Here is a 52,647-nt window from a genome sequence, read left to right as displayed (position 1 = left end):
ATCCAGCAGCGGAAATTCTTCGCTGCGTCATGAGTGCAGCTGCAGCAAGTATGAACAAAATTTTAGATTTCTTTAAATAAAACAAGTAAAAACAAAGATATCCTAAAATGTTTGTGGTACTAAAACCTGATTTCTAAATGTAACTAACCTCTCTGAGCTCAGAGCCGTCACACAGTTCATTCACATTAAACCTCACAACCACATCATATTTCAAAAACCACTTCAGTGAACTGCACAGTCTGCTCAGGACATAGAGAAGAACTGATATGGCTTCAGAAAAACTGACATGGAAATCCAATACATGCCAGTTTTTTTAAAAAAAGAAGAAAACCTTTGGTTTTCAGTGTTTGCACATTATAAAAACACCATGTGTATATCACGTTCAGCGACCTTAATGTTAAGAATCCTACTAATGTCGTCCACTTGTCTTATGAGAGGACAGTGTCTGTGTGACTGGATCCTGTTTTCCATCGACCACATTCCAGCCTGTTTGCTTCACAAACTGTCTCCCTCAATTTCAGCATGAATGCAAGTTTGGCTCAGTGCAGCCGACCTCAGTACGATACCAAGTACTATCAGGTCATGTATCAGCCTGCCGCCCTGGTGCTCCTGTTAACACACTGCCATCTGCTGGTTTGTGAAGGAGAAGCTGCCAACGTCTCTCATTAACTTTCTGTCTGCTGGAGCCTCTCAAAGTCTTCATGCTTTCCGTCCAGTTCTTCTTCCTCTCATTCCAGTTCTTTTCCCTTTTGGCCACTTGGCTAACTCCATATGTATTGCTTAAGAAGTCCAAGTACACACTAAAGCACGCCAAGATCTGGAGGCCAACAGTTCTGCTCTTGCCACTTCAGTTCCCCTCCCACTGAGCGACAGAGCCAGTCTGGGGTCAGATCTGACGTTTGTCTGCAGGCCACTACTTCAGAGCACACTGTTGGCAGTGGAACTGTATTGGGTTGGACAGCTCTGGCGACTATATTTTCTCAGAAGAGTCGGACCTGCTTCTTCAGTTCGTTCTTCTTCCACTGAGCGAGACGATCAAAGGCAGACATGGACATCCCGAAGACTCTGTAGAACTCCTCTGGTGAGAGGTGACGCTGACAGGAGAGAGGAGACAGAGCGTTTTAGGGACAGAAAGTCAATGATAACGACTCACTTGATAAATGCTAATAGTTTCTTGTAAAAATCCCTGTCTGTCTCAGGTCCTGTCTGTCTCTATCTGCACACAGTCTGTTCTCTCAGAAGGAATAGTAATAATTTTGGTGACACTTATAATGTTTGTTTTAGTACCATCATCAGGTCATCATTTTTAGCTCATCAAATACTTTGCGTTTAAAACAAATACCTGCAAAATGACATTTCCATCAGCCTCAGTCGTACCTTCTATTTGATGCCAATTGTTTTGCTGTGCTCTATAAGACATTTACTTAAAGATGCAATATATAAGAACTGGTCACTTGATAAATTCACACTCACAACAAATAGGAGTCAGCATGCCACTAGAGTAATCACTAAGCGTTGCTGCCCTTAGCTGGTTAGCTCAGTTAGCCGTGCAGCTAGCGGTCCAGACTGGGAGCGTGGGACACTGCGGAAGTGTTTGTGTTTAAACCGCTAGCAGAGGAGCTATGAACCCAGACAGGCAAGCTGGTTAGCATGCTAAACATGGCATGTGGAGTCTTAAAAATTCAAAATTCTCACATATTGCACCTTTAAGTACTTTTTGTAAAAGAGTTCAGGAGCAGTTTACCTCCAGTCTGGCTCTGTCCACATCACTTGGAAGACGCTTCTGCCCTCTGACTGACACAATGAGAGATTCGTATGGGTAGATCTAACACACACACACACACACAGAGAAACACAGAGGTGCTGTTTCAGTATTTACATTTACAATGCAACATGGTGGATTTGTCTCAACATGTGAATTTTAATTCAAAAACTGAGCAAGGCATTAAACACACAGCATTAAGAAGCATTTGCTGATGTCATTCTAACAAGTTTATTTTCTCAATGTCGTTTATAACATGATTCAAATGCATAATTAAAAGAATCTTAGAAAACCAGCTTGGATTTGAATGTTTCAGCATCATGAATGAATGAACTGATATTTCTCTAATCGTCACCCTCTGGTGGCCAAATGCAGCATTGACAACAATGACAGAGTGTTTACTTCAGTCTTTTGTTAAACCCTTTCCCCTTATTCTTAAAGGGACAGCTAATTGCAGATTTTCACATAGATGCAAGAAATGTTGAGAGCTACAAACACTATTTCTTAATGATCTCCGATCTTTGATGGGATGTTTATGGTACAGACAGACTGTGGCACAAAAACAGTGGAGTGAGTTTGATGAAATATGCAGGTAAAAGAAGAATAATAAGTTTTAAGGTATGATTTGTCTTGCCATACAGGGTCAAGGCTCTGACCCATCACACAAACCCTGTGTGACATTACCTTGTGGTTTTGGTTTACTTCCCTGTCAATAAAAGGACCCGCTCAGCTTCACAAAATTTCACTGAGCCAAGTGGGTGTTACTAAGCGAGATGGATTCACCATTCAAACTGAACTTTAAGCAGGAAACACATCATCCTTATCTATTATCCATTGATCGAGACCTTTCACTCTTGGCTCAGTTCGCTAGCTTTGGCAGGAGCATCTTACCTTGTATTCTGAAAGAAAAAGAGAAGAGAAAGTACAGGATCAGTCATGTTGAACACACAGAATGTGATTTTTGGCGCTGCTGGTCTCTAAGTCAACAAAATAACGAAAGGCAGAGTTTGCTGCCGTGAATCAGCTTGAAATCACGGCAGCTGGTTGGATTTCTCTGGGTTTGAACATTGTGTTGAGAAAATGTAAATAAACAACAAAATATAAAACAAAGGTCTTGATGATTTTAGACATTTAAATGCAGAAATATTACATATTATGCCTTTTACTCTTGCAAGTGTTGCCACCATTATTGCATTATAATGCACATTCAATTAACAGTGGACATCATGCATTATGGAGGGGAAGTATATCAGGAGAAAGCTAGAAGAACTGGGGATAAGCAGATTAAAGGCTTACCTCTGATCTGCCAATTAACTGCATTACTGCTGTCATACTGGTAATAATCTGCACCGGCACTCCCAGGCTGCAAGAAGACAACAAGACAAAATCTCATCATTGAAACGGAGGGAAAGGATCAAACAAAGTAGACGGTAATCTCAAAATATTGCAGCAATAAGAATTCCGATCAATGTCGTACATCAAAACGAATAATGTACTGACAATATCTTTGCCGTCTGTTAGTTACTGTCTGTTGACCTCAGGCAGCAAACTGATACAAATGGGGTTTAAACGTTCAGTGGCAACTGAAGGACTTTGCCATAGCTCACAGTTTAGTGAAGGACCACGCCTGTCTTATTCTCTATCTCTCTTTCCATCCAAGGCACTAATCATGATTGCTTACCCTGTTTAGTCCATTTCTGCCGTAGCCTGGCAACGAGGCCGATTTGGCAATGTACGAGTCTGGAAGAACAAATATCAACACACAACCATAAACACACAAATTACTCAAAATAATATAAACACAGTCAGTGTGTGAATAGGAGCACAGTATCACGATACTGAAAAAGGGCCCCAACCAGACACTGCTGTTCTGTATGTGAACATATGTTTTAATGTTAAAACCATAATCTGTAAAGGAACTAGTGTTTATATCTGTCAGAGAAATGCAGGAGAGTGAAACGTACAATCTTTGCCCCTGAGATTTAGTGAAGTAGAAGTGTGACATCCTCACAGGGGTCAGAATGAATTCAAGTTTTTATGACCTCTTTCTTGGATTCACTTCTCATGTCTACCTGTCGCATCGCAGGGAAAGGTGGAATTGAACCTCTAGCCTCAACTTCAGTACTAGTCGAGAAGGATTTGGTCATCCAGCCTTGGAACAATAGCCGACCTGATGACCAAACATGGACAGGACGGGCTTCAGTTAATCACTGAGGACCTTTGAATGAAGTTATTACAATTAAAAAAAGTGGAGCTCAAGAGCAACATGTCATCCAGTTTCTGAGAGAAACTGTTTATCCCATATAGTATGAGAATTCAAAGCAGCCGCAGCTCTCCTGTCATGTACTGCAGCTGCTTTTTAAACCTCAAGGCTGCTGCTGCCTCCCACCCACCTGACAGACGAAGCAGTGTGGCTCAGATCACACACAGACTGGTAAAAATCAGATTGACTTGGAAGCTAAAAACTAACCTATTTCTGCTTCAGTCAGTTAGATGTGTTTTTTAGACTTCTGGTAATAACATTAAATCCAAATAAAATAAAATACAAACACAAACATGTCACATTCACAAGCCAAATAGCTGGTGGATTGTGAAATGACTGCAGTTTCCTCAAACCCTACTAGCAACACAGACAACACAGACATTTTTTAATCCATCTTCTCTTTTGTTATCACCCCTAGTGGGGTCTCATCTCTCCTGTAACCATTGGTAACCAGCAGCATCCCAGCATCCTTTGGCAGGACTTTAATTGTGGCGTACTGCTGCATCTGCAGCAGCAGAGGGCAGTGGAGTCACACCGATCCTCTCCAGTCATTCTTCTGTCTCCTGTCTCAAATCGACTTCCACCTGCCTCTTCTTCACTATCCTCGTTTCCTGTTTCTTGGGTTCATCATTCATTCTTCCTCAGTCGTTTTCACCCTTTCTTCCTCTCTTTTGCTTTCTCACTCTCCACCTTCTCCTTTTTTCTCTCTCTCTGTCTATTCACTATTCACTCTGGTGTTGAAGGAAATTAAATTACACAGCGATGTCGAAGAGCTGGGAGAAACACCATGACGCAGGAGAATACAGGCCGGTGTGAGACGCCGAACTATAATTGGTTTGTCATCTACAACTCTCTTTCTCTCTATCAACAAGAAATGAGATACAGCCTCGGAAATAAAGTTGCTTCATCAAAGTGTGAGCTGATACCAATCAGTCTGAAAACTCCAAGTCTAAGCATCTCATTTATCAGTGTCTTGATAGTACAAGTGCTGGCCAACAATCGCTGCTGCCATCAAATCCTCACAGTTAAGGTTTTGGACAATTATTGATCAGTTATTCTAGAGTCTTAGATTTATATGACTAAAAACTCATTTGGTTGCCAAGTTGGTTATGTTATTGAGTTTAGAGCAAAAAAATACATGATGAAGAGATCGCTAGAAAACATTACGCATACGTGACAGGCATTTTAAAGTCAAGTGTGGGTATTGTTAGACAACGAACACGTCTATCTTCACAATCAAAAGTGCAGTGTGTAAGAGGTCGTGAAACAGATGGCTGAGGGGTTCGGGTCACTGATCCCGGATCAGTGCCGCTGCTAAAGAAAAGCTGATAAATACGGGCCTGAGCTACAGCACCATTCATCTTCCCACCTGTAACCAGAGAGACAAGAGTGGTGTGTGTGTGTGTGCGTGTGTGAGAGAGCAGATAACAATCTCCCACTTAAAGCTCTGCCACTGTCACAGCAGAGCAGACAGGATGAAGGGGATCAGAGGGAAGACGGACCGCTGTGTCGCCGTCCCCTTGAGATGACCTCAGAGATCAAAGCGCACTGATGAACCACTCACCGCTGTCGGTACTGTTGACGGACCTGGGCGCTGAGGACAGAGAGACAGCAAGGAGGAAGAGAGAAACACGAACAATATATGAATTTAACTGGCATTACACCTTGGAAATACTAAATATATCATCAGGATTCTTGTGTCTAGAGTAGGGATGGGGTTCGAAGACAAATTCCAGTTGAGAACTGTTTTTAAATTGTCTGATTGATTGTGGTGGCGTCAAAAATATTGATACATATCGTTACTCATTTTGCGCAGTATAGATACACAAGCCCCACCTCCTCCTCCAGAAGTTAATTAACCTAGATGTTGTTGTACTCAACACACAGCACATAAGCTCTGATTTTTATTTATTTATTTTATTTTATCTATCTTGCAAAAAAATCACAAAATGTATGCCCTCAATGTTCCCTTAATGGTACCAAATATCAATATTTTTCAAGGTATGGTATCAAACACTAATCCACTGGAATCGTATCGAGCTTATCACTTTTACTGATGTCAGCATGTTTTTCTAACAAAGTCAGACTCATGCATCTATGCTGCTGGAAGTCATTGCGGAGAGGAATAAACAAGTGTGGCTTCATTTTACAAAGACAGATGACATACAAATATATCATTTGTAAAATGATTATTTCAATGGCTGAAACATCTTCCTCCACAACATGGACTTAAATACGAGTGCCACTGCTTCCCAGCAGCACGTCCATTATCGAGGTAAATACCCCATGTACCCCAGGCTTAGCATTTTTTTCCACACAAATTGATCAGAAATCAATAAGTGAATCAATATAAGGGGAAAATGCCACATTGGCTGCTGCTTCACCAATGCAGGTATCAAAAAACAGGTGCTTAGGATCCAAGAAAACAGAGGTCAGACTTGTACTTCGCTTTGTGAAGTCACGGCCAATATGATGCCCTGATAGAGACTGTGAGTTGCAACACGTGGGCGCAAAGGCTTTTTAATTTTTGCAAAACAGTGTGCCATGTGTTTATTGGTTATGACTTATTGATCGTAAAACAACGTAAAAGTCTAACCTCTGTTTTCTGATTTTGTCAATAAGGGAATTGATGAAGAATCAGACTGACAAGCAGAATCAATAACGACATTAGTATTCATATATTCTTATCAATTCCCACCCCTAATCTTGAGTCTGAAAAAACTCTGTATTCCTTGTCAATTACAATTCAAAAACTTTGCTTTTTTAGAAATGTTATGGTATGGAACGGATTTCCTGAAACTGTTTGGCAGAACTGTCTAATAAGACCATGATTTAAGAGAGAAACTGGAGAACGAGCCCTTTAAATATCTCTAGAATCCAACCAAAGAGGGTCAAGTTCAAAACACCGACAATAAGACTTAACATTTCACATCCACCAGAGATCCTGCTGTTTCCTGACACATACACCCGCCCCTGATGTCTTTGTGTGACTGTGTTAAGTGGGGTTAATAAACATGTCACATCCTAAAAGATGAGGACAAACAATAAACCGCGAGAGTTCATTTTTGGGGGGAAGGGAGATTAAAAAAAAAAAAAAAAAGGCCAGCTGTTGTGGGACATGTATAAAACATCAGCTGTGTGAATATCTGCCCCTGACAGCACCAACATGCAGGCAAATCACCATCAAGACCTACACATCATATAAAATATGGAGCAGCATGGGCACGGCCATGCAGCAATGGACCACTCATGTTAAAAATGCATATGTTTATGGCATCCACCCGCTGCTTTTTGTAATGTTAATGGACTGCGCTGTAGCTTCAGATTTATAATTCTCAGACATACGTTTTGGAAAACAAAACATAAGTCAGTTTTATTTTTGTAAGTATTCTATTTTATTATCATTCTAGGAAAGGATCTGGCAGTGAGCTTGTTAACGAGGCAATTAATGACCATAGCAACCAGCTCAGACAGGCTCATGAAATCCGCTGACAAACATTTGTAGTGGACGGTTGCTTTTGTGGGACTTGTTCCTTAAGTGTAGCTGCTTATTCTTGCTTGCTCCCTACATGTCTCCTCTCTATACCCATCTAATAAGTTATTTAAACGCACGTTTAGTTTGTCCGTCCACAACCCTGTTTCCTCCGCCCCTCCCCTTCTCAGGCTGCAGTCCATGAGTGAGACATTTCAAATCAAATCCCATGATTGATGGAGCTCCTTTTGCTTCTTTCCTAAGAATGTAGGGACAAAGTGGACTGACTACGGAAAAATTACAACAAAGACTGGAAGAAAGAGTCGATTAAAAGACTGGATTCAACCTCAAGTGGGGATGATTCAAAGGCAGTGTGCAGAATCAGTAAGTGTGCTGTTGTTTTCGCAGACCTGGGTGCTTGTTTCTCTTGCAATTCTGGCAACCCTGACAGTAATTAGCACTGAATACAGTGAATACAGTCCAGCTGAGGCTGAGGGGAAAGTCAGTTCTCCAGGTCATGAGCCAAAATACATTACTCTGGAGGAATATTGGGATATGGGTGCATATGTGCATGTGCATGGATATGCAATAAAAGTCAAATGAAATGTGCCGCATTATATTTGGGGACCAAAAATATTCATAGAACACATAATAAAAATTCAGATATGTCACAGAGTAGACAGCTGAAACACTAGAATATTCCAATACCCCTAGAAATTTTGAGTAGTGTATCGGACAAGCTGAAATGGTGCATTAGACCCGTGAGGATCTCCACAAAGTTTCATGGCAATCAATCGAAGAGTCATTGAGATATTTCAGTGTAAACAGAAGTGATGGACTGAATGTCTTATCCTGCATCCCTGGAGCCATTCTGCTACCATTGTTAAAAAAATGGACATAATCAAACCAGTATATGAAGTCACCAAGCGCCAATTATAAGAGGAAGTTCATGTTATGGACATCCCATTGTGGGATTAGCCTCTTCTAAAGAACAGAGGACACACCTCTCTGTACTTTATAATCTGTATAAAAACAGCAGTGATTACGCAGCACTGAACACCCACATCATCCACACCTCTCTCCGTCTGACCTCCCTGTGCACATAGCTCATTTCCCTCCCTCTCCAGTGGTCTCTGACCCTGATTTACCTCTTCACTCGGTGTCATACATCTTCTCTGAACAGCTCCAAATTGCTTTAGCTTCTCACTCCCTCTCTTTCGTTCTCTTTTAAATTTAATTCGCTCTCGTTCTCGTTCGCTCTCTCTTTCCCTCTCTCCCGTTACAGCACCCTCTCCTTTATTCCCATTTGACCCGCACCTAAACACTCTCTCATTCCCTCTCCCAGTCTCTTCATCTCTGTCTCGCCCGTACACGTGCTGAATGCAATGAGGAATGGGATCAATGGGAGAGTTAATACAGAAGTGGGAAACTCCCCCACACCACTGCTCGCCCAGCATCACAACGAGACGCACACATTCCTCCACCTCTAAAGGTGAGTATATTCACTTCTGAAACCTCTGGCCTTCACCAGTCATCACCATTACCTTAACTGGATTTTGATGCTATTTTCAGGCCAAACTGAACCTTACGCCAAGACAACTTTGCCCCCCTGGCCTCATTTTAAGCAGCCCTGACAGATAAATAGCAGCATACTTGAACAAAAACCTTTGAATCATAAAAAACTTCTACAAAACACTATGAAGAAAACAAGCACGTGAAGTGCAGTAAAATGTTATTGTGATTGATTACTTTCATGTCTTGGCCTTGAAGGTAAGAAGAATGAAATCTTTATGATGCTGTGGAAAACTGCTTCTTTTCTGTCCTTTGTTTAAGCAGGAAAAGTCTGATTGAGATTGATACGAGCACGTCAACAGCCTGGCTTTATGGATGACAATGTCGGTCTGTGGATGGGATGTGGATTGGATGGATCACGGTGGCCAGAGGATGAAACCTGCTCAGTTTTCCTCAGTAGCTCTACCGTGAGGTATGTGACAGGTCTTGACAACTGTTAAATGTTTTGCCATACACAGGATTACTTTACTTTTGATCTAACGCCATCATCAGGTCAAACTTTTAACTTTGAAAATACTTATAGGTTATGACCAAATGGTCACGGTCCTGACATTTGGTTATATTGCGTTTTCTGGGTTTCTGTTCCCGGTGTTTCCCTAGCCTGCTTTTCCCTCCACACCAGCCCTGCATCAGCCTTGTTAGCCCTGCCCTGTTCCCTGTGTTTTCCCCAGCTAATCCCCTCTGTTCTTGTTCTCCTGTTTCTTCCCTTCATTCCCTTCACCTTAGCTACACCTCATCCCTCGTCAGTTTAGTTTTCAGTTCAGTCATTCTCAAGTCTTCTGCTCACTGTGCTTGTTCCTGTGTCATAGCTTTTTGTTATTTTCAATTTATACTGCAGCTACAGCTGCCTGCCATCTCCTGCTGTGCTCTCCTGCAAACTAATGACATCCCCATCAGCCTCAGCTGTACTTTGTGTTCAACGCTAATTAGCAAATATTACTGTCTAAATGTGCCTAAAGAGCTGCTAGCATGACTTAAGTCTTGTTCACAAGAAACCTGTCTAAGAAGTCATCGTGCATTACAATGAACATTATGACAGTCAATATAATCCAACATGAAAGACAGACACACACTCACAACCGCAGACTTACAGCCATTGAGGGAGCTGAATCCCAGATTGTTCAGCGCCTCCTTGCTGTTACAGCGCGAACTGCGTCTGCTGCCCCATTGGTCGTTGTCGTGACAACCCGACCGCGCCTTCATCTCCTCCTTCAGGATCATCCTGCCAATTCCCTGTGGAGGAAGGAACGAGGAGCAGAGGGGCAAATGGACAGATAGATGGAGCAATAAGAGTTGGTTGAGTGGGATGGATGCACGGTGGCGATGGAATAACCGCGGATCAGACGGGAAAAAGAGATGGAGGTTGTTTGGACAGATGGAGGGATGAATATGAAGTGAAAGACGGAGACAGGAGCTTCACTTTGCATCATGTCCATTGGGTGATGGTGGATGGAGGCATTTAATTAAGGAGCTCATTAAACATTAACACACGCACTTAAAATATAAAAGGGAGAAGCAGAAGAACGTCTTCCTTTCTTACCTTGTTTATGTTGTGATTCCATCCATCCTCCTCTCCTCCAGACGAAAACCTCCTCGTCCTGGAGACTAGAGACAGGGACGGAGATAAAAGAGGGCCTAGATGTGTACATGCATTTGGTGGAAGGTTTTCAGAAGACTTGTGTGTGCAGAAAGAGAGGGAGTATTACCTTTTGGAGAGCCAGTATACGGATAGTAGTTGGAGTCCGGGTGATAAAGGTTGCTGTTACAGTTGGAGGTGGAGAGGCGGCTGGAATTGACGAGGTTCTCGTTGGTCTTACTCTTAAGGGCTGTTGGAGAGGCTGATATGTCTGAGGAAGAGACAAGCAGAGAAAGAGAGAGAAATCGTGTCAAGCTTTTTCATGCATTTTTAGGCTGATTTACATATTTGGAATAATAAAAAGGTGCTGAGAAGGGAAAAGTCAACCACGGGGGAAGAGTGGAAGAATGCCAGGACATGCTCAGCTTTAACGTAAATGATCCTGCTTTGTTTGTTTTTGGTCTCGAAATGTTCCACCGTTCGACCAACTTCAGTATGAGAGGTGTCGTGTCTTTTTGGGAGAAACAAGACGGACAAAGTAGCGCATTTACTTACAGAGAAGTGCGGGCACAGCAGGGGGGAGAAGGGGGAGAGGAGAGGCATCAAAAACAAACAAAGGAACAGAGAACAGAAAGGAGGTCAGAGGAGCGTGATGGGATATGATGCACAACCTCCAGTCAGCGAGCAGAGTTGTCGAGGGTGCAACAAACGTTGATGAAGGATGAAAGAAGGTACTGTAGTTAGTGATGTGAGATATGTGAAGACGTCAAGAAAAATGTTGTGTATTACAAGTCGTAGCAGCAGACGGGCTTACGATTTTTGTTTTTTCTTCGACAGTGTGAAAAGAGCGAGTTGGCGACATGTAACAAAAGGTCATATTTTGACTGATGTTGAGGAGGCATGAATGAGACATTTAGTCCAAAATTACACTGGGCATAAGAATAAAACTGAGCAATCTGTCCCCATTTTGTGATAATTGTTTTATTATTCAGTCTTAATTTAATCAAGTCTTAAGTCATTGTTCATGTTCAACATGCAGAACAGATGTCATGCATACACCTCCTACATTCTGATCCTGTTTGAAGGAGACATATTGTGCTTGTTTTTATGTTCATATTTTTATTTTGGGTTACTACTAGAATAGGTTTACATGCTTTAATGCTCAAAAAACACATCAGTTCTCTCATACATCATTGTATTCCCCCTCTGTCTGAAACACTCTTTCCCTTTAAGGGCCATCCTGAATGCCTAGTCTCCTCTGATTGGTCAGCTCACACACGCATGAGCCAGCACCACTCACCATGTCTCTTATGCACGCTCTTTCCTGGTGAAAGTACAGCAGCTCTCCTTTAAATCAGATATTACAGAAGTGATAAAATGTACCAAAAGAAAATAATAAATAGTGGATTTTTTGCCTGCATCAGATCGTTCGTGCAACCGGAGCTGTTAAATTATGCCGAAAGCGTTCATGTGTAATCATCTGTGTGCTACATCTGCTATTCAAACTCTCACTATGTTTCCCAGTCGTCCCCTCTGGTATTAAAACCAAACTTCTCCTTGAGTTGCTCGTTTGTTTTTGAAGTGCAGGCAGGTTTGACTGTGACGTACATTATGGTGCTAAATATACAGTATATATTTACCTGATTATGGTGATCTGCTCTATAAATGATTCATGCTGTAAATTTAAATTCTTCCACAGAGCCCAGATCACAGATTGCCTGCTCAGACCGAAGAGAGAGAGGTTTGTCAGCACTTTGTAGCTCGGCGTAAATCATCTGGAGGTGTCTGCTCTGAGGAACTGTAACTCTGTCGGACCTGACGTCTGAGCGCTGATGGATCACCTACACACCAAGAGAATCTGGCACCGCTACTCTCAGTGTTACTTCACAATCTGAAACTGTAATCTCGCCTCTGATGTGGCAGCAACTAAACATCACAGCTGTCCTTTTCCCCGGTCTAGCTTAGTTTATTTAGTACCATATTTTTAGCAGCATAAAAACTGAGCAGGCAGCCCAGTGTGACTGAATGAACATTAATGATACAGCAGCACAAACACTGAATTTTATAATGACGTTAACAAACTAATGTGGTCTGGTCACATCATGGCGGATACTCAGTCCCTTTCAAAAGGTCAGTAGTTGATTGTACATGGAGTTTAGGACAACTTCTGAGATGGAACATTTTAATTTCTGTTCAACGTGTATAGTATCAGTGCATTACTTACAATTTTAAGACACTTTATACTTCTATAACACTACATTTCTGAGATAAAAGTATAAATAAAAGTATAAATATTTAATTACATTTATCTGACAGCTTTTTTTTTTACAAATTAAGATTTTACATATAAAACATACTGAGAACTATGATACATTGTAGTAAATAATTTACCAAACAGTATAAAATGTGATCTTAAACGATTAGTCGAGTAATCAGTTAGTTAATTGCTCACTTATCGAAATGCTGATCAGCGATGGTTTTGGTACTGCATAAACTTTTTAAGTCATTTCTTTGGTTAATTTTCTCAAAGGTGAATATTTGCTACTTTTCTTTGTCTTAAATTATAATAAACCAAATAATTTTGAAGTGTGTCTGTCCTTGTGTGAGCTGGCAGCATTTCTCAAGTTTTTGTTATGTTTTAAAAAACCAAACAAGAAATAAATTAATCAAGAAAATAAATCCATAATGAAAACACACATCTGGAATAATATACTGCATATAGAAAAACAACTAATATAACTGAAACAAATGTTATCAAGCCAAACTAACAATGATGATGCCTCCTTCAAGGACTGCTGACTAATGAGCTTTTACATCCGTCTACTGAACTACAATGCTAGCAGGTGCACCTAACCAACAATGACATTTAAAGTTAACTTAACTTGAATTTAAAGTCATATACAACTGAGAAAAGCAGCAAATCCTCACATTTGAGAAGCTGGAACATGCAACATTGTTATCAATAAATTGTGAGAGCACTAGATGAGTTTCAGACCCTGTAGACCAGGTCGGTTAAAGATATAATACGTAACATTTCTGCATAAAATGTCAAACAACTCCTTTGTAAGTCCTGTTATATAATTTGTTGAGTTGTGTTCTTACATTATCCCAAATGTTTCTAACAATGTTCAAACTCAGAGAAATCCACAAGTTTTATTTATTTATTTGGTATATTTCATTTAGGTGCTTGAACTTCCATATGAGATGATACATTACAGTACTAAATTTAACATATATAAGACGAGATAGAAAGATTATCAATAGCATGGTGGTTGTTTAATCCCATGCAAGCGGCATAAATGACATATCGTGCATTTAACAGACAAGCGAGCAGCAGAATTTGAGATAAGGAGGTGAACAACTGTGTAGAGGCTCGTAGAGGAAATTCTTTCCCTTCCTCTGAATACTTTCTTTTGAGAGAAGTTGGAGAGGAGGACTGAATGTCATCAGAAGCACCAGATGTGAGACAGACCGCAACTATAATTGAGATTTAGCTCAGATCTTCTGTCTGACTGATTCATTAAGTCAGACAAACAGAAGCGTGTCTCACACTGCGCAACAACCGGCCGGCTGACAGGTAGACAGCCTCACAAAAGCACCACATTGTGAGGAATCGGCTCACCTTGTCTCTTATAGATGGGGGGTTTCCTGTAGATGTTGGTTTCCTCAGAGGCTGAGAACAGAAACAACAGGAGAATAAGTGCGAGAAGCAAAGGGAATAGAGAGGGAGGTGGAGAGGAGAGGAGAGGAGAGGAGAGGAGAGGAGAGGAGAGGAGAGGAGAGGAGAGGAGAGGAGAGGAGAGGAGAGGAGAGGAGAGGAGATGGGAGTAATCTGGATTTCCTTTTTCATCCCATCCCACTAAATTAGTTGTATACATTTACAGTCTCCTTAACCGTAAAGCTGACAGCACGGGTAATAAACTGCTATGGCAGAGACAGTGTCGTGCATCCAGACGACCTGACGGACGTGCAGAGAGGCTGATTAATACAGACTCACAGGCTTATTACGGGAAAGAGCGGCAGATGGCACAGGAATAAAGGAGAGGGAGGAGAGCAGTTGAAGGGTGGAGAGGCAAAGGAGGAAGATAAAGGGGCAGAAGAGGGAGAAACTTCGAAATGACAGGTGCTCGTGGCAATTTGTAGCTCTCATTTGGTGGAGTAATCATTAGGCTTCAAGTGCTGGAAAAGCACCACAGCAACATATTACATTAAATTAAAAATAGTTTGTCTTATAACCGGAAATAAAAAAGAAAAAGAAATAAAGCAAAAATAATTCCATTACTTCCAAATACTGTAAAGAGCCTGCCACTAACCCTGCCAAAGTTAGAGGTTTGACTCCCAATAGGCCATCCACGCTAAACTTGTATGCACTTGAGATACAGTGAGGCACTCTGGATAAAAGCATCCACCAAATACATTTTTGCTCGGCGGAGAAAAGCTTGAAGGGAGTGCTGTCGCAGGGCTGGCAAGGAATAACAGCCTCAGAGAAGCCGGAGAGAGAGGGAACATGCAGTGAGAATTGGACTGAAGGCAGGAGAGAGGAGAGGAGGGAACGATGGAGGGAAACCAAAAGCACAGCTTGCAAGTGAAGAGTAAAGGCCTTTTACAAGCGAAGGGAACAAAGACAGAGTGGAGCATTCAGGGAGGAGACAGGCGTTAACTTGATAAAATGGAGGGCTGATGGAATGTTTCAATAAAATGAACTGGTTATTAGTTGTTAGATTAAAGCGCTCACATGTTATACAAGAGCTCCAGATCAGTGAGATAAATTACACAGAGACTTCCCGCAGGAGAAGCATGAAAAGAGGATAATGACTACATTTTTATGGATGTTAAAATTAAAAAAATGTTAAAAGAAGAAAATGATGAGGGATGACAATTATCAATGAATTACAGCCCAGTGTCTAGTTTCAGTTCCTCGTGTCGCATCATTTTCATCGTCAATGAATATTTCTGTTACGTTTTTTTATAAATCGATTCATCTTCTTGGATACAGAATATTTTTAAAAAGTGAAGAAATACCAGCCCAAACTGATCCGATCACAATGAAATAAAACAGAGACAAGCTCCTCAAATTTGAAAAGCTGGAACCACCAAACGGCAAAATGACGATGGATCAGCTGTCGATCAGCTGACTGCTTTGGTACTTACAGCGATCAGCCACAACATTAAAAGGACTAAGAGGTGAAATGAATCACACTGATCATCTTGCTGCAATGCAGTGTCCTTCTGGGAAACCTTGGATCCTGGTATTCATGTGGAACCATCCACCCAAACACATTTGCATCCCCTCATAGCAACCTCACTCCTAATGGTAGTGATCTGACATTTCACCCTGACGCTCCACAAAACTACTCAGAAATTGCCTGAATAACCTGACAAAGAGCTCAAGTTGTCAACCTGGCCTCCAAATTCCCAAGATCCCGATCCCTTCGAGCATCTGTGGGATGTGCCAGAACAAGTCCGACCGGAGGCCCCACCTCGCTACCCACAGGACTCAAAGGGTCCGCTGCCAACACCCTGATGCCAGATACCACAGGACACCCCCAGAGGACCTGTGTCCAACCCTAAACAGGTCAGTAACACGTCCGGTCTACAGTCAGGCCTCCGTGGATCAGACTTGTTCCAGCACATCCCACATGAAGACCAGGCCCGAAGGTTTCCCAACAGAACATCGCATAGTAACGAGATGATCAATGTTATTTACGTCACCTGTCAGTGCTTTTAATGTTGTGGCTGATCTGTGTATGTTTATGTCAAATCACCACAGTCGGTTTAAAGGAAAGGTTCACCCAAAAGATGAAAATTCAGCTTGGATTACACCAAGCTGTAAGGAGCCATTTTATTATATTTTACATGTTATAGGAGCCAGTTTTCATTTTCTTTGGATGTTTTTTTAACGTTTTTAAAACTGGTCCCCATCCACTTCAGTTTTTCAGGAGAATGCTGCAATGTTGTTTTTGCTGTGAAGGTCCAGAAATGTTTCATGGATTACAAAAACATCATGGGGGTGAGTAGATAATGACTGAAATTTCCTTTTTGCCTGCAGCTAATGAGGATCTGGGGTCAGGATGTGGGTCAGGGTCTTCAAATCACATTGCAGACACACATTTGATGGTTAATGGTTAGATAGAGTCTAGATTACAAGGTAGAGCATAGGTAAATCTTCAGGGGTGGGTCGGTTTTGAAATTCGGGTTAGTAAACAGGTCGGGGGTCAGCGGCCTACCTGGCACATGGAAATGCCTGGGGGCTTGAAGCGTGGTGGTCGTGGTGGGAGTGACACACCTGGGCTCTTGCTGACTGTAATAAGGTGAACTCCTGCCACTCTCACTGCCTGCAGTCAGTGCAGCCAATCACAGTGAGAGAAACCAAAGCATGAGCAGCAGAAGGTCCCCAAACAGAGAGACAGACAGACTGATGAAGTATGTGAGGATGTGTGTGTGTGTGTGTGTGTGTGTGTGTGTGTGTGTGTGTGTGTGTGTGTGTGTGTGTGTCAGGTGTGCTGCAAGGAATTCTGGGACACGGCACCATGGTTGCACCCACTCAAAGAGCGAGTACATCTTTCCAGTTAGGGGCGGCATATTTTATAGTGTGTGTGGTACGTGTGTCTTCGCTTGAGTGGGCGCATTACCGGGGAGATAACAATGCAGTGGGGAGCCTCCGTGGCGACTGTGAGCAGGAGAGTCGGTGAAGACAGAGCTGGAGGAACGCCTCGTTCTCAACTCCACGCCGTCCAAGAGATCCTGGGAGAGAGAGGGAGAGAGAGAGAGAGAGAGAGAGAGAGAGAGAGAGAGGAGTAATGTGCTTTCATTTACTAAATGCAATAAATTAGACAACACACAAGGCTCCATCCAAAACTCAATTTTAATCATGTTGAAAGCAGTTTAATATACTATACTGTGCTGCACAGCATTCCTCCACACACACACACACACACACACACACGCACACACGCGCACACACACACACACAAACACACACACACACACACACACACACACACACACACAACCAGGCATGCTCTCAAGATATTTGGTCAGTGACGTTTGAACGTTTAAACCAGTTGTGAGGAAAGACTGCAGACAGTAACTGTTTATTTTGGGTGGTACAACCCTTTAAAGAATATTTAAACATTATACTTATTTACTTTTTGTAAAGAGTTCAATAACACTCGGAGCTGGAGCTGGCTTGGTTTGTTTGGCTTAGCTTGGCTTTAAAACTCTACTGTTTGTAAATCTGAAATTCCAGAGTAAAACGTTTACTTCCAACAACTGACTAATTATATGAAAGATCTCTCAGGCTATGTTCAGACAGCAGGGAAATCCAATTTGTTTCTCAAATCAGATCTGAAAGACAGAGTGTCAGCTCTATGATTTGTGAGTGATCAGATCAGATTTTCTGTCACCAACATGTCTGCACAGGTTGTTCTGGTGATGACTTAGGCGTCGGTAAATCTGTACTCTGGTGACGCGGCTTTCCAACACGGAGGCGTGATCAATCGTCTTGCCCTCCAAACAATCACACTGTCAAGTCGTGGAGCAGACGGTTTATTTCAGCGTGGATCCGCAGACTGTCGTTCTCTGCGTTGTCTTCCAGACCGCGCTGCTAGCAGCAGCCTGGACAGATGCACTTCTGTCTCTCTGGATTTGTCATTGTTGTTGTGTGTCACATTGTAAGAGACACAAAAAGGTGCTTTGAAATTCGATATGAGCAGCCGGAGTGTCCGGACAGAGTAGCATTTCTAATTCACCAAAAAAAAAAAAAAAAAAAAAAAATCACATTTCAAACCACCTCCAAATATGGTTTGAATCCAACTTGCAAATATCACATTTCATGTGTTATTTTGCTGTCCAAACTTCTTAAAACCAATCTGGATATGCCAGAAAATGGATTTGGGCTGGCAGTCTGAACATAGCATTAGACGCTTCATATAGTCCTGCTTCTACATGGAGCATACTGTGAGTGTTTCCCACTTTAACACCACCATCGTTCCCTGATTCTTGCAAACAGTAACACATGTTAAGTGCAGCTTTTACTCTAGAGTAGACCTACGGAGGAAAACTATTGGGTGGAGTACTTACATGAGAGTATGGTGATAAGGATCCCAATGACTGGATGAGGAGGGAAAAAAAATAGTCATTACTACGACTGCTGCCACCAAAAATGACTATTTCTTCATAGAAAGTCATTATTAATGGCACAACTTCCTTTCATCTGATTTTTTGTATGACAAATATTAACTCGCCTAATGCTGTTACTTTCATCACTGATTGCGTGTATCCTTGTGTGTGTGCGCGTCTACCTGTCTGCAGCTGTATCGCTCCAGGGTGTCATCTGAAAGGTGTGTGTGCGCATGGTCGGCCTGATAAGGGATGATGTCGGGCCGCTGGATGTCGTATATGGCTTTGACCCTGGGCAGACCCGCCAGCTGCTTATAGGCCAAATCACCGTCAGCCTTAGACTGAGGGAGAGAGAGAGAGACGGGGTAGACATACGGAAAGAGAGCAAAAAAAAAAAAGGACAAATAACAATTCGGAAAGAAGGCAGAAAGACACGTGTACATGCTAGAACACACATACGCAGGCAGGGAGCAAAACAGGACTATAAAATACAGTTTAGGAACAATCCCCCTATAAGAAAAGTGACAGAAACTGTTCTGAATTGACTATCGAAGGCTTTCGGGTGCTGCAGACACCCCAGCAGCAGGTGGATGGTTTAGACAAACAGACAGACAGATGGGCTCTCAGGGACTATTTCTGTTGCTGTCAGTTACATTTTGATCGAAGGCCATGACAGCGTCAGCCGAGGGCGGGATGATAGAATTGTCGGCGTAACCACGGTGACCACAGTACTCACACAGATGAGGCGGTGAGGGGAGCCGAGCAGAGGAGATGAGCCCGGAGGGGAGATGGACGCCGTCTCAGAGGTTCGTCTCAGCTGGTGAGGCAAATTAAAGTTAGCTTGAAGACAAAAGCCAGTTTTAATACATGTAGTTAAAGAAATAATAATAATAATGAAGACAAATACCACATTTCTCCACTACCTGGAGAGCAGCCTTAGTTTAAAAAAATGTAGCTTGTAAACCAAGAATGAGAAATTTCAAACTCAGAGAAACACAGAGAGGACAGAAACAGAAAGTGCAGGGGGTTGTGGGTATTTTAAGTATCGCTCACCCTCAGTTTTCTCTCCAGTCGAGCTGCTTCTTTACACATGGGGTGCCAAACCTCTGAACCTGCACACACACGCACACACACACACACACATACACACACACACACGCATACACACACACACGGTTTTAGTTCAGTTTACTTTGTTTACTGTGTGTGGGCAGCAGCCATACACTTTTATGGGGTCCTGTGAAGAGCAGATCAGCCTCTCTCAAGTGCATCAACATCAATCAACACACACACACACACACACACACACACACACACACACACACACACACACACGGATACAGGAGGCTGTGGAGGCAGTTTGTCTGGTCTGAGGACAGAGGATGTAAGTCTTCTTGTCTCTCCACTAACACAAACAAAAGAAGAAGACAGAGAGAGTTTTTATGCTGGCAGAGAGGCTCAAAGGATGTCGGTCGATCCACCTCTTTGGTCTGAGATATCTAAACAACTGTTACATGGATTGCCCTGAATATCTGTTCAGACAATTATGGTCCCCAGAGGAGGAATATAACTGACGTTAGTAACCAGTGAGATTTCATTGAATGAAATCCCTATCAGCTTCAGCTGTGCTTTGTGTTTGCATGCTAAGACGCTATGTGAAGAAGGTGACAATGGTAAACATGATACCTTCTGAACATCAGCATGTTAGCATTGTCATTGTCAGTAGGCTACTAAGCATGCCGCAATGCATCACGTGACCACAGGGCAAAATTGGAAGCAAAGTTGAGCGGCGATGTGTGTCTAGTTCTAGTCTTTAGTCTATTCTCGGACCAATCTACACAATACACAATTGTCAAAATGTACAAACAAACAAGCAAATAAAGCACACGTTGTCTTGAAAAAAATTTAAAAACAATTTTTTTACCCATTTATTGATTACCCTGAGCAAGCATAGATCCTTAAGAGACACACTCATTTAACCGTCATCCCAATAAAGGTTTTCTGAACTGAACTGGTCGATAATACGCGAGACCAAGGGGGGGTCAAAATAATAGTGAAGGAGGTGGCCAGAGAGAGGAGAGAGAAAAAAGAAAAAGAGGGGGAGGAAACTTCACGACAGAGCAAACGAGGAAAGAGGGAATGAATGGAGGCTATTAGATAATAATAATCATTACAATAAACCACTAATGTCAGGATGTTATATGCATGTGGATCTCATAATGATAATGACAGTAATATATCCTCTCTGAACACACACACACACACACACACTGACTATCATTTTCCCGGGCCTCGGGGCAGCACAGGCCGACCGAATGGACTCAGTTAGCTGATCATGACTCTAATATACAACCACTATCACCACCATAAATCTGAGCTGCACACACAAACACAAATACACAAACATAAACAAGCACAAACACACAGGCACGGAGGAAGCAGACCACACTCGCACACACACGCAACAACCACACACACCCGCAAACAAAATCAATACTGTAGACAGAAACCATGCGTGGTGATTCAGTGCACCCCCGTCCCACCCACGCTCCTCAACCCTGCTGCCGAACAGATGTATGGCCTTGGACTTGTGATCCTTTATCTCCTGGATGAGGAGAATCTAAAGGGTGCAGAGAAAAGGAGTTCAATCCAAAACACAGCGCTGCACATCAGTTCTGAGACAATTAGCTGCCGGAAAAAAATGATTTAGCCATAACTGCTGAGTCCGCCTTTGTGGTTTTTCGTTTAGGAATGAAAACCTCAGCTACTGTACGTTCAGACGGACGTTTTCCTTTTTTTATTAACTGTATGCAAAATGAGGTTAATCAGTGGACAAAACTGGCCTCGTTATCTTGATATGCAAAAGAAGGGATGAAGGCAGCCAGTGAAAAGGGAAGCAATACTGACATTTGTGCTTCTGCCATTTGAAACTCTAAAGCTATAAAGTATAGCAGATATTTAAATGGCCTCAGGTATTTTGCCTTTTTTGCTGAATCATGCTGTCACGAGAAACAGCATACATATCGGACTAATGTTACCGTTCAGATACGTACTACCATTCATTCAGTTCCTTTAACCTCCTGATGTCTGCTTTAAATTCAGATGACGAGTAAGAAAAGAAGTGTGTGAGTCAGAGAGCATGAACGCACTTGGCTACAATCAGTTTCTACTCGGGGGCTGGAACAGTTATATTTAATGCAACATATTTTGATTCTGCCAAACAAAAATATCTTCGTCTTTGGCGCCACTGATCAGTCGACCGAAGACAGAAATACAACACGGCTGGAAGTTTCAACCCACAGATATTTTCTGCCCCCTTGGATCAAACTAAAACATTTAATTAAAGTAAACACTGAATTAATTCTCTTCATTTCTTTTAGCTTTAAAACAGGAGCAGGCATGAGATTCAACATTTGCACTACCTTGATTAATCTTAATTTTCTCAATTAATCCATTAGTTGTTCAAAACTGTTCATCAGTGTTTCCGAAAGACCAAGACGAAGTCTACAAATGTCTTGATTTGTCGACAACACAAATATATCTAGTTTATTTTAGTAGAGAAACCAGAAAATATTGACATTTAAGAAGCTGGAATAAGATAAGCTTAACTTTTTTTCTTAAAAAGTTGATCAAACCAATTTATCTCTTATCAAAACAGTTGGGGATTAATAAAATATTTGACAACTAATCGATTCAAGATCGCAGCTCCGATAAAAATCAAACAATAAATAGTTGTGGGAACAACAAACATAACATTTCCATTCATCTATCCTTTTGAAAAAGCTGCTGTTGAGATTAAACATTCATGATTAGTTCATAAAATAGTCCCTCCCCCCCAACTCCAACACACACTCACTCACACACACCAATTCTTATTCCAGACATGCATCATGAGATTGATTGCAAGGGTGTGTGCACATATGTTGTATGTGTGTGCGTGTGTGTCGTAATTGAGTGTGTCTCACGAGGGTGATTGCTCAGCCCTCCTACATGTCTGAAGTCATCAAAAGGAGTGAATGTAACCTTGGGGCAGCTCGCTGAGCCTCAGCACATACACACAAACACAACCACACACACACACACACTGACACACCTGCATTCATATGCAGACACTCAAATGTGCAAACATGCTTTCAAGTGGATACGCGGGCATATACGGGCCGCCTGCATGCATTTACAGGCATAGATTAAAAAGCACATTCACAGGGACACACAGACTTCAGGTACAATATGCAAATGCTTAGTTTTACTGGTGGCTGTGAGCGGGAGAGCAGCAGAATGTCAATGAGGTGAAACAGGAGGTGTCAACTTGTGCGGCGTCTGTGTGCGTTAGCCACATGTTACGGTACAGTAGCTCTACATGTAATCTGGACTCAGCTCAGTCAGGCCAAATTATCTGTGTTACACAAACTGTAGCTATAGTGCGTGGCTGTGGTACTGTTTGAATTTCCTTTTCTATTTCGGCTTTATCGGACTGAAACATGTGCGCTGTTTAGATTTGCAGGGCTCCTTTTTTCAGTGTTGTCTGTTTACACAACCATATCTCCTCAAGTATGTCCATGCACCGCTAATTTGCATTAACGTCGTGTCTTCATGGAAATGCTGTTCACGTTTATCCAACATATCAGACATGTACATATTGTATTCACAGCCAACATCTGTAACTTGTTTAGTCAATTGTTTAGGGGCACTATGTTGTTTTTAGAGAAGGAATTTAAACTCAGAATTTTAATATTTACAATATGAATGAGGTAATAACACAAACTCAGAAATATCTATCTTTTCCATGAATGAATAAACAAGCTGTTCTCAGAGGAAAATAAGGTCCCCAGAACACTGTTTGAAGCTAGAAAGGTGGCAGGGTCCGCCACATATAAACAATGTAAAACAGTATGAAACTGTGTTGTCCTTTAAGGTCGGTTTGTTTATTCAGTTTATTCAGTCGTGAAAACGAAGAGTTTGTTTATTTAGGCAAATTGAACCACTGACTCCAGGGTTAAGACTAGACGTGTATACGCCATCTGACCATCAAACTACATGTGGTTCCATACAAATATAATGGCCGACATTATATTATATGGCCGACATAATTCCAAAAGCAAAATAGTTGTTTATGAGAGTAATTTGCGGACATTTGCTTGGTTAATCAAGAAAATATTAAGCAGATCACCACAGGGTCAAGAGGGTTTTCCAGTGAATCCATGATTGAGCGCATTCACTTTAATTGCAATAATTTCATTTGTAGAATGGAAGTTCCTCAGTGATTCAATTTTAGGCCTCTGGCGTAGTCTGTTTCATTCAGATTAATTCTGTCAGGGTCGGCGCAGAGTAATGGACACAGCAGAGGCGGAGGTTGAGAGGTAATTGACTCCAACCCTTGTGTGTGTATCAAGAAATCATCGGCTGGGGGAAGGTGTGTGTGTGTGTGTGTTTGTGTATCTTTACAAATGCTGAGTGTTATATGTGAGATCAATAACCTCTATAACAGTGCTTTGTTAAAAGCAGTCATTTATCAGGTGATCGTATCCTTCTGCTCTCTAACTTGCCTTCTCTCTTTGCCACACACACACACACACACAAGCACACAAACACAGCTGCAGAAATATTGGGCCATCTGGATACTTGCAGGGTTCAGCTAATTCAATAGATGCTACAAGTCTATTTTTATGCCTGTTAACTGTACGAATGCAGAAGCACCTCCGTATGAACAGAATCAGTTCTATAGGTTCTACACATGCTGTACCATTTACTAACCTCTACTTGATTTATTTTTCCTCACCTGTAAGGTACATTTCCTCTCCTTCCAGGAACATCATGTGACAGCGGGCACACTTGGCACAGCTGGGGTGGTAGCGCTTCCCTCCAGCCTGGAGGAGACATAGGGAGGAGAAGAAATGAAATGAAAGGAAAGGAAAAGAAAGGAGTGTATGGAAAGCAAAGGACAGGAAAGGGAAGGAAATGACAAGAAAAGACAGGACAGTAAAGAAGAAGAAAGAAAAGGAAAGTTAAAGAGAGGGAAGGAGTGAAGAGACAGAAAGAAGAGGATGGAAAAGGAAAGGAAGGGGACAGGGCAGGACAGGAAAAGAAAAGAAAAGAAAAGAAAAGAAAAGAAAAGAAAAGAAAAGAAAAGAAAAGAAAAGAAAAGAAAAGGAAAGGAAAGGAAAGGAAAGGAAAAGAGAAAATGAATAAGGCAGAGAGAAGCAAAAGCAGATGACACAAGTGAGGAAATGAGAACAGAGTGGTGATAAGAAACGGAGAAAAACAATGAGGAATGACGGATGGCGAGCGGCTCGATAAGAAACAGAACAGGAATGAAGAGGGTAGAGATGGGAGGGTGTCGCTTTGTTGGTTTTCCAAGGCTGCATCGTCATCAGTGAACTCTTCAGTTATTCAAAGAGGGACAGCTGCGTTTTTTTTGCAGCTTTTTATCGTCCGACACACACACACACACACACACACACACACACACACACACACACACGCGCGCGCTTTCCCTCACAAAGACACAGACAGACAAAAAGCACACACGTTCTCCCTCTTGTTGCCATCTGTCTTCAGCACACACACACATTCACACTTGGAGAAATGCACTCACCTCGAGTACTCGGCCGCTGATGTACCTGTTACAGCTGTCACACTTGATCCCAAACTGAGTGTGGTAGTCAGTCTCACAGTAAGGTATCCCATCCCTGCCAAGGACAGAAAAACAAGCTCTCGCATTGAGTTAATCTCAAGGCTTTGTGCAACTGTTCCACTATTATTTATCCTGTAACACATTGTTTCATTTTTCATTGTGACTTCCACGTATGAACATTAAATAAATACTGTGGGTGTCTTCTAGTTGACTAAAGACTTGTTCTGCAAATGAAATGTAATTTATATACAGAGTGCAGCTGCTGAGAAAATCCTACTTGTCCATGGCATGCCAGAATAAGAGAATAAGAATAAGAGTGCTCTAAGTAGCTTGATATCTTAAAGGGACAGTTCACCCTTAAAATCAAAAATGCATATTTCTCTCGGCCGTAGAGCAGAGATGTCTGCCTCTTCTCGACCATAATGGAAGTAAATGGAACTTTTGGGGCATCAAAAACCATTTGTTTGAAAAACTCAACATCAATCAACATGACCTGGTTACTCAAGATAATCTACCGACTTTGTTGTGAGCAGTTTCATGTCAGAACTATTTTGTTTCTACCTAATTACACCCACTAATCGTTAGGGTTGGGTACTGAACTCTGTCCTTGTGAGGGAACCACATTTTCATACTTGAGAGCACACGAGTTGAACGAGAACGAGTTGCCACCCAGGCAACAAGTCACAGTGAGTCAGGGGAACACTCGCTGCAATATGTCAAATGAAAAATACAAAGCTGACCAGGGCCACGCATCCAACCTGAAGAAACACCTGGTTAAACACAAAGTGTAAAAGCTGAAGAGTTTACAGTGTTTGACAGCCTGAAAACCAAGTTCCCCGCAGCGCCCACAGCTGATGTTAGCACGCCTGCAGCCGGCCCCGCCCTTGTTAATGGAGAGTTAAACAGGAGAACATTAAGTCAGACATCAACAACTTCACGGACATCTTCAGGTAATTCATAAGCGAGTTGTATAAGCATTTGCTGGAGAAAAGTGGGCTTTTCCCACTGTCTTGGTTGACGTTATCCTAGCCTTTTGCTAGCCAAAACTCAGCCCGATAAGTCCAAAACTTGGCAGCTCACACCAAAACAATCCAGATGGATAAACAGCACTACAGGTTGGAGGAAAATATGTATTTTTGATTTTGGGGTGAACTGTCCCTTTAACACTTCTTTTAAGGAAATTGTTTACAGAGCTACAGCTTCAGATGTGAAAGCCTCCAAGCACACAGCAGAAATGCGAAAATCTTTGTACACTTTTTTGATTCTGTACACAAAAGGGACAAAGTCACCTACTTGCTGATGTACTCTCCGGTGAGTGTACAGCCACACGTTCGACATTTAAAGCAACTGACGTGCCACTGTCGCTCCAGAGCCAGCAGAGACTGGCCCTGTTTGATCTCCTCGCCACAGCCGGCACAGTCTGGAGGAGACGAGAGGAGAAACAGGTCATTTGAGCACTGGTGCATTTATCATCCTTCCTCTCTCATCGTCATGATAGTCACACTGTCCTTGCCAGATGGAGCTACCAGAAACAGGTTACAAGACTACCTGGAGCAGCAGGCCACCTTCTGTGTGTGTGTGTGTGTGTGTGTGTGTATGTGTATGTGTGTGTGTGTGTGTGTGTGTGTGTGGGTGGGTGTGTGGCTGCAGGGAATGAGGCTATGTTTTGCAGCATTCAGCAGGTGGACAGCACAAGTCTCCTAGTGTTTTTTGTGTCACCTGGAGGTCTGACATGCCAGATGAACCACAGAGATTGAGATGGTTCATTTTAATTAAATGTCAGTGGGCTAAAAATCCTGGCCGCAGATGATCCTTGCTTTGGCCAGAAGGCAGGCATTTTTAGCTAAAGGGATAATGCTGGTCACATGCTTTATTATTCTTACTGTCAATAAATCACATGAAAAACTTAAATCAATTATCTGTACACCCAAAACCTGATTACTCTGTGCCATGGATGTCCTTTGTCCAAAAAAAAAAAAAATGTAGAAACACATCAATGAGCCTCACTGCTGCACTGCATGGCGTGTTCCTTGCTAGTCACTCCTATAAACACCTTACTGCAGTTTTTTTGTAATATTTTTGTCTTCAGTAGGATACAAAAAGGGTAGAGAAGTCCAGAAGTATTAAAATAAAGAATAAAATGGGTTGGTTTTGGTCGTTTTATGGTAAGTCTGGCTTTACTTTCCACAGTAAAGCCAGATTTTAATGCTACAAGCTGCAGGGATACTTATTTCAGCTGTTACAGAAGGAAAATGATACCTTAACTTGCTCAAATCGCTCTTAAAATGATGCTTATTCCGGGTAAATGTACACAAATAGTTTACATTTCAGAATATACCACATTTCCTCAAAATGTGAATAAGCAATAATAACATTTTGATTTCTGCCAGGAAGTTATCAAATATAACAAACTCACTTCATACATTATTCTGCGATACGTGTACAGCTCATCATGCATTACTCCCTACAAATGTCACATTAATCAAAACTTACAGCATGATATGGTGCACGTTGCTTGTGTTTGCGCGTGTAAGTGTGTGTGTATGGGTTTGTTTCTTACAGCTCGGTCCGTGGACCTTGACGGGCTTGTCGCTGCTCAGAGAGTGTGAGCACTGCTGACACACACACTTCTTCCCACAGAAGGTCACCCTGTCTCCAATTGGGAATGGGCTCCTGAGAACACACACACACAGAAACATTTCAGTAAAGCTTTGCAGATACGGCTTTGTAGAAATTCTAGTTCAGTTCACCCAAATCACAACAAACATGTATTTCACTTCTTACCCGTTCTGGGGAAGCAATAAATGAAGACATACAGTACAGTGCTATAAATGTGTTTTGGCCAGAGGGTTCAGCTGTGTGAGGGCAAAGGTGAGAATCAGCGATACTTTGGTTAAAGCACATTTTTTTCATTTTATACTAATGTTTATTCAGATCACAGCAGAGATGTTCAACTCTTCGGGTGGAAAATACAAGAACTGTAACTCACTGGCTCTTTTACCGTGACCTCAGAAACACAGAAAGCTTAAAGTACAAATACAGTTCAACATCTCTTGCGAGAGTCCTGTATTTCATGAGCTTGGTAAGTATTTTACATACATCCTCAAACATAATCACATTTTTCAACTGATGTGTGGAGCAGCAGTTCAAGGTTCTAGTGTTCGTCAGTAAAGGACCTGAGAAGTGATATCAGGCTTCCATCCTGTGTGTGGTGATGAGGCTTCTGATAACAAACCTCTTTGCTAAGATACAGCAACTGTGTGCAAAGTAAATAGATTTTGCTGGAGCTGGAAAACATGGAAAAACAGACTTAATGGCGAGAAATAACGCTACATGTCAAATTGTCTATTTTGATGTCCATCCAATCGGACGTCAGGTCATTATAACAGAAGCACAAACTGTAGCTGGCCCTCTCACAAGTAATTCTGAAAGACTTAATTTGTATGATTACAGTGATGATGAAGCAATATTTTCAATATACTGCCCAGCCAATAAGTTTTTTTCTGTCTGGTTAGAGTTCAAAACTCTTTGCACACATTCAGTGTTGCTGTTGTGGGAGTTCGGTCAATGCTGTGACAAAAAGTCTTTTCAGAGACTACAATATGCTGACAGAGCCACTTTCAAAATGAACAAGCTTCATTCGTAATCTCAGTACAGTCTGTTATTATTCAGTGGAGTGGGCACACACGCACACTCTGTCCAAAAACTCTCACCATAAGCAAACCAAAAGCTAATGATCCATCTTTACATCTAACACTCTGAATGACAGTCAGTTAGCCTTTTAAATATTTACTGCGCTGCTCACCAGTCACACTTCATTTAGAGTCCGTTTTATCACATTCACTCCAGCTCCCAGTGAACTGAACTGTAGCCAATACTAGATTTACATAATACATGATAAATACGAGAGACCAGCCAACTACAGCAGACACTGAGCATATTAAATATTATAAAATGGATCCTATGGCGCCTCTCACTTTATAATACATATATCTATATCTATATATATATATATATATCTATATCTATATCTATATATATATATATATATATATATATATATATATATATATATAAATATATATATATATATAGGCCATCCGTGATCGATTAACTAGTGGACAACCTGCCCTCGTTCTTCCCCTCCTGTCTGCTGTCAATCACACCGTAGACATAGAGAGAGAGAGAGACGCTCTCTGGTATTACCTCCCTCCTGTAAATGCACTGATTGTGATGAGACCACTCCTATTTAATGTAGGCCTACTGATGCTGTTGTTTTGTACAAACTACTCCCGGCTGTTGTAATTAAGAAGCTTCCTCCACAAGCGGCTCACCTGCTGTTATAACAACAAAATCTCGTGTGAAAAGATCCTAAACTTACTGCTGACGAAGAAAACAGATAATATAAAGAGAAAACTCACAGGAGAGGCAAGCCAAAGTACATGCATGAAGGTGGACAATTAAAGCAACACTAAGTAATGTAGGCATTATGGGATATAAGTACAAACCCATTCTGTGAGAAACTGCAATGCTATTAAGTTGCCATAAGGGACGTGTAGAGTTGTGGTTTTTTAGGTTGTGTGTGCGTGTGTGTGTGCATCTGTGTCTTATTCTTCCCATCCTTTATTTTTTTATTTTTCAGCAAAGCCCTTTATGACGAACCTAGAAAACCGTGATTTGTTACTTTTAATGAGCTACAACAGTTGGCTGTAAACATTCCTCAGTAGTTTTATTAAGGAACTGGTTAGTGAAAACAAACAGAGACACTGGAAGTTAACGGCCCACAGTATTTATACCATATGTCACTGCATTTTAATTGTAAAGGGCCACCTGTGGTGTGCAAGAAGTTGTGAAGTCATTATTACCACAGTGTGTGGTGCTGTGTGAGAAATGAGGACGCAACAGGTCGAGCTGTAAACAATGGTATTAATAATTTAAAATATTTTAATTGGACTACACCTGCTGTTAGTTAAATTTAAAAAATACATTGTATTCTTTCATTTTTATCCATGATTTCACAGAAAAATACGATGAAACATGAATATCCCGTCTGAAAACACAAACCTTTCTTCCTTACCTGCAGATGCTGCAGACGAAGCAGTGCGGGTGGTACGTCCTCCCCAGGGCCGACACCACCTCTCCAGTTATGTACTGATCGCAGCTGTCACACTGGGTCCCGTGGAGCCGCTGGTAGTCCTCTGTACAGATGTATTCGCCAGAGTGGTGGAAGAAACCCGAGTGCACCAGATCACAGCCACACACTGCACAGACGGAGAGGAAAAACTGAATCAGCTCACTTTATTGCTCATAAATAAAAGACAGACCGATCAAACAGAGAGAAAACTGTATTGGATGCAGAGAGCGGTGACTGATTAAAGGGAAAACATGAGTGATCGAGTGGAGAAACATGACAGATGCAGATGTTTTCATACAGGGCACGAGGGGTCATTGAATGGTTTTACTAGAATGGAAAAGATGTAGATCAATTGAACACATATGGGAGCATGAGAAGAGTTCAAGAGACTAAGTAGTCTTATATAGCCAGACCTATTTCCACCACGCTGTGTAAGGTCTGGAAAAAGGTCTGGCTGCACCAATTCTCCTTCTAGGACAGGGGGAAAATAAAGCTCTGCGAACAGGTTAGTGTTAGAGTAACTTGCCAGTGTCAGCGTTTAGGTTGCTAGCTTGGAGGTTGTTTCACATAGTGATGGGGTTTTTGAAAACAGTACACACAGATAGCAGAAGGAAGAGGGAAGCAGGCGACCAACAACAGACTTTATACCAACGGTCTAGATCCACTAAGTCACACTAGAGACTAAAGGGATTATGTTGGTTTTTCCTTTGAAGGAAAAGGTCACCCAAAAATGAACATTCAGTCATTGTCTTAGCTTCACAACCAAACAGTGTTGGAGCATTCTCCTACACAACTGAAGAAGATGGGGACGTGTTTTAAAACCTAAAACAACAACCAAAAAAGAAAACACCAAATAGCTCCATATACCTTGTGCAGCGTAATCCAATTCCTCTAAAGCCCCCAGATCCCAAACTAATTTGAAAAGAAGTTATTTACACTAATTTGAAACTGAAATCTTAACTGCAGATGCTTAGCTAAAATAATTAACGTACACCACGTCTGAAGCAGGTGCACAAGGGTGTAAACAAACTAAAGTTTGTTTTGCTAAACTCCAGAAATGTTTCTGTGTTTGTGTTTCATTTTTGGATGAACTGCTCCTTTAAATGTTCAGTGATCTGTAGTAGTTACCATGTAGTTTGAATGCAAACATCATGCATTCCTGAATATTTCATGAGTCTATAATTAAACCAACACGTGATCTTTATGTATTATTTTCCACAATGTGTTGCTGCAGTTTAGTTTAGTGTAGCGTTTTCACCTTCTGGTTTGAGGCTAGATAACATTACATGTAGTCAGTATATTACGTGTGTTTGTATGTGTTTGTGTGTGTGTGTGTGTGTGTGTGGTGGTCAAGGGGGTGGGGTTGTTAGAGTGTAATCTGTTGCCGTTTCTGACCTCTAAAGGGTTAAAACTCTAATCTGGTTTTGGGAATTACACCAGTAATCAACTAATCTTGTCTTTTTACAGTATGTCTGTCTGTGTGTATGAGAAGATACAGGATGTGTAAACCTCCATGTGTCCAATTATATATTACAGCACTTTTGCTCATGTTTACACACAATAAATACTCTTGTATGTATCTATGGAGGTGGTGGTGTGTGATAGATGCATGTCCAGGCGAAGAGACCCGTGAGTACAAACACATACACACACACACTGTGTTTACTCTATATACTGACAGCATGATGTATGGCTTTTATTTAGCAAATGCAAAGTCCTTCAGCCAAATGATTGCTTCTGGTCCAGCTGTGCTGAGGGTGAGGAGGCCTCTGCTGAGCTGGTTGGTTCGACAGTTAAAAAGGAGCTGAACGGTGATTCGCCCCAGCTCGCGGGGAAGCAGAGAGTAACTCTCACCTTCCATCTGTAATGCTTTACTGACTTTATCCCAACATGTGCCATTTGGGGGCCACAACCAAGCCTCTTACAGTGTCACCACTGACACTGCTTCACCCATTCAGCTCTAACACATATCTGTCACTGTGATATAACCTGTGCTGTGCAGGCCCAGCCGGTTGAGGTATAAACTGCAGAGTGGCACCGTGATACAACCTGGATGTACCGTAAGTTAGACATCTGAAAGGCAGCCAACGGATCAGGATATCTGACAGTGAATTGAATGTCTGCTCTCTAATTAAGCTAATGGCCCTAAACCCGGTGGAGTGAATGGATCTGAGCTGATCCGAGCCAATGTGTTAAGTGGCTCAGACAGAGAGAGAGGGAGAGAGAGAGGGAGAGGACGCAGAGCAAGACACTGGAGCCGGTCTGAAGACATAAAGACAGTAAAGCAACATTTAAGTGAGCTGTGAGTCCTTTTCAAAGATTTTCTGGATATAATTCTGGCACCAAACACATGAATCATTTGATTTACATTGCGAGAGAAAGGCTTTAAAAGGCTTTCATTGAACCCAAAGACCATGAAATCCTGTCGAGGTAACTTTCTATTCCCTTTTAGAAAGATAATCTTGTTATATTATGTAGAAATTAACATGCTCATACTGTTTACAGCCTGCAATAACATAATATCCTCTAACTGGTCACCATGCTGCTATTGCCAAGAGCCACGTGATTGTAAACAGTACAGGAAGATTATTGCATAGTTTACAGCACCTTTAACAACAAGGCAATTTAGAGCACTTTACGTTAGACAGAAAGGCATTAAGACAAAGACATAAAAGACATGTTTGCAGCGATACAAGCAGACTTCAAGTTTTCTGTGAGTTTGTTTCAGGTATGTGGAACATAAAAACATAAAAGTACTGCTGCTCAGCGTTAATGTTTGACTCTGGAGACAGGAAGCCGACCAGCTGAGAGGTCTGGATGGTTCATAACGGAGAAACAAGAGGTGTGTTTTGGCCCTAAACCATTCAGTACCTCATAAACCAAAAGCGGAATTTTAAAGTCAGGGTAAAGATCTGACACCTGGAGTGATCCGATCCACTTTCCTGGTGCGGCTCGGCTGCAGCTGCCTGATTGACTTTTCAGAGAGGCCTTTGAAGACAGCGTCAAAGTAGCTGAGCACATGGACGTGTTTTTAAAATCCTGCTGAGACATAAGTCCGGAGTCATAGTTTTGTTTTTGCTGGATTCCTCCAGAAAAACACTCAAACCGGATGGACCTCCTACACAATCCTGCCTGTATTCAAACTGTAGTTGAAACAAACACACTTTTTGGAAGTCATTCAGCGCTTCGTTCGACCGTCTTTGAAAGGGCACAAATGCAGTTTTTGACACAGCCTTTGGTAAAACCTTGAAACCATGAAAAAGATTATCTCCTTGAAATGTGACAGCTTCAAAAGCCCGTTCAGACACAACTAATCAATGAGAGGAATTTTTCAGTCCTTAAAAAGCTTTACAAATTGATGGCAGGGATGTCACGAGCCATGAATCGATGTCATAGCTCATGAATATGCGGCGCATAATTGATGTGGCACAACAGCTAAACACTGACTGCCATCAATGAATGTCAGCTTATTTTTGGATAACAGTCAACTAGGTGAATATCGGCTGATGCATACGTTCAGCTGATAAACCGGTGCGTCCCTGTTTCTCACAAGTGACTTTGAAGATGCTGAAGTGAATTTATTCATATAGGAAAGAAAAAACCAGGACATCATTCTCAAACAGCAGAAATACTACAGTGTTTTTGTTTTCCGTGTCTCCCCTGTCTCCGATATGGTATTCTTGTCATGGCAAAGCTGCTGTCGCACAACTTTAAAATGCCAGCCTGACCTTTATCAGTCTGCCTGAGACTAAAGCTGTTCACAGAAGAGTAACAGCTTACACACTGACACACTCCTCTATATGTGCTGTACACACATCAGCACACACGCATGTGTACGTGGCATCTATTTGTTGTTGAGTAAACAGTCCAACAAGTCAACCTTTCATCCTTTCATTTTCCACTGGGACTCAAAGCCACTGAATGTCGATGAATTTGAGGAATAAGGATTCAAGATGGAGATACACAGTACATGTGTAGATATACTCCTGTTCTCTGTTTCCCACACACTTGAGGATCATAGCCAGGTCCATCTCATCTTTTCTCACCCTGCTGATAGCATTCACACGTTCATCACTGTCTAAATGGAAAGCTATTAAGATGTGGAGGAAAGCAGGAAGGAGAGGGAGCTGTCGAGGCTTGGCCTCTCTGGAGGGACCGCTGGTATATTTGGATTTCAGACCGCAGGCCATTTCCAAAAACCGTCCTCACAGAACAAGATCCACGCTTGGACATTCACACTGTGTGCTCATAGCTTGTTTTACTACTCCCTGGAGAGTTGTCATGCTTTTTTTACGAGTATTCTTTTTAGACTAATCGTATTAGCCATGCAGACTGCATCGCTCTGGGGATGACAATGTCAGTCCACCACTTTTATTCAAAGTTTACCTTTGTGGTTTTAAATGAAACAACTATTGGATGGATTACAATAAAAGGATTTCATGCAGATGTTCTTGTTTCTCTCTGGAAAAATTGTAATAACCGTGGGGACTTTTCATGCAGCACATCAGGTCATGATTCAATGTGTCCTAAAAGCTTTTGCTTATAACCTCATGACCAGACCCAAACAGAATCTGCTTATAATTTTATTATTTTTTTTTACAGTTTTCAGTGGTGATCCAGAATGAAAATCTGTGGCAATCAGCCGAATGTTTCTTTACTTGTAAAGTGATAGACAATGAGTTTTACAAGCAGCAACTCAACTCAACTTTAGCTGTTATGTTGTTCAAATTAGCAACAATTAGCATACTAACTAGCTAAATAAAGATGGTAAACATTACCCCTGATAAACATGAGCATGTCAGCATTGTCACTTAAGGAAGAAGAAGAAGAAGAAGTAGAAGAAGAAGGAGTAGTAGCAGAAGAAGAAGAAGAAGAAGTAGAAGAAGAAGGAGTAGTAGAAGAAGAAGAAGAAGAAGAAGAAGAAGAAGACACATTTTATTAACCCCCAAGGAGAAATTCAATATTTGTTAGCATGTTAGCATTCTGACGTTAGCATTTTGTGCAAAGCACGGCTATGTCTCTTCACAGAGCTGCTTGCATTGTTGTAGACTCTGCTTTGCTGTCAGTGCATCTTTATCAGATTGACGATAACCTATTTCAGGTCTCCGTACTGAAACTTTGCTCCTAATAAGGATGAACAATGAGCAAAGCTCAGCAGTTATTATGTTGAGGTTCTTTCTTGTAGACACAAAGGAAATGGAAACTGATTTATCCGAAATGTCATGGGCTGTTATTTTTATTCCCAAGTGCACAACTGCAAAAAGCCATGTTTTTCATCAGACCCTAATCCTGTATAGACCCGGCTGTATGCAAAGAGGCCCACAGTATCTGTATGATGAGCATGAGGCTACAGTTCGGAAAGAAATTCCTCTCAAAAACCATTCGACCTGTCAGGATTTACATTCAAAGTGTATGAGTGCGCCTGAGCCTAATTTCATTTAGCTAAAGGTTTCATTTTGCAGATTTACAGTGTAATTATAACGGAGGCAGGAAATGCCAACTCCTGAAATCTAAATGAGTTTGAGCCTTCCTGCTACCATCCATTATTCCTCTCTGTCACATGACATTTTAGTCTTTCAGGGACAGTCGGGACAAATCTTCCCGCTGCCACTTGAACTTGCTGACGGCAGCTTAATTTTCAAAGACTTGTCAGCCGCTTCCATGCCAGACGAGAGAGACCTTATATGACCCCTACGTGACCTCACCCTGACCTTCCCTGACCCCACCTGTTGTCCCAACCTCTGAAGGTTTTCTATATTTAGTCTCTGTTCTGCTGAGTCAGCACCGGATAGGTCCTTCAGAAACAGCAGAGCCCTTACTTCTTTCTATGACGCTTACACTGTTTTTTTTATTTCTAACTTAATAAAAACAAAACTGACATAGAGAGATTTAAGTGAATTCAAACACCACTGGAGATTGTTTCTGCTGGACGGATGATCCAATGGCGGAGAGCGAGAAACAGCATTTTTATGACCATCTACAACCATCTGGAGAGTCATGCAGCCTCCGCTCTGTCTCACTGTGCAGCCGTACTCCAGCTGTCTGTAACTGGCAGCCACAGTGAGCCCGGGAATCCAAGGGATAAGTCTGAGTAGAGACCTGTGTAACCTTGTTCTCACCCGACAGAAAGAACAATCTAAAGGGAAATAATTGAGGTCCCAATCACACAATATAACGAAATTAAAGAACAGTAACTTCTCATTTGTAAGCTGTCTCAGTGGCTCAATAAGAAGTCTATGACACCAGCATGAAGGTTTGTTCTCAGTGCTGTTCAGTGGTCTGATGTAACAAAGTACATGTACTTTTATAATTATTATATTATTACTATGTAATTATCACTAGTTACATTTTACATCGCTAGCTTAAAGAGTCTTTAACCAACCTCGCAAGTTTCTGTACATTGTTCAACTTCTGTGGAGCATCAAATTTAAAAGTTCATTTCACAGTCTCGGTATTGCTATGATGGCTTTCAAGGACAGACCTCGGGATCTAGTGTAATGCTTACTTGATCTGTGTAATATATCCGGGTAGTTGGTCGAGGAGCGCTGTTCTCTTCTCACCTCCAATGACGGCCATTGAACTTTCTCATATAGTAAACAACAATCTGTTTTAAAGCCATCCCCAGTTATGGACCCAAGGGCAGAATTATAGACTGCATAAAGAGGTTCAGGAGTGGAAGCAGGAGAATGCGTATAAATTACACCTCCATCGTCCAAACGGTTTAAAAAGACTGACTGGACCTTTGCTTTCTGCAGTTTTGACTGAAACATCTTTTTTCTGTTAAATAAAAAATGGCAGTTTTTCTTTTGGGAACTTAGTAAGTTCATTAATGCGTTCTTTGAAGCACAGTTTGTCATCCTGCCAGAAACCAAGGTATCTATAAGAGGACACTGTTTCAATTTGTGTCTCACTAAGAGTAGCAATATTAATTTCAGTCTGACTGCTGTTCAAATAATCTATTCAGTCGTAGAGAAAGGATTCTCAAATTGGCTTCACGTCGACGAACTACAACATTAAAAGTTTCTTTGTTGCTTTTATGTAATAGCTTTCATGTTATGAATACATAAAATACTTTTTTTGTATTCGTCATTAATAAAAAACAGTGATATAATGTAATATTCTATAATTATACAAAACTATGAGAGGAAACATTATGTTAACTAGTACTTTCAACTTTTGATACTCGCTAGTAATACATCAATACTTTGACTGTAGTTACATTTTGCATTGAATACTTACTATTTGTAATGGAGTACTTCAAGGCCATGGTATTTCTATTTTTACTTAAGTCAAGTACTTAAAGGGTATCTCCACCAATTTTACACATTAAAGTGTGTCCACAGGTCTTTGAAAACAGTCCACTGGTCTAGCATTGCACTCCTATAACACAGTTAGACTCATTATGGACAGTTTATAAACAAGTGATAAAAATCCAAACAGCAGAAGATTTTTATTCCACACATTCTTCTTCCTTTTCAAAACCTGGTGCCCACACAACCCACAACACAACCTGGCCACTTAGTGACATCAGACAGTTTATCAGATAACATGCAGTTTATTCTGGAGACACAAAAGGTTTTATACTACTTTTTCCCACAAATGCAGTTTTACTCCCCAAAACCTGTTAACACACTCTAATGTCTAAAATTGGTGGAGTTACCCTTTAAGTAGTTTTTTTTCACTTCTGGTGCTGTGACGGACCTCAAACACAAGGTCAGATTAAAGCCACTGGAAGGTGATTTCTCTGTAATTGACTGATTTATGATTTAAACACGATGTTAGGTGTGGATACAGTTCGCAGACTGGGGGCACAGCTACTGCAGGGGGGGGAAATTGTGCAGCTAATAACATTATTAATTGCTGCTTTGAACTGCAATAATTGCTTCACCTGAAACACTGTTGATGTTATTAGTTCCACCTGTGTTTATCCTGCAGTCAAAATGGATGGCGTGAATTAATCTGCTGAGAAACAATTCAGAAACAACAAAGAAACAACAGTACTGTGATGCTGGCAAGGGTATATTCAGGAAGCCAAATGACAACAAAAGTCATGCAAACAAGCAAACACGTCAGTCAAATCCAAAATACAAAGCAGCCTTTCCTGCTCTCAGCTTCGCTGCCAATATACAACACTGTGGCAGTTTGGGCAATGTTTAATTCAATTTTTTCTATGATTTTGTGTCGGCTTTCAAAGAATGATACTTTATAATAATAATACTTTGGTACTTTGGTACCCCTAAGTGTGTTCAAATCATTGATCAAACATTATACTATCTCTGCTTGTACCTTATTAAATTGATTTGTTTCTGTACCTTGTTTTTTATGAACAATCTTTATGTGCTTTTATATTTTTAGTTATAGTTTTGATTGTTTTCTTTCTCTTTATTTGGCATTATCATAAGTGACAACCAGCTTTTAAATAAAGGCAAATAGATGAAACAAAATAATGTTGGAGTATCATAAGGGCATAATCCAGAGAAAAAAGTGTTTCATAACCTTGAACTGTAAGAAATGTCATGATTTTAGTTGTCAGTTTGGATTTTTCTCTGTTTTTCTGTTGTAGAATTCATCCTCATGTGTCGTGCTGTGACTTTCCACTTTCTCTTTTTGTTTTTTTCCCACCTTTCTTCTGTTTACACCTGTGTTTCATTTGTTCACTAGCACTTGTGTATTCGAGTCTGTCCCTTTCCCTCTCCCTTCCCTTTTTCGATAACAAAAACAGTTTCCTCTGTGTCACAGAGGTCTTGTAAGATAAAGAAACAGAATTCACGGTTGAACGTCCCCAAAAATTTGCAGACGAGGGGGTTGAAGGGCAAAATAGTTCCAAAATCTTTGCGGGTACTATTTATTTGAATTTGTATCCAGGCCAACTGGTTTGCCATGGACTGAACACTAAGAAATATGTAATAGTAGTTTTGATATAGAGATATTTCTGATCCGAAGAACTTTTACATTATTTTGTAGGGTTATCTTTCTCATTTTTCTAACTTCCGACTGCAGACCTAGAAAAACCGGGAAGCAGGAGCCGGCATGTAGAGAAAGCAAACAGAACATAAATTTCAGGTCACGAATAAATAAAATAAATACAAATCAATAAATAAAATCACGCTCAGTGCATTTTCTTTCCCCTCCCTCTTCTCCCAGTATCTATCTCCTTCATCACTCTCCGCTCCATCAGTTCCACTCTTCACTTTCCCTCCCTTCTGCTCATCGGGGGGCAGGTTCAGCTGCAGTTCGTCAGAGGCGCTGAAGTATTTAAATTCTGCTCTCCTACATCTGTTAACAGTGATTTGTAGCCTATTAAGTGTGAATTGCTCGAGGTCTGGACACACAAACACACACCACTGGCAGAAAAGCAACAGATAATGATTTCTTTGTTTACTGCCAGCGGCACAAGGAAAGGGTCGAGGGAGTGAAAGTGGAAGAAAGAGGCAAAGAGAGGAACAGATTTGAAAGGAAGCGATACAAATGAAGATGAACTCCTGGAGGCCTGATACACATGTTGACTGTCTCATCTTTCTGATTTAGCTGCTGGATATATATATATCTATATATATATATATAGATATATATATATGTATATATGTATATATATATAAAAACATACAAGCGTGCACAGAAACACCAGCACAATGACCCACTGTGCAAACACTCATGTGAGGACATACACAAAAGAGTGCAGCATAGCTGAGCTGATACAGCTTTTAATGCCTCACAGTTTGTCCTTGAAGTCTCTTCTGAAGAAAGAGGCAAGCCATCCGTGACTGTCTGTACAGCTGCGAGTACACTAATACTGATAAAATGCACTGAATGCACCTCCGAAACACAAACTTGTTTCCAGCCAAAGTGGGTCAGGCTTTGCAGTGAGATTTACTATGTAGGAAGAATCATATGAGTCTGTTTTATATTCTGTCGGGAAGGTAAAGACCCTGCAGACCAAATAAATTAGTGTGCGCCTGTTGTACATCACCTTTAAGGAGAGACTCAAACTGAAAAATGGGATTTGAATGGTATATCTGTTTTGTGAAATAGTGTTTCGCAATGAGAATCAGGCTATTTTTCCTTTTTCCAGTTATAACTGAGTTTGTTCAACAAAAAAAACATTTTGTAAGGTCACAGATGATATACATGGTTCAATTTTCCGGGAGAGGAGAGGATTATTTTAGACACGAGGCTAAGAAGAGACGTGGGGAAAAAGAGAAGAAAGGCAAGAGGGGAGTCAAGGGAGAGATTAGTGGGACGAGGAAAAGAGAAAGCATCACAAGTGAGGAGAAAGGGAAGCAGACAGCAAAGTGAGGGGATGAGGATGTGGAGGAAGAGACAGGGGGGAGGACCCAGGGGAGGTATCAATGAGGCTATCGATCTGTCCGTCCAGCGCACGGCTGCCGTCCTGTCACTCTTCCTTCATTTATTCGCATCATCAACACGGGATGGATTTCCTCGCTGTAGCTCCTTTGCATTCGAGCGTGATCAGGATGAATGGACGGATCAAAGAGGTGGAGAAGGGAGGAAAGGGAAAGTCTAACTAGTGGACAGTCTAACAGAGGAAGTACAAATATGTGCCACAATATGGATGGATTAGGCTACAGTGTTTGAACTAGTGGAGAATGAGCTTTATCAGTCTAAGTGAAGGGTTATGACTGTACATTTGCATACCCAGCAGGACGTTGAGCTGGTACTCCAAAAAACTGGCATCATTTGCTTTAAAACGAGGGCAAATTTATGAATGCGTTCCATATTTTATGAGAGGTTTTATGAGAGTAGAAAGATATTTGCAGAGTTGCATTTTTCTTTCTTTTATGAGGGATCATCAGCCTTGTTGAGAACTTAATTTGCATACACTCGGCTATTTGCCCTCATTGCTCTGACAGACAACAGAGTTTAAGTGGTAAAATCAAAAGTTTAAAATTCAACATGTCGCAAGTAATATATTTAAATGCAAGAAGGTGGTTGGAATCATATTTATTTTTATGTAAAGTACATCCTATTTTACGTGTTTGATGCACTCGTCAAGGCAGTTCAAAAATCGTTCATATATTAGGCATCTTTTTATCTCTTTCATATCCACCTGCTGGATCAACAAGAAGCAGATATTTCTGTCTGGTTATTTTATGAACAGCTTCTCTATTATGTGATGATCACACCAGATGAAAAGTTCAGGGATTTCATGTATAATCCAAAGGTGGGGAGACATTTTACTACAAACCAAAGGCCAAGGAAAAGCCAAGGATTCATCCTCTGAGAACCATGAATGTCTGTCCAAAATACCATGGACATCCATCCAATAGCTGCTGAGATATAATTTCAGTCTGGAGCTGCCAAAGTCGTGGACTACTTTTCAGCAGATGACTGTAATGACTTGACTAGGGGAGGTCATCTGCACAGAAAATAAAAACTCTTGGCTCCCACCAGATAAAGACAGCAATTTATTCATCTCTGCTCGAATTGTGTCCAACATTTGTGGATAATAACACATCGAATGTGGATTTGCAGACTATCCACTTGAGACCATACTTTTCTATGGACGTCAGTTTTTAAGCCATGACAAAGCCAGAAATGTTGCCTCCAACAAACTAGGTAAGCCGTGTTTTCAGACTAGCCGCTTCCTGTAAACCCCTTTACAGTTATTGCATGTGCACATTGTGATGTCAATGCTGAAATGACATATTGTGCAGCCCATCTTAAATAAATCTAAAATGTTTTATTGATCTCATGAGAAGAAGGTTTATGTATCAAACATGACTCCAAAGCTAAAAACCCAGGACATTTTAGGCCATACCACCTAAATTATTTACTGCACTGCCCAATAAAAGACAATCTCGAGTCACACACAAGCACGCAGGGTTGCTGTCTCATCTATCTCACTTTGCCCATCTGTTTCTATTCCTTATTCAACCCAGATATCTTCTCCTCTCTCCTCGCTCCTCTCTCCTCGATCCCAAGCAGCCACAAGCAGCCACATAAACAGGAGATTACACTGTCACCAAACAAAGACACAGTGTAACTCTCTGACATTCACAGCCACAAACAAAGAACGCGAGACAAGAGAGTGACAGAGAGGGGGAGGAAAGACCGGGAAAAAATGAGCACAAGAGAAAAAAATTACAGACGCTTGTCTCCTGAAAGCTGCCAATCTGATTCTCGTCCACTTCATCAGCTGATGTCTACTCAGCCCACGCTCCATTAGCTCAAAGTCATTAAGCTTACTCTGCAAGATCAATTGTCCATGACAATAAATACTTTAATATCAAAGAGAGAACTCCTCCGTCAATAAATCTAGCTTGTCTGCTGTCTGAGGGAACAAGTGCTTCGACTGAGCAAACAATCAGTCGATCAGACAATCAATTATTCAACCAAACAAACAATCCAAGCTGTTACTTCAGCTCAGGTTATTTATAAGATCTGCAACGTTCTCTTTGGTGCTCTGTGGCTGAGTGAATTCGGGGGATGTTTCTAGCAGATCAAACGGAGAAAACAGTGTTGTCTTGCAGCACGCTCTGGGACTGTGTGGGTCCCGGCCTGTGAAAGGAGGTTAGCTGGTTGGAGTCTGACTACGAGCTGAAAAAAACCTGCTGACTGCACTGCTAAGCTGGCTGCTGACTCCAGACCTCTATTTGTGCGTTGTGTCCCACCTGCTCACTGGTGGAGCTCACACATGCAAAGACACACAAATACTCATGTGTGTGCCCACGTAAACACAACAACACACACACAAATATATGGATATAAGCAATTCTGAGTTGTGTTACAGCTTCCTGTATTATTTCCACTTTCCATTTCTATATTGAATATTGACAGTCGCAGTGTTGTATTGATGCTCATGAAGGTCGGGCTCTAATACAAATCCTGCTTTATTATTTGACTTATTTAGGTGTATGGCTTAAATGATCATTTGTGTTATTATGTGTATTCTGCAAGCAGCTAAACTTGTTTCTATGTGTTATTACAAAAACATGAATTTCTAACAAGATATTATTGTACGTCAATGTGTTTCCATTTCTTTTAGTCACCCTGTATATTAATAAAGATCTAGAACATTTGATCGTGGATTTTATTGCCAGTTTGATTAACATCCGTATCATTTCAACACAAGAAAGTAGCTGAAAATCACAAATAATGTGTAAATATACATCAAAACATACATTTATTTTAGTTGCTAGTCTTTAAAGAATTGTTCAACATCTGTTTTATTGCCTGGAAGCAGGTAAGAAACTCTCCTGTGCCTTAAATACGAAGCTAGCCAGCAGATGATTAGCTTGGCTTAACGTAAAGACCGGAAGCAAGGAGAAATAGGTAAATGACATTTTGGTTTGTGTAGGAATTTATAAAATGACATTCGGGATGTCCATTAGCAAATGTTGAGGTGCTGGCAGACAGATTATGTTAACTTTGAACAGAGCTACGCTAGCTGCTTCCATTCTTTATGCTAATCTAATTTAGCACACAGACATGAGAGTGGTATTCCTCAGCTAACTGTAGGTAAGAAAGCAAATATACAGCAAAACATTACCAGCAAAAATATTGCTCCTGGTGTTTCACACGGTAATGATTTAAAAAAACAAAATCATGGTGTACATATTTGCAGGTGAACCTAGTTACATGGATACAATGTAGTTGTACTGTCTCCAAAAATGGTTGCAAATGTGACAATATAGTCACAGTCAAGAGTCCTGAAATATACAGAACTTTTCTCTAATCTTATTTTTCTTTGTTGCACTTAATTGGTTTTGTTGATACCAGACATCTGTCTGATCTGGTTAACATAATGCAGCTTGTGATTGACTTTAATCCTCATAGAGTCATAGTTCAGTTCATATCAGCGAAGACAGAAGCTACCACCGATTCAATTGTGCGGGGTTCCTTCTTGTCTGAGTACTGGTAATTATTTAATATTTAATTATTCAAATTGATGTGGGTGGAAACCACACATGGAAGCACATGCATTAGTCCAAAATTGACAAATGAATGAATATAAAGTGGAGCGTGGGAGTGGAGAACGGAAGCAGGTGTGAGTGTATGTGCATATGTGTGCGTGTGAAGAGGTGTTAATGTGCACTGAATGTATGCAAGCATGTTTGTGTGTGTAGGTGTGTGGCAGCGTTTTTTTACCTTGGCAGGTGAAGCAGTGAACATGGAAATGTGTGTTTTTGACGCGCACCACCTCCCCGCGACAAACCTCCCCACAGCGCTCACACACGATGGCCGAGCTTCCACGACTGGAGAGAGGAGAGCTGCTGTTGTTGTTGCCTCCATACAGACCCGACTGGTACTGAACTGCTGAGGAGAGGAGAGGAGAGGAGAGGAGAGGAGAGGAGAGGAGAGGAGAGGAGAGGAGAGGAGAGGAGAGGAGGGGAGAGGAGAGGAGAGGAGAGGAGAGGAGAGGAGAGGAGAGGAGAGGAGAGGAGAGGAGAGGAGAGGAGAGGATCAAAAACATGTCACTTATTGTCATTTTGAGGCCCTCCCTTTTGTCTTCCTTTCAACTGAATTCAAACATTTGATCAAAGTCTGATTAAAATGTGGGACGACTGTCACAAAAAAAGATCTGACTCATTTTTTTTCCCCTTGCGTTCTTCCAGGGACGTGTGACAGATATACAAAAGCTTTAATGTACGATGAATTTGAAAGCCGTTGCTCAGGTTCATCTTATATAAAGTTTAAACAAATCTGATCCACAAGTCAACTAAATATAATTCTTTACCAACTCCAAAAAATATTTTCTTCATCTTCATCTTTCACATTCTTCTCAATCCTGGTGGATCAATAAACCAAAAACACACAAACAGATACACAATTTGGAAAAGAAAAACCTGGAGGCAGACACACGCTCACAACATGGTCGTATACACACTCAACTGAGGGTTTAGATGAGACGAAGAAGGATAAGCGACTGGCTCCTGGAAAGTCTGTTACTCTGCCAGGAAGATCAGCACGACTTACACTCATTCAGTAGAAGGTAGCGGCTTAAGAGACAGACAGACAGGCAGACAGACAGACAGAGAGACAGACTGGCTGAGACATTTCAAAACTGCTGTTGGACTTCAGTTTCTTATATACAGGTATTTATATACCCACTTCAAATATGGATTAATGTAGCACATGGTGAATCATTCGAATACTTTTGATGTCTACACTTTACTAATTACTTCTCTATTCAGCTTTGATTCTCCAGCTCTGACTTTTTCTCTGTTTATGGAAATTAAAGACGACAGAGCTGCAACTAATGATTATTTTCATTCTGAAATTGATCTCCCAATTATTTTCACGATTAATCGACGAATCATCTGGATTTTAAAATGTTAAAAACATGGTGAAAAATGCTCATCACAGTTTCCCAAAACCCAAAGTGACTTTTTTAATATTGCTTTTTTTGTCCAACCAAATGTCCAAAACCCAAACACTCTTCATTTACTATCATAAATGACAAAGAAGAGCAGAAATCCTTAAATTTATGAGGTAAATATTTGACATTTTTGCTTGAAAAATGACTCAAACGATGAGTGGATTATCAAAATATTGAATAATTCTTTCTTCTGATTGATTCATTGTTGCAGCTCTAGAGCACAGTGCACCAATAACTGTACTGTACACTGAAACTTGTGCATGCGACAACAAAGCTTTGGATTTTGACTCGGGAAAAAAAAAATGAAAGACAAACACAAACACACACACTATGAGAGACAGAAAAGGGCACAGTGGGACTGTTTTGGGATTAAACCTCTTTCATCCTCGCTTATGAAACTGGTCAAATCCCTCTTAGGGAAACAAGTCCTTTCTTTACGCTCTCTGCAACACACACACACAAACAAACAGACACACACACTCACACACCGCTCTGTCTTTATCATGGTAGGACAGCAACACAAAAAAGGCAGTGGAGTGAACGGCTCTCACTGACTGGCAGCAGATTTGATCGATATTGAATTTGATTACCCGTCATCGACTGTGCAGCGCGCAACAATCTGAGCAACAATTCTACTGTACTCTACTCCATTCAATTACATTACAGTTAATGCTGCTGCGTCCCAGAGTATTATGTAATTGCTGCACACACACACACACACACACACACACATGCACACAACATGCCAGCAGGTTAAGCTGATGACAGCAGGAGAGAGACAGAGAGGGTTGTGGATCTATAAATGTTTTCAGGAGGAAAAAAAAAGATAAAACTGGGACAAAAATGTTTCCCAACAAACTGTATCATCAGTCTGTGTGTGTGTGTGTGTGCATGTGTGTGTTTGTGCACCATCACCACCACCACCACCACCACAGAAGCTGGCATTGGTTCTGTAGCCAGATGGCAGCACAAGGACTGGAACCACAGACATAGAAGGATCTGAGCCACCTGTGTGTGTTTGCGAATGAGTGTGTGTGTGTGTGTGTGTGTGTGTGAGAGAGAGAGAGAGAGAGAGAGAGAGAGACCTTGAATGAAGTGGAACCTTTTTGCTTGTGACCCATTAAAATAAAGTTGTTGCTGCCCTTGTCACATGTTGCACAATTCGCACGTTGTTCTGTTCAAACAAACACGCACACACACACACACATTTGCATTATTTTTATATCTCGTTTTAATATTATTTATGTTTTGGGTTTTGTTTAGTTTGTTTTCTCGTGTTTCCTCTGATTGAACACACACATCATGGTAAATGTTGCTTGTAAAGATTTACCTGTGTGTATTTCTTTGTATTGTGTGTCTATGTCTATGTCTCTGTTGGTGTATGTGCTGCCCCTTTGCACAATTTTTAAAAAAGACATTTTTCCCCCACAGATGCTTTCATTTATGGGCTGTAAAGGGGCTCTGTGGAACTTCTGTGTCGTTCATTTGTGTTAGCGGACTCCATTTGTAAACTAACGTTAGTTACTGTTGCTCTCTGTTTGCGGAGCAGGGAGAGACACTGAGACGAGGCACTGGAGATCGTGTATAAAGTCAGCATTAAACAACAGCACTAAACAAGGTCTCATTTTTACAATCCTCTCACATATGGCCAAAACAAAAAGTTATAAATGCAGAAAAAAATGCTGCAAATTGTTCCATGGAGCCCCTTTAAGGTATAAACTTGTATCAAGTGAAATCACTGATTAGGAAAATTATTTTGTGCAACATAACTGTATTTATTCTGCCTTCCAATCTGTCTACTCCATTCGAATTTTCCAACTCACATGCAAAAAGCAAAGATTTAGAAGAGCATCTAAAAAAATGTACCTGTAAATAACCTTGAGACACCTCAAATGTATCCTGTGACTCCTTCAGTCAAGTTGTGAGCAACCAACTGTGTTGACTGCATCCTGTCATCAGTCGTCACACTTCACTGAATGCTATTTTGTGCCATTGTGACTAAACTTTGGGCGGATTCTCCTGCAAGTCATGATGTTGCTTCTCCTTATAATGTACCACAATGGGGAACATATCTCAGATGCCTTTTAATCAAAAATGAAATCTAACGTCATCTCTAAGTCAAAGTCTGGACTGTTGGACATCAACACATATTCATTCTGACCTTTGACCTCATGGATAAAAACCAGTAAAGGTCTCCCATAGTGAAAACCAAACCAGTCAGCCAATAGATAATCCTCTTCTTTTCTGTGGGAGATTTTGGGGGATACAGTCTCTCAGCCAGGGCCCCTCTGCTACGCTGACATGGTCATAACTGTATCAGAGTGTTGCTGCACCTGAGCCTTCATAAGGTTAAATACCTCCCCAAGGTGTGAGGTACAAAACTGAGCGGCTGCCCGATGTCTTGCAGTGGAAAGCACAGTGCTGTGTCATGTCTGCAGAGCCACTTTGCTTTTGCTTTTTTTTTTTTTTTTGGGGGGGGGGGGGGGGGGGGGGAATAGATTTGGGGACTCGGTGGTTTCATGTTAATAAAAACCTGCTCTGTGTGCTTCTATGTTTAGACATTGCAACATTTTAATATGTGCCTGCCTGGCACAGTGCAGACCAAAGATGTGCTCTGTTGTCCGCCTGCTATCAAAGAACAGCAGGCTTCCTTTCTTCTCTCCAGAATATCTGAGCGGCTGTCACACGGGCTATTACTGATTCCAATAAAAACTGATTTCTGAAAACAATTTCTGCCACAAAAAAAAAAAAAAAATTCTTGAGGAGCAGTTTAACACATGCGTTAAATAAAATAGGACAACTGATGAACCGGTTCCTGTGGCTGTGACTGTGGGGATTTCTTCAGCGGAGGAATTCCTGGATGTAACCAGAAATCTATATCAATCCCAACACGCTGCTTAACATACACACGCACTCACAGTAATGAAAATACTGATGACTGCTGTCAGCAATCAATACACAATATTAGCCTCTGTCTCTAACCTTCGCTGACACACAGATGGCTAATGACATGATGAAATACAGTGTCAATAAGGGAGTGAGTGATCAATAACCTCAGTGAGGGGCTGTTTATGTCTACTTCAAGTTAAACCCTCCCAGGACACCCTGTTATTGATTAGACAGGAGCACACACACACACACACACACACACACACACACACACACACAGTATGAACACCCACATACATGTGCACCTTCAACTCAGCAGCACACACACCTACACACATTGCTCACCATTTGTCGGTCCACTCATGATGTGTAGTGGAAGTCCAGCAGCTTGAATGAATAGTAGCCCACAGTCCTCCTCGGTCTGTATGAGTCAGGTCAATTCAGCCTCCAGCAGCTCCAGATATGACCGAGCACTCCTGTCAACTCTCTCTGTCCCTGTCCGAGTTAAACTCTCCCTCCCTCCCTCTGTCTCAGTCTGGACAGGGCTTTCCCTGCTCCCTGCGGATTATATACTTCCAGCCAGGCGGCGGACCACTGTACCCCTCCACCCTGCGTAAAGGAAGCCGGCTGAGGAATTAAATCGAAACTGACTGGTACCATCCTCCTCCTCCTCCTCCTCCTCCTCCCCTTCCTCCTCCTTCACCTCCTCACGCCCTCCTCTTCAGCCTCTCCCACCCGACAAACCCCGGCGGTCCTCTGGTCCTCTGGTCCTCTGGTCCGGCTGCAGAGGCGTCCATCCCTCCCCGAGCAGTCAGTGCGCTCCAGCCCGCATGCCTGTGCGCTCCGGAGCGAACAAGGCTGAAATGCTGGCCGGTGAGTTTGTGAGGAGCTTTTCACAGACTCACAGCTGTCAGACCGGCCAGGACGAGCTGCTCTCACGGGGAAAGAGCGCCGACCAGCGTCTGAGCTCCAAACAACAGCCGAGCCTGGATGTTTATTTATAATATCTGTCATATCATTAAAATAAACAATTATATATAATTATAAACGGCAAATTTATAGTTAATTAAACTTTATTTATCAGTTATTTCACTGTTAACAAGCAATGACATGCTTTATAAACGACTTGTTAGCAAATTGTTTATTAGAAAGTTGCAATTGATTGAATACTGTGTGGTTCACTTATAAACATTATTAAAACTGATGTTTTTAACCCATGTGAATGCTTTGCTTAAGTCAAAGTTGGCCATATTTGTCACTTATCTTCTCTTCTGGAATTTGAGTCCAATTTTCATCTATCACTGATATTATTTCCTAAGTCATTATTGGTCCTGTCAAAATGCAGAGAAATGCACACATTTATACTATAGTCCTCAAAATGTTCTCAGTGTATGGGTGGATCCTGGCTACGGCCCTGGTTACAATCCCAAATCTAACTCTCTATCAACACAAAAAATGGCAGTTCCCGCCTTCGGGGTTCCCTAGTGACAGGTCAAAGGTTACATAAGATAGCCTCCAAAAAAAGTGAAAATTTAATATTTAATTTTTAAACTTAAATTTAACGATTCATTGTTTAGCTGAAAATTAGCAGCAAACTCGTGTTTTTTTACATTAAATGTGCTTTATGCAAGAACTGGCTAACTGTCGAGTAGAGTGGTGTACTTTGAAGTCCTAAAACCCGACAGTCAGATAGCATTTTCACACACCCGGTTACTTCATCTCAAAGTCTATGAGTTTTTTTAATGGCTTTTCGACACATTGCACCTTTAACGTGACAACAACATAAAGCAATGGACTGACAAAAACAGCTCACAGTGGCCTGATACATAAATACCCTGGGTGATAGCAGGCGGCAAACACTGCCAAGACGTTAAGGTTTTATATCCTCAGTTGGACTGTGATTGGCTGCAGGTCCCCAGATTCACCAGCCAATAGCAGGAGGGAGGGGGACCACAGAGCCTGAGCAGCAACTCTGCACATATTAACACTTTTTATCCTCTACACATTCTCCTATGGGGGAGTGTCACAGGCTCCATATGGAGGGTTCATTGCCAGTGGTTCTCTGTTGGGATTTTATATGAGGCACACTTTGTTTGTAATTTGGTATTTTGTCGGTCCTGTGTGGCGTCAATGTAATATCCCGGTAATGTTCCAATTAGGAAAATGTGTCAATGTCTCTCTATAGTCAGTTAAAGGTGGCCTGATTGTGGCCAACTTCAATCCTATATTGTATTTTTATGTCATTGTGTGTCACTTTAGTAATCATATAATAATCCTACAGAGAGTTGTGCTACTGCAATAATTTTGAAAAATATTGCAAGATACAATACAAACAGTTGTTTCCTGGAAGTCAGAGTATTAAGACTTTAATTGACTTTAATCTACTGTGAACAAGTTAATAACTCGAACTTCTGCAGGTCCCCAACCCGAACTTCTCTGGTGATAATCTAATATATATATATATATATAATTTAAAAGCATCCTTAGGTACTTTTATGATCAAAAGAGAAGACGGGAAATAAAGAAATAAAGAGAGAAAGAAACAAAGGTCACTGATACAAGAGTTAGAGATATAAGATGTTCATATCATGTTCAGTGCAATAACCAAAAACCAATGGTGCAACTCAGTGAACCAGGCATTTTGGGGGTCCTGTGGTTTAGGGTTTAAGGCCCTGGGACAATTACCTTCTTTGTCCAAATGTTCACTTTTGTATTTGGCCCTAGGAGAGAAGAAATTCACTTACTCAAACTGATAATCTAATATCAACTGCCTCAAAGCAGATTAAAACCTCTCCGTGCTCCAGTCTTTTATTACATAATCAGCTATGGGACGTTTGTAATGGGTAGTGAAGACCTTCTAATAATAAACAATACATAATAAACTATTCTTCATGATGTTGCCTCAAATGTTGGGCGAGTCATGTTCAGTACGGAGGCCTGCAGGCCAAATTCCTTTCATAACAGGCCTTTTCAAAACAGACAGTTTTAGTTTTCATAAGAAAAGCACAATGGCAATAAAATATACTTGTTTTAACTGTAAAACCACGTAGGCCTCTATTAAAATTGTACAGTCTATTCTTTTTTTGGTTCTGTTACATCCTAAAACCACATGTTCACATATATTTACATCTAATTTATCCTGGAGTTATCGTAGAATGAGCCAAGTAACTGTAGCTACAAAGAAGCACCATAGGGTGGCAGTACAAGTTAAAACATGCTCATGTTAATGGTGACAGAGATGCTGCAGGGTGTGGAGGTATTTTATTGTTTCCCATTAGTGAACTGGCAAAAAAGGAACCAGATAAGGAAACTAAATTACTGCTGTGTTTACTGTTCATCCAGGCTGCATGAGATGCATTCTGGGTAATGTAGTAGTGCCAGTACCATCAGAAAAGAATATTTTTTGTCCCTTAACCAGATCTCTGATAAATGTAATGAATTAAAAACATATACTTTTTTATATATTCATTTTTAAATTAATAAACTGACATGATGTTGATTTAATGAAAATGATTCCAGTTCGATGTGAGATTTGCTCTCTCTTGGCTCCGACAGCCCTCCAAATCAGAAACATGTTTACAGGTACCTTTCTTCTCTGTCTTGGCTCACTTCCCTGTATCTGAAAAGAATGTGCAGGATACTTCCTGTAAACCACTGACACTTCCTAATTATGATGTTACTGCACGAGAAGGGAAACATTAAGAGACAACTCTGCTGCAAAACGGCATAATCTTCTTTTGGCGAAATGACTCATAGTTCTAGGTTTATTGAACACAGATCTGTGGTGTGTGTGGTGGTTCTGACCTCCTTTTCATGTAAACAACAGCTACAGAGGACGTTCAGTTCCTTCAGCAAGATCCTAGCTGTATTTCTGTGTTTTTTCT

At 41.2% G+C, this 52,647-nt stretch overlaps 1 protein-coding gene across 1 annotated transcript; it reads right to left on the bottom strand.

Annotated features, from left to right (window-relative positions):
• Window positions 1-980: 980 nt before the first annotated feature.
• LOC141007340 (actin-binding LIM protein 3-like) lies at window positions 981-49,127 on the bottom strand. The gene is made up of 22 exons (XM_073479695.1): window positions 49,109-49,127; window positions 44,644-44,808; window positions 30,478-30,661; window positions 27,961-28,073; window positions 26,694-26,820; window positions 25,362-25,455; window positions 24,546-24,633; window positions 19,820-19,878; window positions 19,503-19,583; window positions 18,728-18,757; window positions 17,278-17,389; window positions 16,873-16,980; window positions 14,268-14,318; window positions 10,776-10,916; window positions 10,610-10,674; window positions 10,161-10,302; window positions 5,590-5,619; window positions 3,444-3,502; window positions 3,059-3,125; window positions 2,654-2,661; window positions 1,745-1,825; window positions 981-1,094 (listed from the first exon to the last, which is right to left on the bottom strand). Exons 1-22 carry the CDS (start codon window positions 49,125-49,127, stop codon window positions 981-983), a joined length of 1,938 nt encoding a protein of 645 aa, XP_073335796.1.
• Window positions 49,128-52,647: the final 3,520 nt, after the last annotated feature.

The sequence above is a fragment of the Pagrus major genome, chromosome 13 (genome assembly GCF_040436345.1).
Source record: "Pagrus major chromosome 13, Pma_NU_1.0".
NCBI lineage: Eukaryota > Metazoa > Chordata > Actinopteri > Spariformes > Sparidae > Pagrus > Pagrus major.
The sequence above is the reverse complement of the archived record's forward strand: the minus strand, read 5'-3'. Positions and strand labels throughout refer to the sequence as shown.

Excerpts from the sequence above, each read along its gene's own strand:
- LOC141007340 (XM_073479695.1), bottom strand. Across the intron at positions 19,584-19,819 it reads GACTGGAGAGAAAACTGAGG|CTGAGACGAACCTCTGAGAC; the intron begins GTGAGCGATACT and ends TTGCCTCACCAG. Across the intron at positions 5,620-10,160 it reads ATTCAGCTCCCTCAATGGCT|CGCCCAGGTCCGTCAACAGT; the intron begins GTAAGTCTGCGG and ends CTCTGTCCTCAG.